At 40.8% G+C, this 71838-nt stretch overlaps 2 protein-coding genes and 1 pseudogene across 2 annotated transcripts; all 3 read right to left on the bottom strand.

Moving 5' to 3' along the window:
- Positions 1-28987: 28987 nt before the first annotated feature.
- TMEM17 (transmembrane protein 17) lies at positions 28988-34984 on the bottom strand. The gene is made up of 4 exons (XM_002811986.5): positions 34818-34984; positions 31468-31571; positions 31213-31326; positions 28988-30263 (listed from the first exon to the last, which is right to left on the bottom strand). The coding sequence occupies exons 1-4, from the start codon at positions 34915-34917 to the stop codon at positions 29985-29987; spliced, it is 597 nt and encodes a 198-aa protein (XP_002812032.1). The 5' UTR covers positions 34918-34984; the 3' UTR covers positions 28988-29984.
- Positions 34985-36266: 1282 nt separating this feature from the next.
- On the bottom strand, positions 36267-36641 carry LOC112132028 (large ribosomal subunit protein eL37-like; annotated as a pseudogene).
- A 30031-nt stretch (positions 36642-66672) lies between these two features.
- LOC112132029 (large ribosomal subunit protein eL21-like) lies at positions 66673-67996 on the bottom strand. The gene is made up of 2 exons (XM_063713411.1): positions 67684-67996; positions 66673-66920 (listed from the first exon to the last, which is right to left on the bottom strand). Exons 1-2 carry the CDS (start codon positions 67958-67960, stop codon positions 66688-66690), a joined length of 510 nt encoding a protein of 169 aa, XP_063569481.1. The 5' UTR covers positions 67961-67996; the 3' UTR covers positions 66673-66687.
- Between the last annotated feature and the right edge of the window lie 3842 nt (positions 67997-71838).

Below are 71838 nucleotides of genomic sequence, written 5' to 3'. Positions count from 1 at the left end.
GGAAGAATCAATATCATGAAAATGGCCATCCTTCCCAAGGTAATTTACAGATTCAATGCCATCCCCATCAAGCTACCACTGACTTTCTTCACAGAATTGGAAAAAACTACTTTAAAGTTCATATGGAACCAAAAAAGAGCCCGCATCGCCAAGTCAATCCTAAGCCAAAAGAACAAAGCTGGAGGCATCACACTACCTGACTTCAAACTATACTACAAGGCTACAGTAACCAAAACAGCATGGTACTGGTACCAAAACAGAGATATAGATCAATGGAACAGAACAGAGCCCTCAGAAATAATGCCACGTATCTACAAGTATCTGATCTTTGACAAACCTGACAAAAACAAGAAATGGGGAAAGGATTCCCTATTTAATAAATGGTGCTGGGAAAACTGGCTAGCCATATGGAGAAAGCTGAAACTGGATCCCTTCCTTACACCTTATACAAAAATCAATTCAAGATGGATTAAAGACTTAAATGTTAGACCTAAAACCATAAAAACCCTAGAAGAAAACCTAGGCATTACCATTCAGGACATAGGCATGGGCAAGGACTTCATGTCTAAAACACCAAAAGCAATGGCAACAAAAGCCAAAATTGACAAATGGGATCTCATTAAACTAAAGAGCTTCTGCACAGCAAAAGAAACTACCATCAGAGTGAACAGGCAACCTACAAAATGGGAGAAAATTTTCGCAACCTACTCATCTGACAAAGGGCTAATATCCAGAATCTACAATGAACTCCAACAAATTTACAAGAAAAAAACAAACAACCCCATCAAAAAGTGGGCGAAGGACATGAACAGACACTTCTCAAAAGAAGACATTTATGCAGCCAAAAAACACATGAAAAAATGCTCACCATCACTGGCCATCAGAGAAATGCAAATCAAAACCACAATGAGATACCATCTCACACCAGTTAGAATGGCAATCATTAAAAAGTCAGGAAACAACAGGTGCTGGAGAGGATGTGGAGAAATAGGAACACTTTTACACTGTTGGTGGGACTGTAAACTTGTTCAACCCTTGTGGAAGTCAGTGTGGCGATTCCTCAGGGATCTAGAACTAGAAATTCCATTCGACCCAGCCATCCCATTACTGGGTATATACCCAAAGGACTATAAATCAGGCTGCTATAAAGACACATGCACACGTATGTTTATTGCGGCATTATTCACAATAGCAAAGACTTGGAACCAACCCAAATGTCCAACAATGATAGACTGGATTAAGAAAATGTGGCACATATACACCATGGAATACTATGCAGCCATAAAAAATGATGAGTTCACGTCCTTTGTAGGGACATGGATGAAATTGGAAATCATCATTCTCAGTAAACTATCGCAAGAACAAAAAACCAAACACCGCATATTCTCACTCATAGGTGGGAATTGAACAATGAGAACACATGGACACAGGAAGGGGAACATCATACTCTGGGGACTGTTGTGGGGTGGGGGGAGGGGGGAGGGATAGCATTGGGAGATATACCTAATGCTAGATGACGAGTTGGTGGGTGCAGCGCACCAGCATGGCACATGTATACATATGTAACTTACCTGCACATTGCGCACATGTACCATAAAACCTAAAGTATAATAATAATAATAATAATAATAATAATAAAAGAAAAAAAAAAAAAAAAAAAAAAAAAAAAAAGAACCAACCTCAGAGATGGGAAAACTTCAGGATGCAGGAATCACAAAAATCAGGTGGCTTCTCACCTAGAGATGATTTGCTATCCCCTCCCTCTCCTCCATTAAGAGAATGTTAAATAATAGCCAACATTTATTATGCATCAGGCACTGTTCTAATTGCTTTAACAGAAGTAGGTCAATTGATCCTCTGAATACCAGTGAAGTAGGTACTATTATTAACCCCTATTTCTGGATAAGAAAACTAAGGTACTGGGAGGATCCAACCATACTGCCAGAACCCAGAATCCAGAGTAAGGTTCCTGATCCCAGGCTCAGCTGCTCCCTGTGGGCCAAGCTGAGGATCTGGCCAGGACTTAGGAGGTGAGAACATAGTAGAGACTGCAGCAGAGATGGTAGCCTGAAGCAGAGATGGCCCCTTGGAAGTTCTGGAGGGATGCAGAGATGTCCTTTCCTGGGAAAGTAGCCACATCAAAGAACTCCCACCCAAGGGCTCTTGGCTGCAGAACCAGCTGTACCCCTCCTCCCCACTCCCTGCTTCAGCTGCTGGGAGTGAGGGAAGCAGCAGAGGATTGCAGCTTCCCCAGGCTTCTTGCTGATGAAATATCTCATCTACATACTTTCCTACTGTTTACACATCATGGTGAGCAGGTGGGCAGACCACAGCCATGCAGATTTTCAGACAGTCCCAGGAATACCAGGACTGGGGCTGGTAGGCAGAGACTGTATCAGCAAAGGACATGGTGGTGGAACTAATGACCTGGTAATTTCCACAAGAGATCACAGAGGGATGCTGGACAGTGTGGCAGAGACTCTGCTTGCTTTGGAAACTTTCAGAAGAGAAAGGAGGAAGTAGGTCTTCCTGGAGGATCCCAAGCTTGAACTGATCATTGCAGAAAGAATGGAAGTAAGAGGGGCTGGGTGTGAGCCTCCTGGACAGAGACAAGAAGGACTCTGCACAGCCACAGGACCATCCATGCAGGGACCCAGGGAGGCCACGCTGAGGATGGGGAGGGGCCAGAGTGGTGGGGTGGAGAGGCCTTCACTGTGAGCTTCAGGAGGGCCTGCTTGTCAGGCTTTGGGAGTCCTCAAAGAGCCTAAGAAGGGAGCTGCTGTGTTCTCCACAAACCCTTATTTTACTTGTTTTGAATAAAACTGAAGCAAAAAAGGAGAGAGAATCCTGATTTTCCTTTTATAAGAGACAAAACTTCCAAAATAGTTCATTTTTGCGGTCCAGTTGCTTTGATAGGAAAATTGTGTGGAGAGGGATATTTAAATGAGATCTATATCTGTGGTGAGAATAGCTCCATTTCCCTGAAATGTTTGCAGCCACAGCATTCCATGTCCACAGGCTTGCAAATCTCTCCCAAAGCTCAGCCCACAACCTGCTCTTCAACCCACGCTGAAGCTGCGTCTGTCTCCAGAACAAATAATACTATGTCTTTCTCCAGGCCATGAAAGCACGGTAACATTCCTACATAAAATAGCAGCAGCTAAGGGGCCTTTGTTGAATTAAACAGGAGGCAGCAAATTCAGGACTAGATAATAAACACCTACTGTATGGCAGCTACTGGGGAATACAAACATGAATAAGACCTTACCCCTTGAAGAGGCTCAGAGGGCCGGTGAACCTGTGGGAGACACAGCCCAGGGTGCCGGGGGCTGGTAGCATGACAGACTTTTCTAGTTTTGGCTCTGAAAATTTCAGGAAAACTACCCTAAACCTATATCCCCAGTCCCAGTTAAACTGGGGCTATTATTCATCTTCCGAGGGTCTCTGACTGTTGGAATCTGTTTCCTCATCTCGTTCCTTGCCTCTATCCCACCCCTGCAAACAGGCTTTTGAAATAAGCTAGCATTTAACTTCAGATAATAATAATGATTGATAATGAAACTAAAAACAGCAACAGCAATCTATCCTTGATGATGGTTCACCACCCCGGCTGCCTATTAGAATCACTTGGGAAGCTTTTTAAAAAGATCAGCACCCAGGTCCCATCCTAGAACAATTGAACCTGATGTTCTCCAGGTGCTTTCCATGTGCAAGCAGCAGGAGAAACACTGCCTGGGGTTTAGGATGCTGCAAGAGAAGCTGCAGGAGAAGCAGCAGGAAGGGGGCTGCCCAACCCTGGTGTATTTCCTGGGGTGTTTTCAGCTTCTGAGCCAGACCAGGGCCACTCAAGGATGGTGAGGACAGACCCGGCAGGTCCTAACACAGATGCTCATTTGGGAAGCAGCCTCTGAGCCACACCACAGGCATTCCACTGTGTCTGTCCTGTCTTGGGGCACGGCGGCAGAGGCATGCCCACGCAGCCGGGCTCAGTGCCTCTTCGAGAGGGACCGCTGAGTGCGGCTGTCCTCTCCAGTGGGCCTGGGAACCTGTGAGAGTCCCTGCCCACCCATTTCCAGCCCCCTGGCCTTGCTTCAACAAGTCACGCCTGGGCTGTTTTCTAGGCTGCTGCTCCCTGGCGGTTCTGGGTTTCCCATTTGTCACCTCTGTGAGAGAAATTAACAGTTTTGCCAGACCCCATATAAACAGGAAGGCAAGCTGTTAACAAGAGCCTCCTGCCCTGCTGCCAAGCCCAGAGCTCACGTTTCCTTCCTCAGAGCCTGTCAATTGTAAAGAGGAGAAAAGAAAAGAATGGGCTCTCTCTGGGCACTGTATGGGTTCTCTTGCGGCCACTTGAATGCCAGTGTCGGGCTCGCTGACAGCTGGGTCTGCAGCTGGCTGGTTTTGTCTGTTTTTTGAGGGACAGTCAGGGATAGCCACTGATTAAATCAGGAACAAAACATGACTACACTTGCGGCTGTGCACACCAATGCTGCTGAACAGCAGAGAACAATTAATTGCCATGTTGTGGAATGTGTGGATGGGGCAGGGAGGCAGTTGGCAAATGTAAGAATGTGCAGGAAAATGTCAAGCAAATGCTCGTGTTCATTAGAAGCTGAGGGAGAGGGAGCCAGCTCAGTGTGTTCCCAGGACCTACCACGGTGTCAGAGCTCTGGTCACTGCCTGCGTGCCCAGCAAGCAGCCTTCCCCACTGGGGGTCGTCAGCCCACTGATGTGCTGCAAGGGGGTCATGCTTTGTCAAATAAGATAGGGAGCCCCTCAGCTCTTGGGGTGGCAGTTGTATCCATTTTCTTGAATATAGGGCACAAAAATGCCCATTTTCTATGTATGTTGTTGCAGAAAAAGGCTGGCTCCCTGCAGGTTTGCTGTGGGCTTCACTCTAGGCACTATGCAGCATCTACTGTGATGCTCTGGAAGCTTGCAGCCTGATTCTTATTCAAAAACCAGACAGGGAGGGCATTGGTGGGAGGCAGCAGTCCCTCAGCCTTCCACTACCACCAGGTAAGAAGATGGCTGCTCTTCAGTGATGCAGATTCGCAATAGCTTCTGCAGAAAGACAGGAGCGGGAGGCTATGTGGATACAGGCACTCTTCAGCTTATGATGGAGCTACACCCTGATAAACCCATTGTAAGTAAAAAATATTGAAGTAAAAAATGCAGCTGATACCCTGATAAACCCATCGTAAAGTTGAAAAATCCTAAGTTGCACCATCATAAATCAGGGACTAGCTGTATGTATTTAAGCTAGGGAAGTGAAATGCATTCATATATTAAAAGAGATGGAAAAGAAGAAGAGCAAGAATGGTATCCAAAGGGGTCTGGAATAGCTGTGAGATGGTTTGGGGCCTGGACAAGGGGAATTTAGAAATTGTTGGATGCTTTTTGACATATCTGTATGAATGTTAAAGACTGAAATTCCTTTTTATAAAAGCTTTATTGCTTGCTGAGCTGTGTATTGGACTTCCTGCTGAGACTGAGCCCCACAGGGCCCTGGCATTTATTGGGGTTACACAAAAATGTTATCTTTCCTATCCTGTGTCCTCCCTGGAGAGTTGAGCCCCAGATAAGGGATGGTGTGCAGGTGGTTTATTTGGAAGTTATTTGGGAGGTGATCCTAGGGGGCAGAAGTGAGGGACTGGGGAGAGAGAGGGAAGGAGGGATAGTCAACATAAGTTGTGTTATTGAGGCCATTGCTGAGCAACTGCAGCTTAATCCCTCCCAGGACCTTCTCTCACAGCCGGGAGCAGTGGCTCACGCCTGTAATCCCAGCACTTTGGGAGGCTGAGGCAGGAAGATCACCTGAGGTCGGGAGTTTGAGACCAGCCTGGCCAACATAGTGAAACCCCATCTCTACTAAAAATACAAAAATTAGCCTGGTGTAGTGGCAGGCACCTGTAATCCCAGCTACTTGAGAGGCTGAGGCAGGAGAATTGCTTGAACCCAGGAGGCGGAGGTTGCAGTGAGCCAGGATCACACCACTGTACTCCAGCCTGGGCGACAGAGCGAGACTCCATCTCAAAACAAACAAACAAACAAAAAAATCTCTCAGGGTTGTCTATCTGATGGTCAACCAGAAGGGGCATTCATCTGCAGCTCCCACCGCCCTGTTTGAGGGTTACACTGGAGCCATTAACTCCCTCACAGTCAGAGCTGTACATATGCGAGTGCTAAGTGGGCTCCCATTAGTGTCCACAGCATTGTAGGAATGCCAAAATAGAGAAAGCAAAAGACATGGGCTGGCTCTTAAGGCAAGAGGCTGTCAGGATAAGGCCGGCATAGACTGCAGTTAGAATCAGGGGTGAGGCTGAGGACGGGAGGCAGAACACCAGAGGTATCTGATCTATTATCACAGAGAATGTGGGCCAGGCCCCTCCCTGACTTGACCCTTGGAATGACTGAGATACAAACATAGGAAGGGTACGTGGCCTTAGGCCAAGCTGTGGCAGAGAAAAGTTCAGAGCATCTCTACATTCCTTTATCTGCTCTCTCCTACCTTGAGGGGCCCCGCTGACCTGCAGACTTCAAGGCACTCATGTAGCGGCAGCTCCTGGAACTCCCACTGCTTCACCACCTTTCTGCAGGGCTCCCCTGCCCTACTGCCTGGATCCTACAGCTCCCCAGTAGTCCCACCAATTGCCATTAAACCTCCCACTCTTTACTGGGAGGATCTCTACTTACTGTTTCAAGGCAAAAAGATGATTAAACTGTCTCACATGGTTGTAATTTGGGCCTAAAATAAATGACTCTAGTGGTAGCATTTCAGGTAGGCAGGTCCAAGGAAGACAGATTTGTAGACAGAGTTGGGAAAAGGGTCAAAGAGCCAACGAGTCTCCCTATCCTGAGAGATGCCTTGACGGAGCCACAACATGAACTCATGTTTTCCTCAATCCATCTCAGTTCATGTGACAGGATGGAAATGCTTCCTTTCTTAGCCAGTGTTGCTTGTAACGAGTTCCCTGCAGCTCAGGGAAGGGAGCAACATGTACTGCTTTGTTGCTTCCTGTATAGAGAAGGCAGGAATGAGGAAGTTCAGGGAACACTGTCCTGAGCAGCTGCCACAGGAGACCCAGCCCAGGCTCTGCGTGCAGAAAGGCACACGGCAAGAAATTCCCATTCTGCACACGTGGGTGTGATGGACACCCTCACTCCTTAAGTTTTGAGGCAACTAGACTGAAAAGGGCTCTTGCTTGATTTAAACAATTGAACTCTTCCTTTTGGCTCAAGCATCTTGTTACTTCTTGCACTGGCTTTGCCACTGACCTTGGTTAAGTCTGAGCCAATGCTGGATGAATAAGAGAAGATGCTGGTCCCATTTATTTCATGTGCTATGCTTCTGGTAGGTTGTGGTTAGTGCTGTGGTATTTTTATTTTTCTAGCTTTCTTTATTTTAAAAAATAATTAAAAGATAAGTTTTAAAAAATTATTATTTTGAAGTTTACCAGAACTATTAGCTCTAGTTCTATCCTAATTTATGCTTCTTTTGAAATAATTTCCAAAGGGTCTTCTTTCTCAAAAGGGAACCCAAAAGGGAGATTGGGGGGAGTTTAGAAAACTTAGATTCTGGGCTTTTAAAAAATTGACATATAATGATTATACATATTTATGGGGTACATAGTGATATTTTGATACGTATAATGTATAGGGATCAGGGTAATTAGTATATGCATCATCTCAAATATGTATCATTTCTTCGTGTTGGGAACATTCACTATTCTCCTTCTAGCTGTTTGAAACTATATATTATTGTTAACTATAGTCATTCTGCACTGGTAGAGAATACTAGAACTTAGTCCTCCTATCTAGCTGTAATTTTGTATCCTTTAACAAATCTCTGCTTATCACTGTCTTTCCCCTACCCGTCTCAACCTCTGGTATCCTTCCTTCCACTTTTTACTTCTATGAGATCAACTTTTTCTCAGCTTCCAATATGAAGGAGGACATGCAGGGAGTGTGTTTAACTTTCTGTGCCTGGCTTATTCACTAAACACAATGTCCTCCAGTTCCATCCATGTTACTGTGAATGACAGAATTTCATTCTTTTTTTTATAGCTAACTAGTATTCCTGATGGATATATACCACATTTTCTTTACCCATTCATCTGTTGTTGGACACCTAGGTTGATTCCATATCTTCATATCTTGGCTATTGTGAATAGTGCTGCAATAAACATGGGGGTGCGGATGTCTCTGATATACTGATTTCCTTTCCTTTGTATAAATTCCCAGTAGTGGGGCCGGGCACAGTGGCTCATGCCTGTAATCCCTGCAGTTTGGGAGGCCGAGGTGGGCAGATTGCTTGAGCCCAGGAGTTCGAGACCAGCCTGGGCAACACGGCAAAACCCCATCTCTACAAAAAATAAAAAAAATTAGCCATGTGTGGTGGCACATGCCTATAATCCCAGCTACTTGGGAAGCTGAGGTAGGAGTATCGCTTGAGCACAGGCTGTTGAGGCTGCAGTGAGCTGAGGTCATGCCACTGCACTCCACCCTGAGGGAGTGACAGAGTGAGACCCTGTCTCAAAAAAAAAAAAAAAAAAAAAAGGATAAATTTCCAGTAATGGGATGGGATTGCTGGATCATATGATAGTTCTATTTGTAGTTTTTTGAGGAATCTCCATACTATTCTGCATAGTGGTTTTATTAGTTTACCCACTGACAGTGTATAAGGGTTCTCTTTTCTCTGCATCTTTGCCAGCATTTGCTATTTTTTGTCTTTTTGATAATAGCCACCCTAACCAGAGTGAGCTGATATCTCATTGTGGTTTTAATTTTTATTTCCCTGATGATTAGTGACGTTGAACATTTTTTTCATGTCTTTGTTGGTTATTTGTAAATCTTCTTTTGAGAAATGTCTACTCAGATCATTTGCCCATTTTTTAATCAAAATTTTTTTTTTTTTGCCATTGAGATATTTGAGTTTCTTGTGTATTCTGGATATTAATTCTCCTCCATTGTGAATAGTTTGGAAATATTTTCTCCCATTCTGTAGGTTGTCCTTTCGTTCTGTCATTTTCTTTGCTGTACAGAAGCCTTTTCAACTTGATGTGATCTCATTTGTTAATTTTTGCTTTGGTTATCTGTTCTTTTTGAGGTTTTACTTAAGAAATCTTTGCCCAGATCAATGTTCTAAGTTGTTTCCCCTATGTTTTCTTCCAGTAGTTTTATAGTTTCAGGTTTTAGATCTAGGTCTCAGATCCACTTTTTGATTAAAGGGTGAGATGTAGGGGTCTAGTTTCATTCTTCTGCATGTGGATATCTGGTTTTACCAGCACCTTTTATTGAAAAGACTGTCCTTTCCCCAGTAAGTGTTCTTGGCCCCTTTGTAAAAAAATCTACTGGCTGTAGATACATGGACTCATTTCTAGATTCTCTATTCTGTCCCATGGGTCTATGTGTCTGTTTTTATGCCAATACCTTTCTGTTTTGGTTACTACAGCTTTGAATATTTGCAGGACTGGTAGTATTATGCTTCCAGCTTTGTTCTTTTTGTTGAGGATTACTTTTCCCTGAGGAGGCTATTCAGGGTTTTTTGTGGCTCCATACAAATTGTAAGATTTTTTTTTTTTTCCATTTCTGTGGAGTATGTCATTGGTATTTTGATAGGGATTGCATTGAATCTGTAGGTTGCTTGGAGTAGTATGGTCATTTTAACAATATTAATTCCAATATTCTTCTAAACCATGATAATGAGATGTCTTTTGATTTTTTATTTTTTGTATTCTCTTCAATTTATTTCATCAGTTTTGTAGTTTTCCCTGTAAAAGTCTTTTGCCTCCTTGGTTAACTTTATTCCCAGGTTTTGTGTTTTTTTGTTGTTGTTTTGTAACTATTGTAAATGGATTGTTTTCCTGATTTCTTTTTCAGCTTGTTCATTGCATATAGAAACACTACTGATTTTTGTATACTTATTTTGTACCCTGCAACTTTACTGAATTATTTCATCAGTTCTGAGAGGTTTTTGGTAGAATCCACAGGTTTTTCTATATGAAAGATCACGTTGTCTGCAACTGACTTCCTCCTCTCTAATTTGGATGCCCTTTATTTATTTTTTTTCTCTTGACTAATTGCTCAGCTAGGACTTCCAGTACTATGTTGAATAAGAGTGGTGACAGTAGGCATCCTTGTCTTGTTCTAGTTCTTAGCGAAAAAGCTTGCAGCTATTCCCAGTTCAATACAATGTTAGCTGTGGGTTTGTCACGCATGGCCTTTATTGTGTTGAGGCACTTTCCTTCTATATATAATTTACTGAGAGTTTCTGTCATGAAGGGATGGGTCTGGTTTTATTAGTCAGAGTCTAATGAGAAAAACAGAACCCCTTAAAGGTGTGTGTGTGTGTGTGTGTGTGTGTGTGTAAGGCGGGAGCAATTTAACCTTCTACAATTGTGGGAGCTGGTTAAGGAGTCTGCGAGGCTATCGTCTTTGTGTCTAATGATGGAGTCTGAAGTCCTTGGAAAAGATAGTTGGCAAGTGCAGGTGAGAAAAAGGACAAGCTGGAACCTATAAGCATAAAGTGGAACCTATGAGGAAGGATAGAAATCAGTGTCAGTTCCACCACTGCTGACTGGATGGTTTGTGTGTCCTTCAAGAGAAGCTGGCACCCTCTGTAATGGAACTAAACACATATTTAGCCTGGAAGTTGGAGAAGCTGAAGAAGGATCCAGGGGAAGGTAGAACTGCTGTAGACTTGACCACTACTCCTTACCAACAAAGTGAACGAGTGGATAAAGGATAACCTTTGTGAGTGACAAAATGGCTGCTGCTTAACTTCCAAATCTCACACACGAGTTTCTCTATTGGCACAGCCTAACCAGGAACATATAGGAAAGGGAATTCTGTGAAATGTAGTTCAGCCTAGCCAAGCTGACATATTACAAAGCCACCACATGTCCTAAACCAAGTAATAGTAAATTATTGTTTGGCAAAATATTAGCTACCATAATTTGAGCAGTGTTCCAGATGCCTTTATATAAGTTATTTAATCTCATCCTCATCCTGTGAGAAAAGTATTCTATCCCTGTTTGACAGGTGAGGAAATGGAGACTGAGAAGTTGTAGTGAGCATGTTGTTATGCACCATCTGGAACCTAAAACCCCTCTCCTGTGGGGAACTCATCTGGTGCAGTTTAAATTATTCAGTCTACCCTTAGTCAGAGGGATGAACGTGTATCCAGGCTTGGTCAGTCAGAACATCTTAGCCTGTTGGTCACAATGAATGGTCCATCGATAGGCCTTGACCCAGGCTGGGTCAAACAGAAACTTCCCTAGAGCTTTTCTACCAGGGAAGATGTGATCCTTGTGTCCTGAAAGTTGTGAGGTAAGTCTGGGGCTTCTGGTGGTCACCATTCTCAACATGTCGAGCACGCTCATCTGAAGGGTAGGAAAAAAAGATCATCTGGGCCCTTCATGCAGCCATGCCTGAAGTTTTCTGTGCTCTGGAATCACCCAGGTTGCATAAGGCTATAAAGTTTATATTTGCTGAAGCTATTTTGGGTTGGAGTTTCATCAGTTGCTAAAAAGAGACTAATAAACAAATTGGTATCAGAAGAGGAGTATTGTAAGGGATCCTAAAATGTAGATTCCTTATGCATGGGGATAAGACCCCTTGGGTTTTCCAAGTACATAAACCACTCAACTTTCAATTCTTCTGAAGAAAATGTAACTTGAAATCAAGAGAGTTATGTCTAATACGAAGGTTAAGTGACTTGCCCAAGGTTACCCAGCTAGTTAAGAGGAAGTACTAGAACTCAAATCCAGGGCTGTCTGATTCCAAAGTGTAGGCTCTTAACCGCTGCATCATGCCATAACCATGCTAATTTAGTCAGCACATCTGGGCTTACAGCAGGCTCTGTCTCTGGAGCTTCTCAATAAAGATGGAAAAAGATGCTTGAAGGAAAGTTTGAGGGGAGCTTTTCTAATTCCCTTTGGAAACAAAGGAAATTGTGGGGTGAAGCAAAAGTGGCTAGATTTTGAGGTCAAGAGCAAAGGCTTTGTTTCGGGATTACAGGCTCCGTAGGAAAAGGCAAGCAAAGCAAAAACCTCTGGGATTCATGCAGCGGTCCTTCCTTATTTGTGCCTGTCATTTGCATCCTCCGTATATGGGACTTGAACAGATAAAGCAAATAGATGATTAAGGTGAAGTTCATTCTAGTCAGTCCCCCAAATCCTAAATCCTAGATGTGAAGTTGCTACCTTATTTTTATGTATTTCCCAGGATACTTTTTTTTTTTTTTTTTTTTGAGACAAGTTCACTCTTGTCACCCAGGCTGGAATACAATGACAGGATCTCGGTTCACTGCAACCTCCGCCTCCTGGGTTCAAGTAATTTTCCTGCCTCAGCCACCCAAGTAGCTGGGATTACAGGCACGTGCCACTGCGCCCGGCTAATTTTTGTATTTTTAGGAGAGACGGGGGTTTCACCATGTTGGCCAGGCTGGTCTTGATCTCCTGACCTCAGATGATCCACCTGCCTCGGCCTCCCAAAGCACTGGGATTACAGGCGTGAGCCACCACACCTGGCCTATGATACAGATTTGAAAGTGTTCCTTCCCATTCCAGCATCCAGTCACCTCACAAGGAAAGGAGAGTTTCTCTATGACTAAGTTAAAATTTCCTGCCTTAGCTCTTCAAACAAGTGGAAAACATCTGGTCTTCACTCAAAGGTTATCACCGTTTTAAAGCCTAAAGCCACTCTTCACCATTTTCCCTTCAAAGCTTAAGAAAGTTAATTTCACTTTTATTGTATTTTTCAAAGTTTCATTTCCCAATGATTTGGTTGATGTCTTTCCAGACCATCTGCAGGGCCCTCTTTCTCTAGAGCAGCACCATCCATTAGAACTTTCTGCAATGGTGGGAACCTATATCTGTGCTTTCCCGTTCTGGGGGTTAGGGGATGTTCCCATTGAACAGTTGGGATGCATATGAGCCTCCTGTCATTTTTAGCATGGGCCCCTTCTCAGGGTTCCTGGGAGCAGCTCCGATTCCAGCTATGCCACACTCTGGTTGGCTGCCATGTTCCTGCTGGACCTACTGTCTTGCTGTCTTTCTCTTATCAGCCACTACCAGCCACAGGTGACTGCTGAGTATTTGAAATGTGGTGTGTGTGACCAAGGAACTGAATTTAAACTTTTATTTACATTTAATTACTTTTTAAATTAAAAATAGTCACATGGAGCTAGCAGCTAACTTCCCCAATTACATGCAGTGCACCTGCATTCTGGTCTTGTTTCTAGCCTCCCAAGGATTATCCTTGCTCTTCTTCTAAGACCTGCTGACTTTCGTTCAGTTTGTGGCCCACTAAGACCCTTTACGTTATGTAAACTCTTCATGGTTTCCAGCTTCTATTTGAGAGTTTTGATACGTTCTCATGGCTTCAAGTCTGTATTTGTCACTACTGAAATCCTGTTTTTACTCCTGTTTTCCATATTGTTTGGAGTAGTTCAGCTTTGACCAAAATGGATGGTCATACTTTAGAGTGAGCTGGTGGAGAATTACATAAAAATTCCTCAGAAAAGCAGAATGAGATATAAATGAAGAGCAGTCATGGCTTTGCCAACTAATTCATAATTTTTTTTTTTTTGAGACAGGGTTTCACCTGTCACCCAGGCTGGAGTGCAATGGCATGATCTCAGCTTACTGCAACCTCTGCCTCCCAGGCTCAAGCAATCCTCCCACCCTAGCCTCCTGAGTAGCTGGGACTACAGGTGTGTGCCACCACGCCCGGCTAATTTTTTTGGTATTTTTTGTAGAGATGGGGTTTCACCATGTTGCCCAGGCTGGTCTTGAACTCCTGGCTCAAGTGATCCTCCTGCCTTGGCCTCCCAAAGTGCTAGGATTATAGGCATAAGCCACCAAGCCCAGCTTGATTCATAATTTCTATCGCATCAGAGGATGCCACTGCTGTAAAAGTGGGGAAATGATAACATTGATTAGACTTCTACATTCCCTTATTCCCTCCCCTACTTCTTTCTCCCAAAAACCTACTTCCCTGATTGTCCTGCTTGTATATGTATTATTTTACTCTAGTCTTTGGAAATATTATCTCAAACTGGCCTTTCTAATTCTCAGAGGAGATGATAAAACTTCAACAAAAATATTCATGAAATGCAAGTAGCTCAAAAGGTCTAATAATGAGTATATTTTCCACCACGACTTTGCCCTTTTATAGTCTTATTCGCCTGTGCTTTTGATCTTGCTTTATACAACAGAAGAGTGGAACGCAGCTTTTAATATAAGATACGGGTTCTAAGACCCAAGAGATCAGGAAGTATACCTTTAATTTGATTAACACAATGTATCCTTTTAGCAGTTTTACTGCTCAAACTTAGTAAAATGTGAAAACCTACTGAAAGTTGATTTTGGAGACACCAACAGAAGACAACTGGTTATTTGCTGTCATTCTCTGGCACCGCTGAATTATGTTGGTCTCATGTTCAGTGTCTGCCCCAATCAGTGAATGGTGCTCCTGAGCAGCCCCAAGAATCCTAGTCCCTCCACCCTCTTGTACAGAGCTAGTCCCTGTGTCATTTCAAGAAGATTTGCATGGAATTGACCTTACAAAGTGAATGTTTAATTTTAAAAGCTGTGCTTTTTTTTCCCCCATTTCCATTTTAGTAAGCAGACCAGATGCTTTGCCAAATTTACCCTCAGCTAATTGCATAGTTCAATGTCCTGAAATGTGCCCTTGTTTGCTTAAAACCTGCTGATTTGCAAAAGAAATCGTTCCAGGAATGTGGGTCAGAGTGGACGCTCCTGTGGAAGCTGAATTGACCAGGAAAGAGTGGTTCAGGCCTGGCTGCGGTGCTGGGTGCCTGTAAATCTGCAGGAATAGGGGACCCTCCAGGGCGGGATTTTCATTCTAGTGATAAGGCTGCTGGAGGTGAGGGAGAACTGGGGCCTGAAGATGTGGACAAAAATCAGTTTGGCACTGATCCACCTTCGGAATTCCCCTCAAGCTTTATATCTTGAGCAGGCTTTGGGTCAAGACTGAAATAGAATGTTAATGCACAGCCAGAGGAAAATAATTTTAAAATCTGGCATTTGCTCTGCCTCTGTCCCTGGAGGCCCTCTGATGAGATGTATGTGAAGAAGGAATGATCTTCCAGCAAGAATAGAATAAGAATGAAGTTGCTCAGTTACTTTTCCCTGTTTGTGAATCTGGAACCTGACTCACAGAGGTGTTCCTGGGCATTTGGCCCTAGGGAATTTGGTAGACTCTTGGCTAGCTCCAACTCCTGCTAACAGGGAAATTAGTTTGGAGAAGCCTGGAGGAGACTGAAAATAGAGGGAATGAAAAGAGACAAAGTGGATGCTGTTCTAGTGGAAGGGACAAGATGCAAGGATCATCTGCCTGCTTTGGTAACAGTGGTGGTGTTCCCATCGAATATATGGGACAGATATGAGCTTCCTGTCATTTTTAGCATGGGCCCTTACTCAGGTATCCCAGGGACAGCTCCATTCCCAGCTACATCACTCTCAGGTTGGCTGCTGTGCTCCTGCCGGACCTGCTGTCTTTCTCTTGTTGGATGCGCTTTGCTGACCTACAAGGCAGACACTGGGGGGTGAAGGGGGTGATGCGGGGTAGGGGAGCTGCTCACTGTATTTCACTCAGCTCTCAGAATCCATCTAGAACTTGTTTCAGTCCTTGGAAGTTCAGTCATCTTAATAATTGTGTTAGTTTCCAATGGCTATGTAACAAATTACCACAAACTTAGTGGCTTAAAACCATGCATATTTATTATCTTACAGTCCTGGAGGTCAGAAGAACAAAATGGATCTCACTGGTCTAAAATCAAGGTGTCAGCAGGGCTGTGCATCTTTCTGGAGGCTCAAGGGGAATCCATTTTCTTACCTTTTGCAACCACATTCCTTGTTTCATGGCCTGTTCCTTCTTCAAAGCCAGTCATGGCTGGTCGGGCCTTTCTCACATCACATCACTCTGAGATTCCCTCTTCTGCTTCCCTCTTCCTCATTTCAGTTCTCTTGTGATTGCGTCGGATAATCCAAGATACTCTCCTTATTTTAAAGTCAGCTGAATGGCAAGCTCAGTTCCATCTGCAAACTGGATTCCCTTTTGCATGTAACCTAATATATTCACAGTTTCTAGGGATTAGGATGTAGACATCTCCGGGGGATCATTATTCTGCCCACCATGATAATAAGCCCTCACTTTTTTTAAAGCCCTTTTAAAGACCTCATTTGACCCTAAAAATGCCCGTGAAACAGGTGAATGGGTGGGATTATCCCCTTTAATGGATAAAGAAGCTAAAGTATGAGTCAAAAAAATTAAAATAAAAAAATCTTGCATGGGCCCCACTCCAAGTTTACTTTGTTTGTTTGTTCGAGACGAAGTCTCCCTCTGTTGCCCAGGCTGGAGTGCAATGGTGCAATCTCAGCTCACTGCAACCTCCACCTCCTGGGTTCAAGCAATCCTCCTGCCTCAGCCTCTGAGTAGCTGAGATTACAGGCTCATGCCAACACACCCGGCTAATTTTTGTATTTTTAGTAGAGACAGAGGTTTCACCATGTTGGCCAGGCTGGTCTCAGACTACTGACCTGAGGTGATTCACCTGCCTCGGCCTCCCAAAGTGCTGGGATTACAGGTGTGAGCCACCATTCCTAGCCCAAGTTTACTTTGAAATAGAGGGTGGAACGGAGTTAAGCTATGGGCCACGGTGTTCAGTTTATTTCGAGGCTGTTGCTCTAGATGACAATGCCTATCAAAGAGGAGGGGTGTGGGGAAAGTATGACTTTGTATGGCCAGCTGTCAGACCTGGATTCAGATTTTATGTTCACACAAACTTGATCTACCTTTGGAATTCCTCTCAAGCTTTGTCATTTCCTCTTCTTGAGTCTGTGAGTCCTTGTTTTTGCCTTCCTGGGTGGCTTTGAAAGTGATCAATATGATAATTTTAACACAGATAGCTACTGTAGATAGGTATGACCCAAATGCAAAGTTACTTATATTTATTAAAATGAATGTCATAGGAAGATGCTGAATGGAGAATAAAAACCATGGCCCTGATATTGACATTGTGGAATTTTCCATGAAGGAGGAGTAGACAATTTGTAACAAGCAAGCGATATATGGACAAACTTTTTTTTAAAATAAAGGATGAGTTTTGAAAAAAAAAAAAAAACTTAGAGAACCTATGATACTTAGGACAATCCTAAAAGCAACTAATAAAGAGGAATTCTGACAGCCATTATGACTGCCATCCAAACATATAGGACCCAACTATGTGGTTCTCCCCATAAGCTTAATTCCCTCTGCAACTTGACTAGGAAGCTTAGGAATTGGACCTTGAATCTACGGAAATAAAGGAATAAAGAAACAAAAATCTCCAACCTACAAAGAGGCTGGATTTAGAAGGTTTACACTGAGCTGCTGTTTGCTAGCACTTCCTCTCTGTTTTATTCTATTTTTTTTTTTTTTTTTTGGAGTAGAATTAAAAACTTCTCCAACCTTAGCACAACTTCTCTGCTTAGGGGTCAGATTTTAAAAAAAAGCAAAACAAGACACACACGGGAACACCCTATTGGGGTACTTGATTGACTTTTAGTCAATAATACAAGGACGTAGGCTTTTAAGCCAGGAATTAAACTTGAAAACAATGGTGCCTTCCACAGACACCCTTACCAGGTGACTCAATGTTGGCAGCACACATCACATATATCCCCTCAGGTATGAAAATGGTAAATGTATCCTGGAGTGGCCCAGCATCTCAGAAAGCAATTATAATAAAATTCCTAGGATGTGTTTTCCCTGAGGATGAGTGATGACTTTGACTCTTCATCTTCTAACTCCAAAGCATTGCTGTCTCAAATAGTCAAAATGACAAGGGAAGGAATGTTTTCATTGGAGAGTCCCAACGCTGTTTCCAGCACATTTTTCCATTTGCCTGACTGCTCTTGGCCCTGAATGGAGTCAAAGGTGGAGTTCTTTCTACTGAAATCATAAAAGTCTCTTTATTGGCATGTGTGCATTCAGATATGCTCTTGGTATTGCTCATGTTACTAGCTGCAGCTGGGTTTGCTGTGAGTGAATTGTTTTTGTCTTTAGTTAGGACCACATGTTGACTCATGACTGCCTGTATCCTGCGATTGGAGTAGGCATTTTAGTGAGGGGCTTAATTATTCTTGTATTTTTGTTGTGTCTTTTTCACTCTTCAATCCATATGCTTATTTGAGCTTGCTTGCAAAAGGAAGAAATATTTGGTTCATTCCATTTTATGCAATAGAGGCAAGAGCTTAATGGGGGCTTGGGAGCTGTTTTTATAATATAGGGAGCTGTTTTCATGACCTAGCAGACTGAAGTTTTCAAAATAAATTTGGCAAGCCTTAGGCGTTACTAAAATGTTGTGAGATAAGGAGTGCGCTTGTGCCCCACTTTAAACTCTGTTAAAAAAAATTTTAAAAATCAAATCAAAAATAAAATTAAAACCTTGCATCAAAGTGTTAATAGGTAAGCCTGTACATTTGAGCTCCACAGTCTTTACATATATTAAATCAAGAATCAGTCAGCTGGGCGTGGTGGCTCAGGCCTGTAATCTCAGCACTTTGGGAGGTGGAGGTGGGTGGATCACTTGAGGTTAGAAATTCAACACTAGCCTAGCCAACACAGTGAAACCCTGTCTCTAGTAAAAATACAAAAAATTAGCTGGGTGTGGTAGTACTTGCCTGTAATCTCAGCTACTCAGGAGGCTGAGGCACAAGAATCACTTGAATCTGGGAGGCAGAGGTTGCAGTGAGCTGAGATGGCGCCACTGCACTCCAGCCTGGGTGACAGAGCAAGATTCTGTCTCAAAAGGAAGAGAAATAATCAATGAGTTCCTTATTATTTCTGTAGGACCAAAAATTGATTTCAGAAAATTAAAGTCTGATATATGAGTGTATTATTATTATTATTATTTTGCAGGGTCTCATTTTGTCACCCAGGCTGGAGTGCAGTGGCACAATCCTCGCTGACTGCAGCCTCAACCACCCAGGCTCAAGAGATCCTCCCACCTAAACCTCCCGAATAGCTAGAACTACCGGCATGAGCCACCATGACTGGTTAATATTTTTATTTTTTGTAGACACAGGGTCTCACTATGTTGCCAGGCTGGTCTCTAACTCCTGAAGTCAGGAGATCCTTTCACTTTGGCCTCTCAAAGTGCTGGGATTACAGGCATGAGCAACAAGTCTGATATCTTTTAAAGCCTTATTATAAATACTGAAGTATAAATATGGTAATTTCTCGTATTTCAAAGCTTAAAATTTTAAAACACTTTGGATCATAGATTCAGAGGGCTGTGAAGGAGTCAAGAAGTTACGAGTTTATGGCAATGGTTTTCTTATTTTTTAATTTTAATAAACAGGCCCCTTACTAGAGAAACAGAAAAGTATGTGGGTACCTTAACTGGTATAAAGCGAGCAGAGATTCAAATGGCATGGTGGCTCACGCCTGTAATCCCGGCACTTTGGGAGGCCAAGATGGGCAGATCACTTGAGGCCAGGAGTTTGAGACCAGCCTGACCCACATGGTGAGACCCTGTCTCTACTAAAAATGCAAAAAATTAGCTGGGCGCGGTGGTGTGCGCCTGTAATCCCAGCTACTAGGGAGGCTGAGGCAGGAGAATTGCTTGTACCCAGGAGGCGGAGGTTGCAGTGAGCTGAGATGGCGCCACTGCACTCCAGCCTGGGCAACAGAGCCAGACTCCGTCTCAAAAAAAAAAAAAAAAAAAAAGCCTCTTCAGTGCAGGAACAGTATCTTACTCATCATAGAATCCCATGCCTGCCACGCAATAGAACCTCAATTAGCTGGGTGTGCTGGAGTGTGCCTGTAGTCCCAGCCACTCGGGAGGCTGAGGTGGGAGGATCACTTGAGCCCGGGAGTCCTGGGGCTGTAGTGCACTATGCCAATCTGGTGTCCACACTAAGTTTGGCATCAATATGTTGACCTTCTGGGAGTGGGAGACCACCAGGTTGCCTAAGGAGAGGTGAACCAGCCCAGGTTGGAAATGGAACAGGTCAAAAACTTCCATGCTGATCAGCAGTGGGATCACACTGCACTCCAGCCCGGGCAACATAGCGAGACCCTGTCTCTATTTAAAAAACAAACAAACAACAACAACAACAACAAAAACCCTCAATTAATTTGTAGAACTAAGCTGTGTAGGAAAGCTTTGGAATTAGACATGCCTCAATTTGAATCCCAGTTCTGCCAATTACCAGCTAGGTGATCTTTGTTAACTTATTAGAATACTGTTTTTCTCATTTTCAAAATGGGAAATGGTATTATAATTATAAAGTTAATATAATCTACAAGTGTTATAATACCTTAGAGGAGTAAATAAGATAGCACATGAAAGCACGTAGCATTTCACAAGGACCTACTTCAGCAAATGACAATCTTTTAAATTAGTCTACCAAAGGGTTTTCCCATTTAAAAAAATTAATCAAATATACATCTCTTTAACTGTCAGTCAGCTTCAACCAACATGAAATGACTGAGGATAATGCTCTGAGTTAGTGAAATTCCAACCAAAGGCAAAAAACCAAAAAAAAAAAAAAAACCCCAAAAAACAAAAAACAGACTTTTTAGTTTGCTTGCTGAAACTTTCTATAGGTAAACATATTATTAGATTTTTAAAAAACAATGAGAGTAGCTTCTGGACCCTTTTTTGCCACTTTCCTTGGCCCCTAGAAGTCGGAGGGTCCAAGGCTGAGCAATGTTCCTGCTTTGGCTTCTAGATCGGACAGGTCTAAATCAACCTTAATATATCTTTGGAGCATGTGTTTAGAGAGAGGGAGCACTGCAGAGTGAAAAAGCATGATCTTTGGAACCAGACAAGGTTAGGTCTAAATCCTGTCTTCTGTTTACTTGCTGTGTGACCCTGAGCAAGTTCCTTAACTTCTCCTGAGTTTTAGTTTCAGCTTCTGTAAAATGGGAATAAGATCTGCCTTACAGAGTTGTCATGAGAATTGAATGAGATATTGATAAAGTCCCAGCACACCACCTGGCACATTGCAGGCATCCAATTAAATGGTGGTTGTTATTTGCATGAATTTTGGGGATCCAGCAAAATTTGAGCGTTTATCTTAATATAAAAGTGGTTATTGGTTTTAAGATTAGGATTCTTTTTCATGCCACAAAGATTCAAATATGAGTAAATGTGGCATTTCTATTTTGTAGAAAGTTTATGAAAAAAGCTACTGTGTATTAAGAACAAGAGGCAGGAGCTCTGAGTTCTAACAGCTTGCTTATTCCTTCATCTGTGCATTCAGTCAACATTACTAAGTGCATAAGCACTGTCATATGCACTGGAGATATCATGAATAAGAGTGGTGCCTGTCCCCAAGATGCTCAGTGACTATAGGACTGTAGGAGGAACAAGTATTCAGAATTCCATAGAAGATATGATAGTTGAGTCAGGCATTAAAAAATAAGTAGAGTTTCACCACATAGATAAGATTACTACTTCAGGCAGACAGAGCAGTTTGGAGGGAAAGTCTGCAGGTAAAACCCAGAATGGTGCACTGGAAGAACTGCAGCTTGAAGGAGTGGGGAAGAACAAGATGAAGTCAGGCAGGTGGAAAGAGGCCTTGTATGCCAGGCTAGGGAGTTTGGGTGTTATCCTGCAGGAAATGAGAGTCCTTCGTTTGTTTGTTTGTTTTGTTTTTGATACAGGGTCTTACTCTTGCCCAGGCTGGAGTGCAGTGGTGTGATCACAGCTCACTGTAGTCTCAACTTCCTGGGCTCAAGCAATCCTTCCACCTCGGCCTCCTGAGTGGCTGGGACTAGGGGCACAAACCATGCCTAGCTATTTTTTTCTATTTTTTGTAGAGACAGGGCATCACTATGTTGCCCAGGCTGGTCTCAAACTCCTGGGCTCAAGCAATCCTCCTGCCTTGGCCTTGCAAAGTGCTAAGATTACAAGCATGAGCCACAATGCCCAGCCTGGAAATGAGAGTCTTAGCAAATTTTAAGGAGGGTAGTGTCATGATCAGATTTGGTTTTAGGTTTCCTGATAAATACAATCATAGGGCTGGTATGGTAAAGAGACATTACTACAACATGAAAGCGCACAGTGAGATTGCTATCCTACATGATCTGGTCATTATATTTCTATTAATATGTGCTTATCGTCTCCTAGGACCACCCAGATGTTTTTCCTTGAAAAATAGCACAGAATTGTATACTAGTGAACTTTTTGAAAAGTACATGTTGGAGAAGGGTGTGTGTGTGCCTGTGTAAAATGTATTTGGATCTGGCATTTCAGCTTGTTAGGAGATTCTTTTGAAATGTGATTGTATCATCAATCAAATTAGCTCTCCTCTCAGCTTTCTATCATTTTCAAATGTGGCAACAATGACTTATAATGCTGTTTAAATATAGATAGACCATTCATCGCCTACAGCATGAAGTTCAAACTCTTTATAATAATCTATTATTTAAAAGACTGATAACTTCCGACGCCAGTCTTTTCAGCTCATCTCAACCCCTTCTCTTCTACACACCTTATATTTTAATGACACAAAACTACTTTTGGTTCTGTTCAGGCCTTATATTTTTAAATGTCTATATCTTTACCCATGCTGTTCCATCTGTTGAAAGCCTGTCCTACCCTCTAGGCAGGATTCATCACCTATTTTCATCTTTTACATAGCTGTATTACAGTATTATCATAAGGAATTGTGGTTACCTTAAATTTGTCTCCTCTGCTAGATGGCTGGAAGGGCAAGGACTTAATCTTATTTATCTTTTTTGTCCTGGAGTGTCAAAGCATAGTGGATGACATATTGTTGTAGCTAACTAAATTGTTGACTTTGCAGAACAAAATCATAGCGTACTAAAAATAGAGAGCGTATCTTCTGCTGCTCTGCTTTGTAAAGTACTGAACAATCAACAGTTAAATCTCCAGCCTTCTTTAGCAAGGGCTTATCGACCACTGGGAGCAATAGTTTTTAGGATAGCAAAAATTTTGACTCTTAATAAGCTCTCATTCGTTTTAGGAAAACTATTGAAGCAAAGTCCTAAAACTTCTACTTTCTCTAGTGGTCATTTTAGTATTTCTAGGTATTAATGAATCAAGCATTTAAAAATAATGTTTAAATGTGCATATAACTTTAATATGAAATATTTTTCTCTTTAGGCTATAATATTGAGCAGTGTCTCTAATGTGCTTTGAATTAGAATATAAATAACTCAAGATGAGGAACTAAAAACCTTTAAAAACGAATCAATAATACTTTTCTACCAGCCAAATGTAGTGCTATTAGAGTTCTGAAAAATTAAAGACAAAGCCATTCTTGGTTGATTATTGTTTTTAAAAGTCTGCATTTTTGGCTGGTTGCAGTGGCTTACGCCTGTAATCCCAGCACTTTGGGAGGCCGAGGCGGGCAGATCACGAGGTCAGGAGATCGAGACCATCCTGGCTAACACGGTGAAACCCCGTCTCTACTAAAAATACAAAAAAAAAAAAAAAAAAAAGGAAGAAAGAAAAATTAACCGGGCATGATGGCAGGCGCCTGTAGTCCCAGCTACCGGGAGACTGAGGCAAGAGAATGGTGTGAACCCGGGGGTCAGAGCTTGCAGTGAGCCTAGATCACGCCACTGCACTCCAGCCTGGGTGACAGAGCGAGACTCCGTCTCAAAAAAAAAAAAAGTCTACATTTTTAATGTAGCTGAGTGCTAAACACTTAAGTCTGTGGAACAATATATACATTGTGATTGTACACCTTACTAGATTAAAAAGCTCTTTTCAGACAAGAATGTTCAGCTGTGGAATATGTTTAGATAATGCATGTTGATAAGATAAATTTCCAAATGTCTTTGGCTTTTCATAGAATATATGTTCCATGCTGTGCTGCGATTTGTATCTTGTTTTCAGGAGTTCCAGCCTGTCTTGACTTGGGTTAAGATGATGACACACTGATGCCTAGCCTCACTTTCAGAAAGATGTAAATCTGTCAGAATACATTTAAATGTCGAGGTTAAACTTATATTTAAACACATTTTTCTAGGGCTTGAATATTTTTAAGTGTGTAAACACTGGGGAAAAAAGATTTTTAGAATGATTCTTAGAATGGCCTCGTAACTATTTAGTTTTGCTTTTTGATTTAAAACCCCCCAAATTAACAGTTTCTTAAAATTAGAATAAAGATACATACCCATAACAAGTTAGTGTTAATTATACTTACAAAACACAGTAGTTCAGTCTCCTGATAAATCTTTTCTATGACCAAAATCTAACATATTACATGCTAACCAATTTACAAGGTAAACTCTTCTGTTTGCCGCTTTGTTTTCTGCCTCCATGCCTACTTTGCTATGCAAAAGCTTTATGTCAATTTACTTTTTGAGCCGTTTAAGACCAAACCAAATTATTCCTTCAGCACATTTTAAACAATCCCTTAAAGACCTCTTTTTCTTGGCTATGTTTCCAATCTTGGCTTATCACTATAATATTTCATGCTCCATGCTTCTGAAAAAATTCAATATTCAAGAACAAAGTAATCCAGAGCTTTACTTCATTTCAGTCTTTTTATGTCCTAGGGCTGTCCCAACTCAATGACCCAGTTTTTATTGTGTCACATCTCACTGTCTGTTGCTGACTGCGACCAGCTTGCCTAATCCTTTTCCCGTCCCTTATCAGTTTTCCCTTAATTCAAAAATCTTGTTTTTTATTCTTTCCAGTTCTCCTTTCACAGCTTTTAGATTTTTTTTCTTTCTCTTGAGACTCAGTATTCCTGTGGTAACTACTCAGAAATACAAAGACAAATGGGTAACTAAAGTCCACAAACCTGTCCTTGTCAAAATTTTCATTGTACTATTTTTAGAATTGTGTGTGGTGAATAGTAGAAAGTGGATGTTATAATTTGGCAATATGCCCTTAAAAATGTCCATACTCTAGGACCCAGCAATTTCACTTCCAGGAATCTGGCTTATTAATTAAAAGGAATCATCTAGGATATGGAAAAAGCTATATGCATGAGATGTTCATTACAATGTTATGTATAAAAGAAAAAGGAAATAACACAAATATCTAATGATAGGAGAGAAGTTAAATAAATTATGGCCCATCTACTTGATGAAATAACACACGATCATTTAAGATGATGATTGTGTAACTACGTAGAAACATAGGTAAATACTTTTAATGTTTTCAGAAAAGCAGAGTGCACAATTATAAGTGCTTATGATCACAATTGTGTTTTTAAAAAACTATTTGCAAAGTAAAAACATCAAAGAAACATGACATTTGCTAATAGTTGTTATTTTAAGGTGGTGGAATTGTAGAAGATTTTTCTTTACTCTCAAAATCTTGTGATCCTATTCCTTTAGAGTTTTTAAAAACTATAATCTTAATTCAAGTAAAGAATCATTAGGTAGGTTATGTCAGATAAAACTTAGATTATTTCAGATAGAGCTCTATTTAAGTCTAATAACCTAATGGCTGGGTGTGGTGGCTCACGCCTGTAATCCCAGCACCTTAGGAGGCTGAGGCAGAATGATTGCTTGAGGCTAGGAGTTCAAGACCAGCCTAGGCAACATAGTGAGACCTCAGCTCTACAATTTTTTTTTTTTAAATTAGCCGGTCATGGTGGCATATGCCTGTAGTCCTAGCTACTTGGACGGCTGAGGTGAGATCACTTGTGCCCAGGAGTTGGAGGCTGCAGTAAGCTATGACTGTGTCACTGCACTCCAGCCTGCGTGACAGAGCAAGACCCAGTCTCTAAAAGACGACAACAAAATAATAATCTAATAACTGTGGGTGTGGGGGAGATAAGAAAGGCAGTGAGTATTTCATTTTGTTTACTCTTTTTGTTGTTGTTGTTGAGACAGTCTCGCTGTCGCCCAGACTGGAGTACAGTGGTGCGATCTCAGCTCACTGCAAGCTCTGCCTCACGGGTTCACGCCATTCTCCTGCCTCAGCCTCCCGAGTAGCTGGGAATACAGGTGCCCACCACCACGCCTGGCTAATTTTTTTTTTTGTATTTTTAGTAGAGATGGGGTTTCACCATGTTAGCCAGGATGGTCTCGATCTCCTGACCTTGTGATCCGCCCGCCTCGGCCTCCCAAAGTGCTGGGATTACAGGCGTGAGCCACCGCGCCTGGCTCATTTTGTTTACTCTCATAGGTCATCTCTGAAAAGATGAATTAGAAAAAAGACCCTCCTAGTATCTGTTTTAAAATACAAAATTATCTTTAAAAGACTATAGTAGGTTCTATTCAAGTTTATTTTATTGCTGCTGACTTTATCCAGGCCAGCTTGTTCTCGCCTAACTTACTTAATCACATTCCTCCTGGTATCTCTGCCTCTGGTCCAAACCTTTCAATCCATTTTTCACATTGTCTTCAAAGAGATCTTTCTGAAACCTAATTCTGATGGTGATACTCCACTGTTTAAACGGTTCAGGGATTCAGAATAGAGTTCTGAAAAATTAAAGACAGAATATATTCAAAGCTTTAGCCAGGCTTGCTAGCACCTTCCAAGCTTCTCTGCCTTATTCTGCACCATTTCTTCTCATGTACCCTTCCCACTAGCCTCGACAAACTAGTTGCAGTAGTTGAAACAGAACTCACAGTCACTATTTTTTGTTTTTAACACTGAATTTAATACCCACTCATTCTTTAAATCTCAAGTGTCACTTTCTTTGGGAAGGCTTTCCAGATTCGTCATTCATTTAGATGTCTCTTCTCTGTAATCCTACAGGGCCCCACCACACTGTGCTATCACTGATTTGCTTATCTGCCTTTTCTACCAGACAGTGAACTTCTTGTTTGCGTAGGCAAGTGGGATTGAGTGTGTATTCATTTAACCTGAATACCGCCTACCCCCCTCAGACAATGTGGAGCACGGTGAATGCTAAATGGTGTTGACATAGGGCTAATGCGCTAATCCTGGGATACTAAGTGCTAGGAACAAAGAGGGAAGATGCACTGGAAGCCAAGGGCCTGTTACCTGTCAGGTACTTAGCAGGTAGAAACTCATTGAAACTCATTCAACGCACTTCCCTCATAAAGTTATGCTTTTTTACTTTGTCTTAAGGTTGTACAAATGTTTTACCTCCCACATCATATCCCTGAGAACTAGGAGCATGTCTTGTCTATGAACCTTTGACTATTCCTTACATATACTAGTCATTCAAGTGTATGTTAAAGTAATAAGTTTCAATGTTTTAAAATAATTTTGATTTAGGTCAGACTTAGTGGCTCACGCCTGTAATCCCAGCACTTTGGGAGGCCGAGGCAGGTGGATTACTTGAGGTCAGGAATTCAAAACCAGCCTGGTCAACATGGTGAAACCCTGCCTCTACTAAAAATATGAAAAAATTAGCCAGGAATGGTGGCAGGTGCCTGTAATCCCAGCTACTTGGGAGGCTGAGGCAGGAGGATCACTTGAACCCAGGAGGCAGAGGCTGCAGTGAGCCAAGATCGTGCCACTGCACTCCAGCCTGGGCAACAGAGCAAAACTCCATCTCAAGAAAAAAGAAAATAAAAGAGAAATAAATAAAAATAAAATAATTTTGATTTATAGAAAAAATATGTAAAGGACAAAATATTTGTGAAGTTCAACATTTTAATTAAAAAATTTCAGAACAGTGTTGTAAATCCTTACAGGGATATAATATAAATTAAGGATGGATAAATATATTCAAATGAAATTGAAGACTACCTAACCCCCAAATGTGCTGACATGTAAATATCTTCTCTACCTTGATTTTCATATACTTATATAGGGAACCAGGTATACTCCAACAGAAAATATTGGTTCAGCCCAACACAAAAAATCATGGTTTTATTGTTCAGATGAAAAACAAACAAATGACTTGGTCATGATCTCAATTTACTATCTTTTTTCCCCACTGTTACTATATCTGCATTTTAAGCAATGTGTTTATTACAGCAAAATTACTTGAAAATTTTGATAAATAAATTTTCTCAAACTTTTTACAGTTTAAAAATTTTTTTATGATTATGACTGACATTTTGTTATTAATCTCTTAATTTTAAAGTTTAAATGTACCAGAAGTTCTGCTATTTAAAATGAAACTCTGGAAACAATCTTGAAATAGAAAAGTCTCCATCATCCCCTAATTTATCTGCTTTGTAGATTTAATTTTATTTTATATTTTCTTATAGAATCACCTACCTAGGCCTATCTGGGAAACAAATGCAAACAAATATGTTTTAGACAACTATTCAAACAGAATTCTATTTTAAATTCCAAATTATTAAGAGTATAACTAGTGACTACTTTGGCATGAGAAAGATTAATCAGCCACTGCATGGAGGGAGAAATATTTGGCTGAACTTTATATATAATCATAAAGAGCAGAAATAATAAAATTAGCATAGTTTGGTCAGGAAGAATCAAGAATGAGTGGGAAGTAAAGACATTTTTGAAGTTCAGCCAAACAAGAATGAATAAGGCAAAACCTGGGAATCCTAAGATAAGCATGAATTGTAGAAAAAGAAAATTGAAAAGAGCAGTTTTTAATGCAGCTACAACTGTCCCTCAGTAAAATACATTATGAAGGCCCATTTCCCTACAGAAAAAAAAGAAAACCTGTAATGAACATATCATATCCTTTAAGATAATCCAACAGTCACTTAAATATAATGTTCAGATACACCCAAGCAACTTTGTTCTTAACCAAATCTCCTAAAATAGATTTCTCCTATTAGCAAGGGAGCATGCTCATTTAGGATCATGAGTATAGTCCCTTTGGCCATCTTAGCTCTCATATGTATTAAGAGGCGCTCTGGTTTCCAAATCAAGCCTCATGTGAATTTAATGGGTATGAAGCAGTTCTTTGGTGAACAATAACCTAGTAGATGAGATCACAAGTGCTAATTTAAAATCCCTACTACAGTGCCCACTACATAGAAAGCTCTCTAGGATTTGTTTTCCTTCCTTCCCTTGCAACTCTGTAATAAAAAACACAAATCTACAGCCCAAAAGAATTGCACAAGACAAGGATGATTTGTTGCTGATACCTTAAATATTTAATAATTTATTGTAAAAGCATTTTGTACACTACCATTACAAACACTGAATATGGTTTTATGAAAGTTATAGTTTTATAACAAAAATATTTCCTAAATACCAAGGCAATCCACCTATTTTCTTCTTCATCTCAGTATAACAGCTAATATTAGGGTTAGAATTTAACCCTAGCAGACATGAAAATTTGGTCTCTTGGTTTATTTTTTATTTATTTATTTTTTTGAGATGGAGTCTCGCTCTGTCACCCAGGATGGAGTGCAGTGGCTTGATCTCAGCTCACTGCAAGCTCTGCTCCTGGGTTCACACCATTCTCCTGCCTCAGCCTCTCAAGTAGCTGGGACTACAGGCGCCTGCAACCACGCCCAGCTAATTTTTTTTTTTTTTTTGTATTTTTAGTAGAGGCTGGGTTTCACCGTGTTAGCCAGGATGGTCTCAATCTTCTGACCTCGTGATCTGCCCACCTCGGCCTCCCAAAGTGCTGGCATTACAGGCGTGAGCCACTGCGCCCAGCCGGTCTCTTGGTTTATAAATATAGTCAAATACATAGGAGCACTGACTGGCATTTCCATGTCAAGAAACATGGTCATATGTACAGACAAGACATGGATAACCAACAAGTTTTAAAGAAATGTATACATCTCTAGTTACAGATTCTAACCAGAAATACTACAGGAGAGCTGGCAAATGATAACCACCAATACATAGATTTCTATACTCCTGGAAAAGACAACAACATCAAAAAAAATTAAGAAATTTGGCATCAGGTGGACAACATCTAGGTTTTAGGGTTAATAGACTGTTTCATATACTGTACAAAGTTTCATCATTGCCCCCAACCTTGGAATTTCAGAGTGAGAGCATATACAATTCAAAACACTTGCTTTGTCCCTTTTCTCATATTAGAGCTCTGATATTTTCCTAACTCTTACAGTCTCTAGAATGATCTGTCAGATTTTCACTCAACAACACTGGATCAGATCTCTTCTATACATGACCTCATCCTTCTCATGTCTCCTCTGTTTGCAGAGAGCCGGTCAAAGTCTTGGAGGTGGAAACGAACTGCCAACTGATTAACCATTTTCCTTAAGGTAAGAAATGCTGCAACAACTTGGAAAGCAAGGAAGAGAGTGAAGATGATATGTATCGCTTTTTCCAAGGGCAGATTTGTTAGGCCTTCATTAAAGAGCAAGAAAAGAATTAAAGGTAACTGCAATAGAAGGCTCAAAAGCCAAAAGCCAGCCAACTCAGGAACCTGCAATGACACATATCAAGAGTAATAAAAATCAGTAAAATATAGTTTCTGTTTATACAGATAAACAAGTACTTATCACTACTGTGAACCTACGTTATGGGCTCTGTGAGTGATTCTGAAGGAGGATGACATGGTCCTTGTCCTCTAAGAACTTACAGTCTAGATGAGAAAACTAATTTATGTAAAACAATCCTAGAATACTACACTTTAGTGAACAATTAAGTGCAATATTTAGAAGTACAGACTAAACGCTACAAGAAATAAGAGAGTGATTAGGGTAGGTGAAAGAAAGACCTCAGGGATGTAGGCTTTTTAAGTTGTGGAGAAGGAGGAAGAGGCAAAAAGGTAAGTAAGCAAACACGTGAAATTAGCATGATTGGGAATCAGCACCTCAGCCTGGAATGGATGGCTGAGTGAGAAAACAGCAAAACCTACAGTAAGACAGGCTGGGTGGGGCCTTATTATGAAGGGCCTAGAAAACCACAGGAATCTTTAGGCATTATCCCTATACTCTGGTAACCATAAATGCTTAGGCAGCATGATGATGCAGAAGACATGGGCCTGGCATAGGAAATGAGTTCATAATTTTCCCCCATTTTCTTACTCAGGATCCAAATACACATGTTTAAGTAACCATGTATTTTCAAGACTGATGAGAAGAGGGAAAATATCAATTTTAAGTGTTTACTACATTCATATACTTTACATAAATCATTTCACTTAATCACAACAAACCTGTGAAGTAAATATTATTTTCCTCATTTTATATATGAGGAAACCAGGGCTCAAGAGATTAAGCAAACAGACCACAGTGACAGAAGTGGTGAAGCTGGAGTCAGGCTTTAAATTCAGGCCTGTGCTCTTTCTGCCACACCTCACTGCCTTTTACTTGTTATGAAAACTGATTTCATTTGTACCTATCACTGAGAGAAAGGAAAAAAGAGCTTACCTTCTCCTGTAGGTTACCCATGTAGCCCAGATACAACCGGATGGCTTCAATTAAGGTTATTAGGATGATAACCGTGATCACAATGAATTTGTAGTAGTCAGGTAAGATTGAATACTAAAAGAAAAGCCAAAACATGTTTGTAAAATCTCACGTATAGTAACATTGATTTAAGATAGAAAAAAATTATTAAGAACTTTAATTTTATTGACACTCTAACAACGTCAGGGCAGCAAAAGTATTAAAGCTTAGATTTACCTTCATGTGAAGCATCATAACGCTGCTCACCCACCACAGTGGGAAATAGTAGGTATTAAAATAAAGGGACATCTGCAATGCCAAACTGGAGACCATTTCATTTTCTACAGAAGGAACAGAAAAGGAACAAATTATGAATCTTGGGTCTATGCCCTATATATATATATCCTATTCCCTAGAATTAATAACTATAATATTGGCTCAGTAAAACACCAAATTTTAAGCCTATTTATAATCATTGACAGTAAAAGGAATATTCGTCCTAATACCATTTAGGTCAAATATTGGCTATTTGGGGGTACGTTTCATATTTTTCAATTATTTTACCATTTTGCCATTACAGTCTTCTGACTTTTTTGCATATACTACTGGTATAGATTTAATGTAGAATATCAATATAAATCCTATTCAACAGATAATTATCATTGCCTCCTTTGTAGAATTCTATGTAAATAGCATATAAAATTAATGCATAAAATAAATAAAAATGAATCTCTTACATAGAAACTAATCTCATACAAAAACGGATTACCAAGATTATAATTAGACACATCTCTCTTTTCAGCATACCCTAATATTAGCCATTCTTTAAAGTCCAATTCAGTGTCGTCTTTTCCATCACTACTTCCTTCATCAGTTCCCCCACCCCAGCAGAAATACCTTTCCCCTTTAGGTATTTATCACTCTAAACTGTCAATAAGAAGTGCTAGCAAAGAACCACACTCTCCTCCCTGAAAAACAGTCTGGTGTACTGAATAGATCATGGGCTTCAGAGTTCAAGCAAATCCGAGCTTCCCAAACCTCTGCGACCCTGGATGTCAGACTTGATATAAATTATTTAAGCCCTTTGAGCTTCTATTTCTTCATCTGTAAAACAGTGAAATTAAAACTTCCTCACAAGCTGCTTGTGAGAATTAGAGCCAATATAAATTATTTCATCCTAGCACTGTGCCTGGCACACTTAGTAGGCATTCAACAAATATTAGTCCTCTTTCCTTCTTCTCTTCTACTTATCTACAGGCTCACTGCAAGCACACACCATGTCCTACCCTAATTTGAGACTCTCATAGAATCTAGCATCTTGCTTTACACGCAGTGAATATCAAATACACATAAGAATGAGTTAATGAAAGCATACTGTCATAAGGACATTACTAGTATAGCCATTTGTGATACATGAGTTCCATTTACCTAAGGTTGATTCCGTAACACTTTTTGCTTTTATGTAAGAGAGCAGGGTCCTAAATTAAGAATTTGATTTTTAAAATTGAACCTTACAAAATACATTCTAAATTTGACTAAATTCTTAAGAGCAGACACATATATTGAAATCAGTTTCTCTACACGTAAGATTTTAAAGGCTCTAAAATAAATGTCTTAAAAACACTATTTTCTCCTTTTCTCCATAGCTGAGTGTTTTTATCTGTCACTTAATAATTTTAAAATATAAGAAATAGTCAAGGTCTCTCACAGCAAAATAGTTTCCTTTAGCTCCAAGAATATGCCTGATTATTATCATCTATTTTGCTTGCAACTGTTTATTAAATTACCACTGATAAAGGAATGAATTCTTAAAATCTGTTAAATCTGAAGACAACTCACCAGCCTAGGATCTTTTCGATAGCAACAGTACAAAGCTGCGGACATGGTAATGATATAAACTTGTTATTACAGTACAAATAATCAAACCTACTTCCAATCCACAAAGAAGAAAATATGGGAAGGAATAATAAATTGGGCAAGCTGAACATTTCGGTACCGTTGAGAAGAAACTGTAGTCAAATTTTGCAAAGAATGGTTTTTATGTTAGAAGTATTGTGTGTTAACATCTTAAAGGTTATGCCATGTCCATATTTCAGCAGATCAAACTTATAATCACGGAAATGAAAATCAAGTTAATATGCAAATGAACCTTAAAAGCATAAGATATAAACTTACTAAATTTTGCAAAAGTTCAAGTTGAGTTCTGTAAATGGAATTTAAATTAAAACATACGATATAAATCAGGGATAGGTAAACAACTGGCCAGCTGTCTGTTTTTGTACAGTCAATGAGCTAAAAATATTTTTTCACGTTTAAACGGTTAAAAAAGTAATTTTTTTTCACACGTGAAATGCATATGAAATACAAATTTCAGTGTCCATAAAGTTTTATTGGAACACAGCCATGCCTATTCAATAACTATTGTCAATGGCTGCCATGGAGACCATATGGCCTACAAAGTCTAAAATATTTACTATCTGGCCCTTTTCAGAAAACGTCATTTTACCTTGTATTATCAGACGTTAGTGCTCTTTAAGCCTCATCCTTGGAACCAGAAATGTGAAAACCTAATTTTTTCACATTTTTCTCTGTACATCCTAAATCATGAAGGCCTACATTTGGGGAATAGGCAAGTGATCAGGGTGACAAAATGCAGCTTTGGGAACTGCCTTTACTTTACTCTGTCCCTTTTAAAAATTCTTTAAAACCAAGCAGAGGAAAAGACCGATATTTCCCAGCAGAGCTGAATGATGAAAACCACATGGGTTTGGTTGACAGTGTGTTGTCTACCATCATGATGTAGGAGGAGGAAACTGTTCTGGAGGGAACTGCGTTATCACTTGTCATCAAGTTAAAGGACGCAGAAGCATCATGGTATTTTGTTACCTTATGATAAGAGTTACATATAGGGGAGGAGGAGGAGAAGGCAGGCAAGGGGTGAGTTTTGTTGAACGCCCGGCTAGTATGGCACATGCCGGTGGGAGTGGAAGGTGGTTTGAAAAGACTCATTAACTTTTTTTTTTTTTAAATCTTTTCTACGAGAAAATGGCCTTGCTTAGGAACATACTTGTTCTGCTAGGAAAAGGGAAAAGGCAAATTTGTTCCCTGGGGTGGGGGTGGGGGTGGGGACGGGGGAGGTGGGATTGCTTGGGCTGTTCCTCGCCATCCTGGACAGAAAAGCCGGGGCGGGCGCCGCAGAGGAAAAGCAACTTGGGCCTTCGCTCTCGCGGCGTGCGGGGGATCAGCCTGTGCAGCAAGGGCGGCTTTTATCTTTTGATTTTTGGGGTTTCTCCGGGGCAATGATGGGTCTTGCGCGGCACAGAGGTAGGCCCCACCTCAGCTGCCGCGCTTGCAAGGAGCTGGCCAGGCGGCAGCACACACAGACCAGGCCCGATCCGGAGACGGAGGCCGCCAGCGCCTCAGCTCCCTGCCCGGCCCGGCCCCTCCTCCAAGGAGCTCTACCGCACTGCGGAGAACTGGCTGAAGGTGACATCGCCATTTTAGGTACGGGCAAATTCTGGACGCTCCAAAACCCACGCCATGCCCTCGGCAGGCCACACCCCCTGCGCCGGGCCTCGGTCACTCACCCGGACCCACATTGGACTCTGGACCGGTCCGATTGGAATCACTGAACACGGCCCGGCTGAAGTTTCCTAGCCGCTGGCGCACCGGATCCGGTAGCTCCATGCCTGGGCCTCAGTATCCCTCGCCCCCTCAGACACAGGTTAGTCTGCGGGCGCTCCGAGGCTCCGCGGTTCCCACGGCAACCGGGCGGCGCGAGGCCGGCGGGACCCGGGAGCGCGCGGGGCTGCCCGGCTGGGCTGGGTCTCGTCCGGAGCCCGCGCAACCTAGAAGGGACCGGCGCGCTCAGAGCGCGTTCCAGGCCCAGGGAGCAGCGTGCCTCGGCCGTGTCCAAAACGGCAGATCCCTTAGTTCTGCTTTGAGCTCGACCACCCTAAAAACAAACCTATACTAAGAAATGAGCTGGGGTTGGACTGCGATACAAGGAGCCCTCACATCTTGCCAGTGGAACTGTAAATCGGTACAACCTTTCTGGAGGGAAATAGAGAACGAATGCAGAGCTTAAAGAATGTCTAGAGGTGTAGGGGTGTGTGTGTGTGTGAGAGAGAGAGATAATGTGACTGATTATTTTTTAATAAGAAAACACAGCAATGGGCAACTGATTAAATGTACTGGAGCATATACATTCAATGAAGTATGTTTCAGCTGCTTATAAAATGCTTGCAAAGAATATTGAATGATATAGTTTAACTTTATGTAAAAATAAAGCAGAAATAAAACTAAATGAGAATGAATCTAATTTAGCAAAATTTATGTGTATGAGTGGAGGGGAGGAGAGAGCGTGTGCACACTGGCTTGAAAAAAAAAAACAAAACTGGAAAAAAATCCAAAATGTTAACAGTCATTATCACTGGATAGTGGGATTGTAGGTGATTCAAAAATTTTTAAACATGTCTATTTTCTAGCTTTCTCTCAAATAAGATATATTACTTTAAAAAAACTAAGCGTAATATACATACAGAAAAATTTTATACCTTTTGTAAATAATAAAGATATATTACTTAAAAAAATAAGTGTGATATACATACATAGACAGACTGAAATCTGCATGTGTAATCAGCACCCTGTTCAAGAAACGTTACAATATTCCCAGAAACTCCCCCTTCCTGTTTCCTTTCAGTCACTAAACCCCCTCCTCACTCATAACTGACCTTTCCTGAATTCTAACAGCAAAGGAGAGTTTTGCCTTTTTTTTTTTTAAATCAGAACATTTATTGTGTGACTAATTTTTTTTTTTTTTTTTTTTTAAGACAGAATCTTGCTCTGTCGCCGAGGCTGGAGTGCAATGGCACAATCTCGGCTCACTGCAACCTCCGCCTCCCGGGTTCAAGCGATTCTCCTGCCTCAGCCTACTGAGTAGCTGTGATTACAGGCGCCCGCCACCACACTCGGCTAATTATTGTATTTTTAGTAGAGACAGGATTTCGCCATGTTGGCCAGGCTGGTCTCGAACTCCTGACGTCAAGTGATCCACCTGCCTGGGCCTCCCAAAGTGCTGGGATTACAGGTGTGAGCCACCGTACCTGGCCTGAAATTGTTAAGATGAACTGGATCCTGCAACAGCTGTCCTCTTGGGTTTAGGTGGCGTTCCTTCACAAAATCCATGCCTTAACCTACTGTACACAATTTTTAAGTGCCTCATTCGACCAGTCCCACTGGTATATTGTTTTTTAGCCTCGGCACTCCAATTATACTTTATCTTGGCTTGGGAGGGTAGCCGCATTTGCCACAGGCGGACTTTTGAAGGAGGTAGATCTTAGAGTCACAGGGCAGCACTAGCTGTGCATCTTATTGCACCACTTTCTAGATGATGACATTCCCTTTGTCATCTTGCTTCTCAGTTTTGCATATTTATATAAAAGCAATCATACTGTAAGTACTTTTTTAAAAAACTGGCTTTGTCTTCAACATTACTTTCATGAAATTCCTTCATATCATTGAGTGTAGATTCTTTTGCCTTGCTCTTTGTGATCATACCAAAATAAGCTTACTCATTCTACTGTTGATGAGTGTCTGTATTTTCTAGTTTGGAGCTGTTATGAATAGTGCTGTTTTGGTGAAAAGATGCCTCTTGGTGAATGTATGCATGCATTTTTGTTGAGTGTATATCGAGAGTGGAATTGCCGTGTCATAGGATACGAAAGACCCAGCTTTAGTAGAGGCTGCCAACAGTTTTCCAAAGCGATCGAACCAATTCCTGCTGCCTCCAGCAATGTGTGAATATTTCCATTACTCCATATACTTCACCAACACTTGTTATTTCTTATCCTTTCCTTTTAGCTCTTCTGATGGGTGTGTGGTAAAAGTATTATTTTTACAATCAAAAGGAAAATTACACATTTATATAAATGCAAGAAGAAGATATGGGTGGAAATAAGTTCATGACTAGAATTTTAAAATAATTACACAAACATTTATTGCATTCCTACTGCTTTTTTGGGTATCGTGCTAGGCTAATTAGGGATATGGTCCCTCCTCATCAAGCAGCACAGCTCAGTGAGTGAGAGACATGGGAACAAGTAAGTGCAAACACTGTTATTATAAGTGCTCTATTAAAGGACCACTGATGAAGCAGAAATTAATTCGGGTTGAGGATGTCAGGGAAAAGCTGGTTAACTTCTGCTTCATTTCAAGATGGAGCTCAGACCTGAGAATCTCCAAAAAGGCTTCTAGGAACTTCCTGAAATAGCTTAGTTGCTCTCTTCTGTGTTTCCCAAAGCATCTTCCTCTTGTTTCTTTGGTCACAGTGCTGGTCACTCTATGCTAAAATTGTCTGTTTATGTGTCTGTGTCTCTTGCTAGTCCTTAAGCTCTTAGAGTTCAAGAATGGACTTTCATCTTTATACCCCGAACACTAGCACAGTGTGGTACCTGGCCAAGAGTAGGAGCTGGATGACTTTGAGTGAGTAAAAGGAAGAAAAAGCCTAATGACCACTCTCTTGTCTTCCCTTTCTAGTTCAAGGACTTAGCCAGCCCTTTAAAAGGTTCACTTTGTAAAATGATGAATTGGTGTATTAAAACATAGTGAATTATAACAATTTAAAAAACCTTAGCAACAGAGAATCACTTTTCATCTATCAAATGAACCGAGATTTTTTATAAAGGGAACAGTGAAGCAGGAGGCCTCAGGCTCAGCTGTTGAATTATAATTTGGCCAACCGCATTGAGACAAGCAATGGGCAATATATAGAAATAGCCTTTAAAACGTTCCTGCCTCCTTTAACACAATAATTTAAATCTTAAGACCCTGTTTGAGGAAAATAATAATAGAAACAAAGTTTTATACACCAAATGCTTCTCCAACATTATTGATAATTGTTTAGAAAAGAGAGGGGAGTGGGCATTTGAAGTGCCCAACCACAGGGCCTCGTTAAGCAGATTACAATATTTATAGCAAGGTGTTGGGCTGCAGTAGAAAGAATGTCCTTGGAAGCTGAGAGGGCAGGGTTCAAATACCCTAAAATTCTCGATGTACCACTTAAGAGTTGTGTGACTGATTTCAGATACTTGTTTTGTAAAGTAAAAATAATGATATCTTACTGTTGTGGTTGATGTGAATATTATTAAGGCTCTCTATACATGATAGCTACCATTTACACATCAATTAAAATGAAGTTTATGAAGAAGCAACACCTAGAGTGGAGTCAAATAATGCTGGTATTTAATTTTGTGAATTCAACTGGACCTGCTAGGTAATACCTCTATTGCTTTCCTAATAAAGACAGTGGAGGCAGTTAAGCATTAAAGCAGTCCATTATGTTAACCAAAAACCTTTGTGAATTCTTATCAAAAACCTAAGTGAATTATTTTAAAGATATTTTCCCCCAGCATTGAAAAAAGATGTAAGATACCTTCTTCAGATTGTAATTATTTTATCAAAATCCTGGAAGAAAAAAAATGATAGAATTATGGGTATTTTTCCTTCTAATTTTATTATTCAAATTTCCTATATGAGCATATATTTTCTAGTTAGAAAAAAATCTTGTTAAAAATAAATTGAGAGGAAGAGGCAATGATGATGCAAAAACATTAGAGAAGATAATTTGAGAGGAAAAAAAAATGTGGTTTGGAATGAGTCCTGCCATTATGAATGTATCATAAATGTCCAAGGGGCTCAAAAAAACTTTCCAAATGTTATCTTATTGGTTGATACTCCCAATATTTATAGGCAATTACATTAGAAATACTAAAGGAGATCCTTCAGTGTTTCACTAATGTGATTGCCTATACAGGAGGGTATCCACATTCATGAAAAATGAAGAATCATATGATTTGGGTTTCCCATCTCCTAGACCTACTACTTACTTAGGATCTAAAGAAAGAAGTATGGGCCAGGCATGGTGGCTCACACATGTAATCCCAACACTTTGGCAGGCCAAGGCGGGTTGATCACAAGGTCAGGAGTTCGAAACCAACCTGCCCAATATGGTGAAACCCCGCGTATAGTAAAAATATAAAAATTAGCTGGGTGTGGTGGCGGGCCCCTGTAGTCCCAGCTACTCGGGAGCCTGAGGCAGGGGAATTGCTTGAACCTGGAAGGCAGAGGTTGCAGTGAGCTGAGATCGAGCCACTGTACTCCAGCCTGCGTGACAGAGTGAGACTTCATCTCAAGAAAAAAAAAAAGAAGCATGGAATCTCTGTACTTAAAATCACGGGAATCATTCTAGGTTAATGAATAGTCCCATAAAGTTTAAACTGCTTAGTTCTTATACCAGTGTTGATGTTCAGAGTAATAGCTGTTTCTACAATAGTTGTTTAATGTATTTCTTGGGGTTTAATTATATTTATTGTTTGCTTATTTGTTTTCACAAACATTTTGAGACTGATGCAATGATTAGCTTCCCTTTGATAAGGGACCATGTTGTCTGGTAATAATGTATTATCTTATATGACAAGAAACTGATTTGGGGAGTTATTTATTTATTGAGATAGGGTCTCACTCTGTTGCCCAGGCTGGAGTGTAGTGATGCAATCATAGCTCACTGTAGCCTCAATCTCCTGGGCTTAAGTGATCCATCCACTTCAGTCTCTCTAATAGCTGGGACTACTGGGGTATACCACTGCACCCAGCTAATTTTTTTTTATTTTGTAGTGACAAGGTCTCCCTATGTTGCCTAGGCTGGTCTCCAACTCCTGGGCTCAAATGATCCTCCCACTTTGGCCTCCCAAAGTGCCAGGATTACAGGCCTGAGCCACCACACCTGACCTCAGTTATTTAAATTACTCCTTGGCATAAAAAAAATTCTTTTCACTTGATACTAATAAAGAGTTTAGAAATATTTTTAAGTAAATATGTCATTCAGTTTATTGCTTTAAAATGAACTGAGAGACATTTCTCAGAATCTAGATAAATTTAAAAGCTAAATTATATATTTGGGTATAATATATAATTATGATTATGATATGATTCCACATCGGCATCCACATTAAAAAAATCTTACTCTAAATTACCTGAAATGTAATCTTATAATCCTCAAATTGTTAATGGATAATCAAAGATTTTTTGATACAAGTCCCTGGTACAACATATTCTATTCAAAGCACTTCTCAAAGGTTTATAAGAAAGAATCAGGCTGTGAATTATACAGAAAGCAAAATCTCATGAAAGGAATTTTTATACTATATTAAGTGATATTTCAAGGCTGACTTTAATATTTTGTCTTCAAAGACATCTCCATTGAGAATTTTTATTAGAAAATTCTTTCCCCTTTAAAATACTGTTTATATAATATTTTTTTGGTTCGGTGGCATTTCTTTGTGTTGGTCTACCACACTGCTCACCTGCTATATCAAGCAGCTGCTCCATGCGTCAACCATGTGGGAGATGGGAATGTCAAGCCGAGGGAAGAAAATCAGTAAAGCAAAAACCCACTTAAGGAAACCTCAGATCTCTCAAGTGAATTATGATACTGATTAGAAGCAGGTGGTCATTTTACTGAATAAGTAACATGTTCCGTTTTTAGTAGTGATGTCTTACTGAACTAAAAATATTTTATATATTACACTGTGTAAAGTATAAATTATATTCCTCTTTCTGGAAGAACATTCACCTGTTATTAACTATAATAAAATATTGCTTTCCCCACAGTAAATATTGATACATTGTTCACTGTTCCCTCTGGCTTATTTTAAATTGTGGTTCTGTGCCTTTAACAAATAATATGCTTTGTTTTCAACAGTATACTTTGCATTGCTTAGCTATGTTCAATTTTGATCCTCAATCACATCAAGATTGTAAGAGTAGAAATGTTATAAATAGACAAGTTAGTACTAAAATGAAAGGTGTACACACAGGTAAAGAGTTCAAATACATTTGAATTATTTCTTATACTTAGGTAGCTGAATAATAAAATTCTCCAAATTTTCTTGAAGGTGTTTGCTTTGCAAAATAGAAAATCATTGCCATTATTCTTGTATACCATTTCCTTTCCCACTGTATTTTTAGTTACTACAGAATTGTTCTTATTTTTTTTCAACACATGGTGTGAAGATTAATAGAAGTTCAAGGTGATTGGAGACAAGTGTAATAAGATGTCAACAGGGATGTACTCTGATCCCTGACAAGGTTCAAAGCTGTGCACAGAAGGGGATAAGTTCACATATTCTAAGTTGAGAGACCACCTATAGTTAGGCCAGCCTACTAAGAAATGTTGATACAGGGAAACAGTCCTACCACAAACATTTCCCAAACTACCCCATTCGTACTCATGGAAGTATAAGGAAAGGGTGGGTAGAGAGGAGGTTAGCCTTTTGTGAAGTACAATGTTCATAAGGATAATCTCTTCCCTTCCTTCACCCCATTCTCACTGTAAGGGAGAAGATGGAAGCACTTTTTCCCCTCAAAGTCTAGCAAGGAGCCCTCAGGAAAATTACCTATAATGTTTAGAAATGCCCAACCATCCACCCTCTACAAGGTAGGAGATTGGTGATCATCTCATCTCTGACCTCTTCTGGACCAACTGACTGCTCTGTGCTTGCAGAGCAAGGAGAGGGGACATAGAGAGATGGCCTAGCTAAGAGAGGAGGCACCACAATAGCCCATATTCCTATCTCCAAGAGAGGCTGCTAGCTGGACCCCTCACGGGAGAGGTCAAGTAGGTGCAAGGTATATATCTCAAGGAACTGGACAGTGGAGAGGACCCCTAATGACCTTTGCCAATGAGGGAGCCAGTACTTGTATTCTCTCCAGTACAGAAGACATTGAAAGTCTGACAGGACTAACTAAAGAAGTAGCAACATCCTACAGAGAAGAAATTGCAACCTTTCTAGGAAGCCATATGAAATATCTACTTCCCTATTCTTGCCCTAATATCAGAAGGGAAGCAACTGAAAGAAAGAGAGGGAAGGACATAAAGAGCAGAGCACCTGCCACTCCCCCTTCACACACACCTGCACTCCAAGCCACTAGCAGTAGGTGTCTACTTTTGGACAAGTCTGGAGGTAAAGGAGAAAAAGGAAGGGAGGAAAAAGCAGTTTTAAATCCTATTTGAAGCTTAACTTGAACAAAACGGAGCCTTACATGCTGGAATGAGATGATCCTAATAACTTGAAGAGGTTAATAAATGGAATCAAGCCAGGGTGCAATTAAAAGAGTTGACACCCAGAAAAAAAAAAAAAAAAAAAAAAGAGGGTGGCATATAGTGGGTGGAATTTTTTTTTTTTTTTTTTTTTTTGAGATGGAGTCTCGCTCTGTTGCCCAGGCTGGAGTGCAGTGGCGCAATCTCGACTCACTGCAAGCTCCCCCTCCCGGGTTCATGCTCTCCTGCCTCAGCCTCCGGAGTAGCTGGGACTACAGGTGCCCGCCACCACGCCCGGCTAATTTTTTTGTATTTTCGGTAGAGATGGGGTTTCACCATGTTAGCCAGGATGGTCTCGATCTCCTGACCTCGTGATCCGCCCGCCTCGGCCTCCCAAAGTGCTGGGACTACAGGCGTGAGCCACCGCACCCGGCCCATGGTGGGTGGATTTTAAGAAAATAAAGCTGTTTCATATTTATGCCCCCAATGAATTGAGAATCCTCAAGAAAGTAGTTACATAATCCATCAGAGTTCTGATTTTTAGAGGGGGATGGCATGATCAATTCTGAATAACAGACAGATGAGATGGATATCAATTCAAGCAAGGAAATAGAATGTTTTTTTTTAAGAAAACATTTTTTTCTTTTAATTGAAGTAAGACATGCACACAAAAAAGTGCACAGATCGGAACTGTAGAGGTCCATGAATTTTGCTCAAGTGAACCCACCTGTGTAACCAGCACCCAGCTCAGGAAATAGAATACTGCCAACGTCTCCAAACCCCCTGCTTATGTTGCCTGTTAGTCATCAGCCCTCTCACACTCCCAAAGTCATACTATCTTGATTTCTATACCTGTAGATTAATTTTGCCTGATTTTATTTTTCTGTAAATGAAGTCCTACATTATTTGCCTTTCGTGTTTGCTTCCTTCACTCAACATTACATTTGTGAGATTCATCCATGCCGTTATGTGTTGCAGTAGCCTGTTTGTTCCATTGCAGCACAATATTCTGTTTGAATATACCATGAATTTTATTTATACAAATGGTAATGGAAAAAAAATTGTATCCAGTTTGGGCTACTGCAGAGAGTGCTATTGGACTTGCTTGCTTACATTTTACTTACGACTGTCACAGTTAACATTCATGAGAGAGATTGACCTGTAATTTTTCTTCCTTGTGATATTCTTGCCAGCTTTGGGCATCAGGGTTGTACTGATCTCATAAAATTGTTGGAAATGATCCCTCTTTTTCTGTTCTCTGGAAGAGTTTGTGGTAAGGTTGATGTTTTTCTTTGTAATGTGTCTGGAAGAATTCACCAGAGAAGCCATTGGTGCCTGGAGCTTTCTTTGTGGGAAGGTTATGAATTTAATTTTTGTTTATAGGTATATAGCTCTTCAGATTTTTTTTTTACCTTTTTTTCCCCCAATCTTGTAAGTTGTATGTTTCTAAGAATTCATCCATTTCAGCCGGGTGTGGTGGCTCACCCCTGTAATCCCAGCACCTTGGGAGGCCGAGGTGGGCGGTCACTTGAGGTCAGGAGTATGAGACCAGCCTGGCCAATATGGTGAAACCCCGTTTCTACTAAAATACAAAAATTAGCTGGGTGTGGTGGCAGGTGCCTGTAGTCCCAGCTACTCAGGAGGCTGAGGCAGGAGAATTGCTTGAATCCAGGAGGCAGAGTTTGTAATGGCACCGAGATGGTGCCATTGCACTCCAGCTTGGGTGACAGAATGAGACCCTGTCTCAAAAAAAAAAAAAAAAATTATTCATTTCACTGGCATGCAGTTGCTTGTAATTTCTTCTTATTGTTATATTCTTAATGCTGATAGGATCTATATTGAGGGCTCCCCTTTCCTTCCTGAAATTGGTTATTTGAAGTTTCTCAATTGTATTAGTTTTTTCAAAAAACCAATATTAGGCTTCTTGGTTTTCTCTATTGTATATTTGTTTTCCATTTCATTAATTTCTTTTTTTTAAATTATACTTTAAGTTCTAGGGTACATGTGCACAATATGTAGGTTTGTTACATATGTATACATGTGCCATGTTGGTGTGCTGCACCCATTAACTCGTCATTTAGCATTAGGTATATCTCCTAATGCTATCCCTCCCCCATCCCCCCACCCCATGACAGGCCCTGGTGTGTGATGTTCCCCACCCTGTGTCCAAGTGTTCTCATTGTTCAATTCCCACCTATGAGTGAGAACATAACGGTGTTTGTTTTTCTGTCCTTGCAATAGTTTGCTGAGAATGCTGGTTTCCAGCTTCATCCATGTCCCAGAAAGGACATGAACTCATCCTTTTTTATGGCTGGCATAATATTCCATGGTGTATATGTGCCACGTTTTCTTAATCTAGTCTATCATTGTTGGACATTTGGGTTGGTTCCAAGTCTTTGCTATTGTGAATAGTGCCGCAATAAACATACGTGTGCATGTGTCTCTATAGCAGCATGATTTATAATCCTTTTGGTATATACCCAGTAATGGGATGGCTGGGTCAAATGGTATTTCTTGTTCTAGATCCTTGAGGAATCGCCACACCAACTTCCACAATGGTTGAACTAGTTTACAGTCCCACCAACAGTGTAAAAGTGTTCCGGTTTCTCTACATGCTCTCCAGCACCTGTTGTTTCCTGACTTTTTAATGATTGCCATTCTAACTGGTGTGAGATGGTATCTCATTGTGGTTTTGATCTGCATTTCTCTGATGGCCAGTGATGATGAGCATTTTTTCATGTGTCTGTTGGCTGCATAAATGTCTTCTTTCGAGAAGTGTCTGTTCATATCCTTCGCCTACTTTTTGATGGGGTTGTTTGATTTTTTTCTTGTAAATTTGTTTAAGTTCTTTGTAGATTCTGGATATTAGTCCTTTGTCAGATGGGTAGATTGAAAAATTTTCTCCCATTCTGTAGGTTGCTTGTTCACTCTGATGGTAGTTTCTTTTGCTGTGCAGAAGCTCTTTAGTTTAATTAGATCCCATTTGTCAATTTTGGCTTTGTTGCCATTGCTTTTGGTGCTTTAGTCATGAAGTCCTTGCGCATGCCTATGTCCTGAATGGTATGGCTTAGGTTTTCTTCCAGGGTTTTTATGGTTTTAGGTCTAACATTTAATTCTTTAATCCATCTTGAATTAATTTTTATATAAGGTGTAAGGAAGGGATCCAGTTTCAGCTTCCTACATATAGCTAGTCAGTTTTCCCAGCACCATTTATTAAATAGGGAATCCTTTCCCCATGTCTTGTTTTTGTCAGGTTTGTCAAAGATCAGATGGTTGTAGATGTGTGGTATTATTTCTGAGGACTCTGTTCTATTCCATTGGTCTGTATCTCTGTTTTGGTACCAGTACCATGCTGTTTTGGTTACTGTAGCCTTTTAGTATAGTTTGAAGTCATGTAGCATGATGCCTCCATCTTTGTTCTTTTGGCTTAGGGTTGTCTTGGCAATGCAGGCTCTTTTTTGGTTCCATATGAACTTTAAAGTAGTTTTTTTCAATTCTGTGGAGAAAGTCATTGTTAGCTTGATGGGGATGGCATTGAATCTATAAATTACCTTGGGCAGTATGGCCATTTTCACGATATTCCTTCTTCCTATCCATGAGCATGGAATGTTCTTCTGTTTATTTGTGTCCTCTTTTATTTCACTGAGCAGTGGTTTCTAGTTCTCCTTGAAGAGGTCCTTCACATCCTTTGTAAGTTGGATTCCTAGGTATTTTTTTCTCTTTGAAGCAATTGTGAATGGGAGTTCACTCATGATTTGGCTCTCTGTTTGTCTGTTACTGGTGTATAGGAATGCTTGTGATTTTTGCACATTGATTTTGTATCCTGAGATTTTGCTGAAGTTGCTTATCAGCTTAAGGAGATTTTGGGCTGAGACGATGGGATTTTCTAAATATACAATGATGTCATCTGCAAACAGGGACAACTTGACTTCCTCTTTTCCTAATTGAATACCCTTTATTTCTTTCTCCTGCCTGATTGCTCTGGCCAGAACTTCCAACACTATGTTGAATAGGAGTGGTGAGAGAGGGCATCCCTGTCTTGTGCCAGTTTTCAAAGGAAACGCTTCCAGTTTTTGCCCATTTAGTATGATATTAGCTGTGGGTTTGTCATAAATAGCTCTTATTATTTTGAGATATGTCCCATCAATACCTAGTTTATTTAGTGTTTTTAACATGAAGTGCTGTTGAATCTTGTCAAAGGCCTTTTCTGAATCTATTGAGATAATCATGTGGTTTTTGTCTTTGGTTCTGTTTATATGATGGATTACATTTATTGATTTGCGTATGTTGAACCAGCCTTGTATCCCAGGGATGAAGCCCACTTGATCATGGTGGGTAAGCTTTTTGATGTGCTGCTGGATTTGGTTTGCCAGTATTTTATCGAGGATTTTTGCATCAATGTTCATCAGGGATATTGGTCTAAAATTCTCTTTTTTTGTTGTGTCTCTGCCAGGCTTTGGTATCAGGATGATGCTGGCCTCATAAAATGAGTTAGGGGGGATTCCCTCTTTTTCTATTGATTGGAATATTTTCAGAAGGAATGGTACCAGCTCCTTTTTGTACCTCTGGTAGAATTTGTCTGTGAATCCGTCTGGTCCTGGACTTTTTTTGGTTGGTAGGCTCTTAATTATTGCCTCAATTTCAGAGCCTGTTATTAGTCTATTCAGGGATTCAGCTTCTTCCTGGTTTAGTCTTGGGATGGTGTACGTGTCCAGGAATTCATCCATTTCTTCTAGATTTTCTAGTTTATTTGTGGAGAGGTGTTTATAGTGTTCTCTGATGGTAGTTTGTATTTTTGTGGAATCAGTAGTGATATCCCCTTTATCATTTTTTATTGCGTCTATTTGATTCTTCTCTCTTTTTTTCTTTATTCATCTTGCTAGTGGTCTATCAATTTTGTTGATCTTTTCAAAAAACCAGCTCCTGGATTTACTGATTTTTTGAAGGGTTTTTTGCATCTCTGTCTCCTTCAGTTCTGTTCTGATCTTAGTTATTTCTTGCCTTCTGCTAGCTTTTGAATGTGTTTGCTCTTGCTTTTCTAGTTCTTTTAATTGTGATGTTAGGGTGTCAATTTTAGATCTTTCCTACTTTCTCTTGTGGGCATTCAGTGCTATAAATTTCCCTCTACACACTGCTTTGAATGTGTCCTAGAGATTCTGGTATGTGGTGTCTTTGTTCTCATCGGTTTCATAGAACATCTTTATTTCTGCCTTCATTTCGTTATGTACCCAGTAGTCATTCAGGAGCAGGTTGTTCAGTTTCCATGTAGTTGAGCGGTTTTGAGTGAGGTTCTTAATCCTGAGTTCTAGTTTGATTGCACTGTGGTCTGAGAGACAGTTTGTTATAATTTCTGTCTTTTGCATTTGCTGAGTAGTGCTTTACTTCCAACTATGTGGTCAGTTTTGGAATAAGTGCAATTGGTGCTGAGAAGAATGTATATTCTGTTGATTTGGGGTGGAGAGTTCTGTAGATGTCTGTTAGGTTCACTTGGTGCAGAGCTGTGTTCAGGTCTTGGATATCCCTGTTAACTTTCTGTCTTGTTGATCTGTCTAATGTTGACAATGAGGTGTTGAAGTCTCCCATTATTATTGGGTGGGAGTCTCAGTCTCTTTGTAGGTCTCTAAGGACTTATTTTATGAATTTGGGTGCTCCTGTATTGGGTGCATATGTATTTAGCATAGTTAGCTCTTCTTGTTGAATTGATCCCTTTACCATTATGTAATGGCCTTCTTTGTCTCTTTTGATCTTTGTTGGTTTAAAGTCTGTTTTATCAGAGACTAGGATTGTAACCCCTGCTTTTTTTTGTTTTCCATTTGCTTGGTAGATCTTCCTCCATCCCTTTATTTTGAGCCTATGTGTGTGTCTGAACGTGAGATGGGTCTCCTGAATACAGCACACTGATGAGTCTTGACTGTTTATCGAATTTGCCAGTCTGTGTCTTTTAATTGGCACATTTAGCCCATTTACATTTAAGGTTAATATTGTTATGTGTGAATTTGTTCCTATCATTATGATGTTAGCTGGTTATTTTGCTCGTTAGTTGATGCAGTTGCTTCCTAGCATTGATGGTCTTTACAATTTGGCATGTTTTTGCAGTGGCTGGTACCAGTTGTTCCTTTCCATGCTTAGTGCTTCCTTCGGGAGCTCTTGTAAGGCAAGCCTGGTGGTGACAAAATCTCTCAGCATTTGCTTGTCTGTAAAGTATTTTATTTCTCCTTCACTTATGAAACTTAGTTTGGCTGGATATGAAATTCTGTGTTGAACATTCTTTTCTTTAAGGATGTTAAATATCGGCCCCCCTCTTATGGCTTGTAGAGTTTGTGCCGAGAGATCAGCTGTTAGTCTGATGAGCTTCCCTTTGTGGGTAACCTGACCTTTCTCTCTGGCTGCCCTTAACATTTTTTCCTTCATTTCAACTTTGGTGAATCTGACAATTATGTGTCTTGGAGTTGCTCTTCTCAAGGAGTATCTTTGTGGCATTCTCTGTATTTCCTGAATTTGAATGTTGGCCTGCCTTTCTAGGTTGGGGAAATTTTCCTGGATAATATCCTGAAGAGTGTTTTCCAACTTGGTTCCATTCTCCCCGTCACTTTCAGGTACACCAATCAGACGTAGATTTCGTCTTTTCACATAGTCCCATATTTCTTGAAGGCTTTGTTTGTTTCTTTTTACTCTTTTTTCTCTAAACTTCTCTTCTCTCTGTATTTCATTCATTTGATCTTCAATCATTGATACCCTTTCTTCCACTTGATCAAATCAGCTACTGAAGCTTGTGTATTCGTCACGTAGTTCTTTTGCCATGGTTTTCAGATCCATCAGGTCATTTAAGGACTTCTCTAGGCTGTTTATTCTAGTTAGCCATTCGTCTAATCTTTTTTAAGGTTTTTAGCTTCTTTGTGATGGGTTTGAACGTCCTCCTTTAGCTCGGAGAAGTTTGTTATTACTGATCGTCTGAAGCCTTCTTCTTTCAACTCGTCAAAGTTATTCGCCATCCAGCTTTGTTCCATTGCTGGTGAGGAGCTGCGTTCCTTTGGAGGAGAAGAGGTGCTCTGATTTTTAGAATTTTCAGCTTTTCTGCTCTGGTTTCTCCCCATCTTTGTTGTTTTATCTACCTTTGGTCTTTGATGATGGTGATGTACAGATGGGGTTTTGGTGTGGATGTCCTTTCTGTTTGTTAGTTTTCCTTCTAACAGTCAGGACCCTCAGCTGCAGGTCTGTTGGAGTTTGCTGGAGGTCCACTCCAGACCCTTTTTGCCTGGGTATCACCAGCGGAGGCTGCAGAACAGCAAATATTGCAGAATGGCAAATGTTGCTGCCTGATCCTTCCTCTGGAAGCTTCGTCTCAGAGGGGCACCCGGCTGTATAGGTGTCAGTCAGCCCCTGCTGGGAGGTGTCTCCCAGTTCGGCTACTCGGGGGTCAGGGACCCACTTGAGGAGGCAGTCTATCTGTTCTAAGATTTCAAACTCTGTGCTGGGAGAACCACTGCTCTCTTCAAAGCTGTCAGACAGGGACGTTTAAGTCTGCAGAAGTTTCTGCTGCCTTTTGTTCAGCTATGCCCTGCCCCCAGAGGTGGAGTCTACAGAGGCAGGCAGGCCTCCTTGAGCTGTGGTGGGCTCCACCCAGTTTGAGCTTCCTGGCTGCTTTGTTTACCTACTCAAGCCTCAGCAATGGCGGACTCCCCACCCCAGCCTCGCTGCCACCTTCAGTTGGATCTCAGACTGCTGTGCTAGCAGTGAGTGAGGCTCCATGGGCATTGGATATGCCTCCGAGCCAGGCATGGGATATAATCTCCTGGTGTGCCATTTGCTAAGACCATTGGAAAAGCACAGTATTAGGGTGGGAATGACCCAATTTTCCAGGTACTGTCTGTCATGGCTTCCCTTCACTAGGAAAGGGAATTCTGTGACCCCTTGTGCTTCCCGGGTGAGGCGATGCCCCGCCCTGCTTCACCTCACACTCCGTGGGCTGCACCCATTGTCCAATAAGCCCCAGTGAGATGAACCTGGTACCTCAGTTGGAAATGCAGAAATCACCAGCTTCTGCATCGCTCATGCTGGGAGCTATAGACTGGAACTGTTCCTATTCGGCCATTTTGGAACTTCTCTCTAATTTCTTTTCTAATCTTTATTATTTCCTTATTCTTGCCTTCAGTGGGTTTAATTTTCTGTCCCCCCCGCCTTTGGATACGACTTTTTATATTTTATTTTATTTTATTTTTGAGACAGGGTCTCACTTTGTCACCTGGGCTGGAGTGCAGTTGCTCAATCTCAGCTAACCACAACCTTGATCTCTCAGGTTCAAGTGATCCTTCTGCCTCAGCCCCCCAAGTAGCTGGGGCTATAGGCATGTGCTTCCATGCTTGCCTAATTTTTCTATTTCTTGTAGAGACAGTGTTTCACCATGTTGGCCAGGCTAATCTCAAACTCCTGAACTCAAGCGATCTGCTTGCTTTGGCCTCCCAAAGTGCTGGGATTACAGGAGTGAGCCACCGTGCCTTGCTGGATATGACTTTTTAGGTAGATATTATGAATCATTAGTTTTTAGATTTTCTTTTTTAAATATATGCATTAAAGATTATAAATTTTCCTTTAAGTTTGGCTTGTTCTTACACTCCATACATTTTAATATGTAGTATTTTCATTATCATTTTCTTTAAAATATGTTTCAATTTCTATTGAGATCTCTTCTTTGACCCACAGATTATTTGGAAATGTATTGTTTTTGTTTCCAAACACTAGGAAATTTCTAGTTATCTTTTTTGTAATTGATTTCTAACTTAACTCCATTATGGTTGGATAACATATTCTGCATTATTTCAATCCTTTGATATTTGTTGAAACTTTTTGTTGGCCCAGCATTTGATCAATTTTGATAAATGTCCAGGTACACTTGAAAAGAATGTGTTTTCTTCATTTGTTGGGTGTAATTTCTTTTTTTTTTTATTGTACTTTAAGTTTTAGGGTACATGTGCACAATGTGCAGGTTAGTTACATACGTATACATGTGCCATGCTGGTGTGCTGCACCCATTAACTCGTCATTTAGCATTAGGTATATCTCCTAATGCTATCCTTCCCCCCTCCCCCCACCCCACAACAGTCCCCAGAGTGTGATGTTCCCCTTCCTGTGTCCATGTGTTCTCATTGTTCAATTCCCATCTATGAGTGAGAACATACAGTGTTTGGTTTTTTATCCTTGTGATAGTTTACTAAGAATGATGATTTCCAATTTCATCCATGTCCCTACAAAGGACATGAACTCATCATTTTTTATGGCTGCATAGTATTCCATGGTGTATATGTGCCACATTTTCTTAATCCAGTCTATCAATGTTGGACATTTGGGTTGGTTCCAAGTCTTTGCTATTGTGAATAGTGCGCAATAAACATACATGTGCATGTGTCTTTATAGCAGCATGATTTATAGTCCTTTGGGTATATACCCAGTAATGGGATGGCTGGGTCAAATGGTATTTCTAGTTCTAGATCCCTGAGGAATCGCCACACTGACTTCCACAATGGTTGAACTAGTTTACAGTTCCACCAACAGTGTAAAAGTGTTCCTATTTCTCTACATGCTCTCCAGCACCTGTTGTTTCCTGACTTTTTAATGATTGCCATTCTAACTGGTGTGAGATGGTATCTCATTGTGGTTTTGATTTGCATTTCTGTGATGACCAGTGATGATGAGCATTTTTTCACGTGTCTTTTGGCTGCATAAATGTCTTCTTTCGAGAAGTGTCTGTTCATATCCTTTGCCCACTTTTTGATGGGGTTGTTTGTTTTTTCCTTGTAAATTTGTTGGAGTTCATTGTAGATTCTGGATATTAGCCCTTTGTCAGATGAGTAGGTTGTGAAAATTTTCTCCCATTTTGTAAGTTGCCTGTTCACTCTGATGGTAGTTTCTTTTGCTGTGCAGAAGCTCTTTAGTTTAATTAGATCTCATTTGTCAATTTTGGCTTTTGTTGCCATTGCTTTTGGTGTTTTAGACATGAAGTCCTTGCCCATGCCTATGTCCTGAATGGTATTGCCTAGGTTTTCTTCTAGGGTTTTTATGGTTTTAGGTCTAACGTTTAATTCTTTAATCCATCTTGAATTAATTTTTGTATAAGGTGTAAGAAAGGGATCCAGTTTCAGCTTTCTACATATGGCTAGCCAGTTTTCCCAGCACCATTTATTAAATAGGGAATCCTTTCCCCATGTCTTGTTTTTCTCAGGTTTGTCAAAGATCAGATAGTTGTAGATATGCGACGTTATTTCTGAGGGCTCTGTTCTGTTCCATTGATCTATGTCTCTGTTTGTTTTGGTTACTGTAGCCTTGTAGTATAGTTTGAAGTCAGGTAGCGTGATGCCTCCATCTTTGTTCTTTTGGCTTAGGATTGACTTGGCGATGCAGGCTCTTTTTTGGCTCCATATGAACTTTAAAGTAGTTTTTTCCAATTCTGTGAAGAAAGTCAGTGGTAGCTTGATGGGGATGGCATTGAATCTATAAATTACCTTGGGTAGTATGGCCATTTTCACGATATTGATTCTTCCTATGCATGAGCATGGAATGTTCTTCCATTTGTTTGTATCCTCTTTTATTTTGCTGAGCAGTGGTTTGTAGTTCTCCTTGAAGAGGTCCTTCACGTCCCTTGTAAGTTGGATTCCTAAGTATTTTATTCTCTTTGAAGCAATTGTGAATGGGAGTTCACTCATGATTTGGCTCTCTGTTTGTCTGTTATTGGTGTATAAGAATGCTTGTAATTTTTGTACATTGATTTTGTATCCTGAGACTTTGCTGAAGTTGCTTATCAACTTAAGGAGATTTTGGGCTGAGACAATGGGGTGTTCTAGATATACAATCATGTCGTCTGCAAACAGGGACAATTTGACTTTTCCTAATTGAATACCCTTTATTTCCTTCTCCTGCCTAATTGCCCTGGCCAGAACCTCCAACACTATGTTGAATAGGAGTGGTGAGAGAGGGCATCCCTGTCTTGTGCCAGTTTTCAAAGGGAATGCTTCCAGTTTTTGCCCATTCAGTATGATATTGGCTGTGGGTTTGTCATAGATAGCTCTTATTATTTTGAGATACGTCCCATCAATACCTAATTTATTGAGAGTTTTTAGCATGAAGGGTTGTTGAATTTTGTCAAAGGCCTTTTCTGCATCTATTGAGATAATCATGTGGTTTTTGTCTTTGGTTCTGTTTATATGCTGGATTACATTTATTGATTTGCATATATTGAACCAGCCTTGCATCCCAGGGATGAAGCCCACTTGATCATGGTGGATAAGCTTTTTGATGTTCTGCTGGATTTGGTTTGCCAGTATTTTATTGAGGATTTTTGCATCAATGTTCATCAAGGATATTGGTCTAAAATTCTCTTTTTTTGTTGTGTCTCTGCCAGGCTTTGGTATCAGGATGATGCTGGCCTCATAAAATGAGTTAGGGGGGATTCCCTCTTTTTCTATTGATTGGAATAGTTTCAGAAGGAATGGTACCAGTTCCTCCTTGTACCTCTGGTAGAATTCGACTGTGAATCCATCTGGTCCTGGACTCGTTTTGGTTGGTAAGCTATTGATTATTGCCACAATTTCAGATCCTGGTTATTGGTCTATTCAGAGATCCAACTTCTTCCTGGTTTAGTCTTGGAAGAGTGTATGTGTCGAGGAATTTATCCATATCTTCTAGATTTTCTAGTTTATTTGCGTAGAGGTGTTTGTAGCATTCTCTGATGGTAGTTTGTATTTCTGTGGGATCGGTGGTGATATACCCTTTATCATTTTTTATTGTGTCTATTTGATTCTTCTCTTTTTTTCTTTATTAGTCTTCCTAGTGGTCTATCAATTTTGTTGATCCTTTCAAAAAACCAGCTCCTGGATTCATTAATTTTTTGAAGGGTGTTTTTGTCTCTATTTCCTTCAATTCTGCTTGAAGTTGAATTTTTGTTATTTCTTGCCTTCTGCTAGCTTTTGAATGTGTTTGCTCTTGCTTCTCTAGTTCTTTTAATTGTGATGTTAGGGTGTCAATTTTGGATCTTTCCTGTTTTCTCTTGTGGGCATTTAGTGCTATAAATTTCCCTCTACACACTGCTTTGAATGTGTCCCAGAGATTCTGGTATGTTTTGTCTTTGTTCTCGTTGACATAAATAAACGTCTCGTTGACATAAATAAACATCTTTATTTCTGCCTTCATTTCATTATGTACCCAGTAGTCATTCAGGAGCAGGTTGTTCAGTTTCCATGTAGTTGAGAGGTTTTGAGTGAGTTTCTTTATCCTGAGTTCTAGTTTGATTGCACTGTGGTCTGAGAGACGGTTTATTATAATTTCTGTTCTTTTACATTTGCTGAGGAGAGCTTTACTTCCAACTATGTGGTCAGTTTTGGAATAAGTGCAATTGGTGCTGAGAAGAATGTATATTCTGTTGATTTGGGTGGAGAGTTCTGTAGATGTCTATTAGGTCTGCTTGGTGCAGAGATGAGTTCAATTCCTGGGTATCCTTGTTAACTTTCTGTCTTGTTGATCTGTCTAATGTTGACAGTGGGGTGTTAAAGTCTCCCATTATTATTGTGTGGGAGTCTAAGTCTCTTTGTAGGTCACTCAGGACTTGCTTTTTGAATCTGGGTGCTCCTGTATTGGGTGCATATATATTTAGCATAGTTAGCTCTTCTTGTTGAATTGATCCCTTTACCATTATGTAATGGCCTTCTTTGTCTCTTTTGATCTTTGTTGGTTTAAAGTCTGTTTTATCAGAGACTAGGATTGCAACCCCTGCTTTTTTTTTGTTTTCCATTTGCTTGGTAGATCTTCCTCCATCCTTTTATTTTGAGCCTATGTGTGTCTCTGCACGTGAGATGGGTTTCCTGAATACAGCACACTGATGGGTCTTGACTCTTTGTCAAATTTGCCCATCTGTGTCTTTTAATTGGAGCATTTAGCCCATTTACATTTAAAGTTAATATTGTTATGTGTGAATTTGATCCTGTCATTATGATGTTAGCTGGTTATTTTGCTCGTTAGTTGATGCAGTTTCTTCCTAGTCTTCATGGTCTTTACATTTTGGCATGATTTTGCAGCGGCTGCTACCAGTTGTGCCTTTCCACGTTTAGTGCTTCCTTCAGGAGCTCTTGTAGGGCAGGCCTGGTGGTGACAAAATCTCTCAGCATTTGCTTGTCTATAAAGTATTTTATTTCTCTTTCACTTATGAAGCTTAGTTTGGCTGGATATGAAATTCTGGGTTGAAGATTCTTTTCTTTAATAATGTTGAATATTGGCCCCCACTCTCTTCTGGCTTGTAGAGTTTCTGCCAAGAGATCCGCTGTTAGTCTGATGGGCTTCCATTTGTGGGTAACCCGACCTTTCTCTCTGGCTGCCCTTAATATTTTTTCCTTCATTTCAACTTTGGTGAATCTGACAATTATGTGTCTTGGAGTTGCTCTTCTCAAGGAGTATCTTTGTGGTGTTCTCTGTATTTCCTGAATCTGAATGTTGGCCTGCCTTGCTAGATTGGGGAAGTTCTCCTGGATAATATCCTGCAGAGTGTTTTCCAACTTGGTTCCATTCTCCCCGTCACTTTCAGGTACACCAGTCAGACGCAGATTTGGTCTTTTCACATAGTCCCATATTTCTTGGAGGCTTTGTTCATTTCTTTTTATGCTTTTATCTCTGAACTTCCCTTCTCGCTTCATTTCATTCATTTCATCTTTCGTCACTGATACCCTTTCTTCTGGTTGATCGCATTGGCTTCTGAGGCTTCTGCATTCTTCACATAGTTCTCGAGCCTTGGCTTTCAGCTCCATCAGCTCCTTTAAGCACTTCTCTGTATTGGTTATTCTAGTTATACATTCGTCTAAAGTTTTTTCAAAGTTTTCAACTTCTTTGCCTTTGGTTTGAATTTCCTCCTGTAGCTCGGAGTAGTTTGATCATCTGAAGCCTTCTTCTCTCAACTCGTCAAAGTCATTCTCCGTCCAGCTTTGTTCCGTTGCTGGTGAGGAACTGTGTTCTTTTGGAGGAGGAGAGGTGCTCTGCTTTTTAGAGTTTCCAGTTTTTCTGTTCTGTTTTTTCCCCATTTTTGTGGTTTTATCTACTTTTGGTCTTGATGATGGTGTTGTACAGATGGGTTTTTGGTGTGGATGTGCTTTCTGTTTGTTAGTTTTCCTCCTAACAGACAGGACCCTCAGCTGCAGGTCTGTTGGAGTTTGCTAGAGGTCCACTCCAGACCCTGTTTACCTGGATATCAGCAGCGGTGTCTGCAGAACCATGGAATTTCGTGATCCGCGAATGCTGCTGTCTGATCGTTCCTCTGGAAGTTTTGTCTCAGAGGAGTACCCAGCCGTGTGAGGTGTCAGTCTGCCCCTACTGGGGGGTGCTTCCCAGTTAGGCTGCTTGGGGGTCAGGGGTCAGGGACCCACTTGAGGAGGCAGTCTGCCCATTCTCAGATCTCCAGCTGCGTGCTGGGAGAACCACTGCTCTCCTCAAAGCTGTCAGACAGGGACATTTAAGTCTGCAGAGGTTACTGCTGTCTTTTTGTTTGTCTGTGCCCTGCCCCCAGAGGTGGAGCCTACAGAGGCAGGCAGGCCTCCTTGAGCTGTGGTGGGCTCCACCCAGTTCAAGCTTCCCGGCTGCTTTGTTTACCTAAGCGAGCCTGGGCAATGGTAGGCGCCCCTCCCCCAGCCTCGCTGCCGCCTTGCAGTTTGATCTCAGACTGCTGTGCTAGCAATCAGCGAGACTCTGTGGGCGTAGGACCCTCCGAGCCAGGTGGGGGCTATAATCTCCTGGTGTGAGGTTTCCTACGCCCATAGGAAAAGCGCAGTATTCGGGTGGGAGTGGCCCGATTTTCCAGGTGCCATCTGTCACCCCTTTCCTTGACCAGGAAAGGGAACTCCCTGACCCCTTGCACTTCCCGAGTGAGGCAATGCCTCGGCCTGCTTCGGCTGGTGCACGGTGCACTGCACCTACTGTCCTGCGTTCACTGTCTGGCACTCCGTAGTGAGATGAACCCGGTACCTCAGATGGAAATGCAGAAATCACCCGTCTTCTGCGTCGCTCACGCTGGGAGCTGTAGACCGGAGCTGCTCCTATTCGGCCATCTTGGCTTCTCCCCTGTTGGGTGTAATTTCTATGTAAGTTCAATGGGCCATGCATGTTATGTTGTTCAAATCTTCTATGGCCTGATTTTTTTTTGTCTACTTGTTGTCAAAAATGTCAGAGATGTGTTAAAATCTTCCATTCTGATTGTTAATTTGTTTATTTCTTTTTTTAGTTTTAGTTCTTTATGATATTTTGAAATTATGTTATTAGGAGCTTGGAAATTTAGAATTGTCCTATCTTCCTAGTGAATTTACCCTTTTATAATTATGAAATACACTGCTTTATCTCTAGAAATACTTTAAAGTGTGCTCTGGTTTTTAGCTTTCTTTTAATAAATATTGATAGTATATATATATTCCCATCTTTTTACTTTCAAATTCTGTGTGTTCTTAAGATGTGTATCTTATAAGTGTCAAATAGCTTTTTTTTCCAATTATTCTGAAAAATCTTTGTCTTTTAATTGGATATTTTAGTCCATTTACATTTTTAATAATTATTGAAATTGCAGGGTTTAAGTCTATTATTTTGCTACTAGTGTTCTATTTGTCCTACTTTTTCTATATTCCCTTTGCTGTCCTTTCTTGGCTCCCCTTTCTTGCTTTCTTAGGATTTATTTTTAATTATCTTATACCCCATTCTATTGGCTTGTGAATTATACATTATTGTGTTATTCTTTTTGTAGTTATTCTGGAGATAAAATGCCTCCTTGAATCTAATACGGACTAATCTTATACTACTTCCAAGACAATGTAAGGACTCTGCTTGCCCCTGTTCTGCCTGTTAGTGTTAATGTTGTCACATATTTTAATTCTGCATGCAGTTGAAACCCCACAATATGTTGTTATTATTATTGTTTTACATAGTTAATATTCATTAGATTTATCCAGATCTTTATACTTTCTGTTGTTCTTTATTCCTTCCTGCACCTCTGTGCTTCTCTCTGGGATTATATCTCTTTGTTTCAGTATCAGTTTACTAACAATAGACCCTCTTGGGTTTGTTTGGGGTTTTACTGTTGTTGTTATTGGTCTGAAATATCTTTATTTTGCTTTCGTTTTTGAAAGCTGTTTACTTTTGAAAGCTGTTTCACTGGGTATCAAATCCTAGGAGGACAATTATTTCCTTTCACCTCTTTAAAGATGACATATATGAAAAGTCAGTTGTCAGTCTTATTCTTTTTTCTTTGAAGGTAATGTGTCCTTCCCTCTGGCTACTTTGAAGATTTTACTTTGTCTTTGGTTTAAAGTGTTTGACTGTGATATGCCTAAGATGTGAATTTTAATTTTTTTTAAATGCAGATTTCTTGAGGTACATAGCACTTCTTGTGGCTTCATATATTTTGGAATTTTGGAAAATCTTGGCCATTGTCTATTCAAATATTGCTTCTTCTCCCATTTTCTCTTTTTCTCTCTCTTCATTTCTGAAACTCCAGTTACATCTAAAAGTAGACTTCTTTACATTTGTATTATGTATATCTCTTATGGTTTTAAAATGTATTTTTTCTTTTTCTTTTTGAGACAGCGTCTGGCTCCGTTGCCTAGGTTGGAGTGTAGTGGTGCAGTCTCAGCTCACTGCAACCTCCACTTCCTGGGCTGAAGCCATCCTCCCACCTCAGCCCCCCAAATAGCTGGGACTACAGGCACACGGTACCACACTTGGCTAAGTTGTTTTTTTTTTTTTTTTTTTTTGTAGAGATCGTATTTTACCATGTTGCCCAGGCTCAAACTCCTGGCTGGCCTCAAAAGAGATCTGCCCACCTTGACGTCCCAAAGTGTTGGGATTACAGGCGTGAGCCACTGCACCCAGCCTTTAAAATCTGTTTCTTTTTTTCTCCCCATGCTTTGATCCATGAGTATATTTAGAAGCAAAATTGGTGATTATTAGGCAGACTGTGTTTACTACGAGCAAATTATATCATTCTAACCTCACTTTCTTCTTTGCTAGAATTACCAGATAATGCCTATCATACCCAGTGTTTCTTTCCAGATGAAAATGCCTCATCCACAGCCCTCTGTTCACGGAAGTAGAGTTGGGATATTCCCTGCACGGCGGTGGCCAGTCAGATTAGCTCTCTCTGTGATGTGGAATAGGACAGTGTAGGAGGGACTGGTGAGTCAGTAACAAAAACAACAAAATAACAAAATAAGATCCTGAAACAGAAGCAGATACTTGAGGGAGGTACCATGTAGGCAGTAAAACAGAGATGCAGAGTAGATTTTGTCCAGAACCGCCTTGGCTCCTGGGAGCTATTTAATTCTAGGTATAGTAAGTGTAATCTTACGAAAAAAGCCCATTTCTTGAGGTGACCTGAATGAACCTCTCTTCCTTGCAATCAGAAGGGACTAATCTATCCAGGAAATGTGAAAAAAAAATGTGTATCTGGGCTTCAGCAAAGTATTTCACTAAGATGTGCAGTATCTTATGGACAAAATTCAAAAATTTTCATTAAATGTGAATATATTTAATAAATCAGTTAATTAGAAACTTGTTAAGTGAACATACCCAAAGGATACTAATTAATGAATTGCTTCAGCCTGTAGGGAGGATTTTGTTGTTGTTGTTTTAAATATAAGGTTCTTGCCTTGACCCTGTTCTATTAAACACTGTTATCACCTTTGTTGAAAACAGGCGCTTATCAAATTCACTAACAGAAAGCATATTATTTAATAGGCGCTTACGAGCTGGAACAATGACTTCTTTTTTTTTTTTTTCTTTGAGACGGAGTCTCACTCTGTGGCCCAGGCTGGAGTGCAGTGGCAAGATCTCGGCTCACTGCAAGCTCTGCGTGCCGGGTTCACGCCATTCTCCTGCCTCAGCCTCCCCAGTAGCTGGAACTACAGGCACCCGCCACCACGCCTGGCTAATTTTTTGTATTTTTGGTAGAGACGGGGTTTCACCGTGTTAACCAGGATGGTCTTGATCTCCTGACCTCGTGATCCGCCTGCTTCGGCTTCCCAAAGTGCTGGGATTACAGGTGTGAGCCACCATGCCCGGCTGAACAATGGCTACTTCTAACGAGAACACATTTAAAAAACAATTTTGATTATAAAAATAACATATTCTTATTGCCAAATATTGATAAAATTGAGAAAATTCTGTTTTTATGTCATACTCAGACATCCTCAAATTCTATAACTTCTATAATATAATATTTAATATAAATAGATTAAAGACCAGCTCTTAGGTTCAGGATACCAATTAGATAACCTCTGGATGGAAGAGCTTTGAGGTTGCCAGCTTTAGTGTGCTTTGGCTGCTGAAAAACTACTGGGATTTTGGGCAACATTAATAAAGGTTAAGTTCCAGAACCAGAGAGGCTACAGTCCTACACTACTATCAAAGGGATCAGGCTTCACAGTATGTTTGATTTAGATATGCTTGAGATTATTTATTTTATTGGTTAATATTTGAACAATTGTTGGGCAGAGAGTCTGTAATAAAAATACTCCCTCATCCTCAAGATATGGCTGAGAGAAATTTTCATAGTGATCAAGGCAGATAAAAAGTACAGCTTCAACTGTTCATTTTTATTTAGACTCCTAAATTTGCTTGAGGTTGTCTGATACAAATATCACAGGCATTAAAGTTAAACATTTCTCAGGAAACCTTTGTGCTTCTTAAAACCACACCTCCATTTCCAATGGACATAGTCCAAGTTTAGCTAGAATTTGCTTGACATAAAGTAGAGCTTGCTGACACAAAATTCAATGTTAGAAGCATTCTTTTTAAAATCAAGAAGACAAGGCTGTCTACTACTGCTCCTTTCTTTTACTCAGTACTGAACCAGGCAATAAAAGAAAAATAAAAGGTATAAAGATTGGAAATGAAGATATAAAAACTCATTATCCAGAACTGAATTTCATGTGCTTTTAACTTTTTAGTAGCTTCCTAGGCTGTTTCACAGCTATGTGTATCACAGTTATTCCACATGTTGTGAGGAAATAACTAAAAGAGATTTGCAGGAAATAACTGTGGTGGCAATGAGGGGACTTTAAAAACCATGGTACATGAAGAAAAGATTTGGGAATATTTCACTTGGGGAAAAAAGACTCACAGGAGGGAAAAAAAGAGTCGAATTAGTTTGCCTTCAACTATTTAAAAGAAGAATTGTTATTCGAAACAGGGATTATCTATACCCTCCCCCACTCCCCCACCCTAACCCACCAACCCCAAGGCCCCGGGAACCAGTGTCAACAGACAGGCAAGAGGAAGAGAGATATAAACTCTGGCAGAACTTTAAGAGTCAGAGTAATTCAAAACTGTGATGGGGTGCCTTAAGAGGTGGACAGTTCTTTGTCACTAGAGGTTTTCAGCTAAAGGCTAAGTAACCATGTGGTGGGAATGCTGTAGAATCCTCTAAGGCTTTAGAACTAAAGAGCTCATTGTTCTTTGTCTGTTTGTTTTGAGACAGGGTCTTGCTCTGTCACCCAGGCTGGAGTACAGTGGTGTGATCATGGCTCACTGCAGCCTTGACCTTCTGGGCTCAAGCAATCTTCCTGCCTCACCCTCGTGTAACTAGGATTACAGGCATGCGCCTCCATGCCTGGCTTTTTTTTTTTTTTTTTTAAGTTTTTTTTGTAGAGACGAGTCTTGCTATGTTGCCCAGGCTGGTTTCAAACTCCTGGCCTCAAATAATCCTCCCACCTCATCCTCCCAAAGCATTAGGATTACAGATGTGAGCCACCATGCCCAGCCACGAGCTCATATTTCTGAACCATGCACTGTCTCATTTAATTATGGCAACCCAATGAGGGACATTATTTCATCCCATTTATCAAATGAAACAGAATGTTTGACAAAAAGAGTTGTCTGGTATAACATCACGGATAAGTATGAAAACCTGAGTTCAGGCCCATGCAGTCTGTTTCCAGAGCTTTGACTCTTAACAGAATTTAGTGCACTAAATTGTCTGGAAAGAGTGGCTGGTTTCAATAATCTTCAAGCTTTCTTTAAACCCTGAGACTGTATAATTGTATGGGGGAAAAAGTCATGCCTAAAGGGGTTTGCATTAAAGATAAATTTTGTTGGCAGTGATGTCAGTTCTTGTTTTAGTATCTAAGCTTTAAGTTATGAATAAAATAAAAGTTACTGAAAATCCAATTAATCTAAATTAAAAAAAACTATTGGATATTCACACGTCTACCAAGGCACAAATAAGTTGGTAGACAATGGTTGGGATCCCAGTAGAGGCTCTTGGGGCTCTGGCAATAAGACTAAGCCTATAAATAGCAGATGTAGTATGTCTTACAAAACCAATCATCAGCAGTTTTGGAGCATCATGGTATTGGGTTTTTCTTCTAAAGCCAGTAGTTGATGTTAGGCTACTTTTATATCATCTCTAAACAAAGTTGTTTTATTTGGCATTTTTGAACGTTTTATCACTGAGTTATAGATTATATCCTACTATCACAGCCACAGAATGTCGTTTAAAATGTGTAGTTAGGTACATTCTTCTGTATACATACGCGACTCCTTCAAATATAAAAACTAGATAAATATACATAGAAGTAATGTGTGTGCAAGAGATAAGTACAGAGAATGGCCATTTGCCATTGTTATTAGGAAGAAAGGCATGCACACTGAGAATTTTAACAAATTACAAATGCCAGGAAGAAAATAATATGGCAGTGTTTGAAAAGATCATGCTATTTACTTGACAGGGTCTGCCAGGGCAAAGTTACAGCTGTGGCCCTGCTTTGCAGATCATTTAAACAGGCTTTTCTTTATGTCACTGGCACTTTGGTCACATCCACAGAGCTTTGCCGTCAGTAAATAATAATTATGTGTGAGAAGACAGCCGACAAGCAGCTCCACTGTCAACACCACCGTAAATGAATCAACAGAAACACATATTCGTTTCAATGGGTTTTGTTTAGTTTTTAATTTTTGAACACTATCAGCCTTGTTAGAAGAGAAATAGAAGAAAAATCTATAGATTATAAGTTTGAAAAATTATAGTGATGTATATTACACACATATGTATTTGAGTGTGTGTGTATTCTAAAAAATCAAGACTGTCTTTTAATGTATTCTATCTAATCCTCTTTTTAATCTTTCAATATTCTTTATATTTGAACGTTTCACATATTAACATTCCTTATGTCATATTGTCTTTATATTCATCTACCTAGGCAAACATGGGATGGTGAAAAGAGTTGGACAGCCTGATTTTAAACATCACTACTTCCTAGCTGAGTTACTTGAATTCAGACTCAATTTCTCAATCGAAAATAATACCTATTGAGAAGATGAAAGGCAATTATGAACACAAAGATGTTCTGTAAGCTATGAAGAAAGTATCACACCAAAGTCAGGTCCAAAGGTCCATTTCCTCTAGTTTTGTCTTTGGTGGAAACTCAAAAGATCTATAAACCATCTTTTACGTAGCTAATGATGGAAATAAGCATGGATATGAATCATGGTACAGCACAATGGAAATATTTCACTGAACTCTTTTCTATTTATCCTTATTTTAGCTGTCATGGTGAACTATGAGGGCTACTGATTACTGTTATTGTAGTAAAAGTTCCTGTAGTTGTTATTGTAGTCATTTTTCTACTGTTATAAGAAATACTATAATAGAAGCAAATTGTAGTCAGCTAAGAGAAGAAGGGGACAACCTGTGTAGGTGTGGTTGGCATTTAATAAACATTATTTAGTTAACACATGCAAATGTACCCAACATCTCCATGTTATGTTAATCTTTGGAAATTTAAGGGAATGAAAAATGGCTTGGCAATTGTTTTGAGGCTTCATTTCTTAGAGCTTATTTGGCATTTTGGCCCTATCGGAGTAGGTGGGGCAGCAAATCCCAGATTGAATTTCTGAGGCATTCTTCTGCCTGAGCGTTTTGGAAAGTCACACAAGGCATTAGTAGGAGGCTCCTGTGGAAAAGAGATCTCTTAACTTTTTTCAGGAAGTGACTAGAATTTCAAATTTCTTTGCTTATAGCAAGTTAGTTGGGTATTCCTTACTTTGTTTTGTACTTAAATAAAGGAAACATTGATCCTTTAAAAGCTTTGGGGAAGGACAGAGGTTTTTATTTAACAGTCTGCCACTGGGGTGGGAGATGGGTTCAGATTTGAATGGTACAGTGCTGTCAGGATTTTTCCAGTCTGAAAACTCGAAGGCGAGAGATGTCATCCCGAGTGGCGGACAGTGATCCCTGCAAGATGCCGGGGAGGCCGGCAGTACATAATGTATAAGGATGGAAGGGGCAAAAGAGGAGGCTGGAGGAAGAGTGGCTTCATTTCCTAGTCATGGGGCGCATTGTTCATTTTGTGTTACTCTTCTGTGATAACCAAAATGCTTCTTTAACTCAGCAGGAAGCCTATGATTTTTAGGGAAAAGAAGTGCTTCCAATTTTAACCACACAGATTTGTATGAGGAAAGTATTAGTGCTGTTTGGTTTGTATGTATTATATGGGTTTGGATGACAACACTTCCTCCCTTTTGTATAATGTTTTGCAGTTTTTAAAGCACTTCGTGCTCTAAATCCTTACCATAAACAATGATAGGAGGGTACAGATGGCTCTTCACTCACAATGGCTGCAAGTTAGACCCCTGCTTTTATGACCTTTTTTATTGCAAATATGATCCTCCCAGTTTTGGTTAAATCTCACCATGGTGCTTGCCTATGACTCTCACTCTAGGTGATAGGAAAAATAAAGCTGCTCTTATGTTAATTGGCTCTAGGAGTAAAGTGGAAAAACTTTTGATTTTATGGCTGCAGCTGTAGATGAAGCAAACCTATATGCACTTGAATTAGGCAACACTTTTGCAAAGCCATTGTCTATCTGTATCTGTCTTTCAAAGAGCTGCCCCAAGACATCAAAGGCGGAAATTTTTATTGCAAGCAAAAGCTTTTTAGAGCACTTCTGGAAGATGGCAAAACATTAGCTGTTCAGGGAAGAAGCCATAAGAACAAACAGAGTGGCATCAAATAATTTTCCCACAAAGTCTGCTAAAGATGAAGGCTATTGTATGCTATGGATATTCAGTAATAATAAAATTGGGTGCAAAGATGGGAAGAGGATGAGGAGTAGTGGCAGGAGAAAAGGAAGAGAACACAGTAACATGGAAAACTTGAACATTCAAAGAAATTTCTACCCACTGAATTTATGGATAGAAATTTTGGACAGATGGCCCTAATTTTGATCACAGTTTGAAAGTCCTTAGAGCACTGAAGCATTTACTTGCTCTGGGGAGATTTATCAGAAAAATAAAATATCTTTAGTTGGAATTTCTTTGGATTTGTGTTTTTGAAAGCATCAGCCAGTTAGTTGATAAAGAAGTATCTTCCAAAAGATCATTTACAACATTGACTTTTTCTTTTTAAACTTAGAAAATCATTGTAAAAGCATATCTTTGTTTTTGCATGATTGATTTTGGTATTTTATAGTGTAAAACGGGTCTCCAGGAATACCATCTTCACTTATAACCTTAGAGATAATAAAGGTTTAACTTATGGAAGCTTAGCTTGTGACCAATATCTAGGAATAAATTAGAGCTTAGGTACCCATCATATTAGCCCCAGTTTATAAATGAGAAACAGATCACAAAGAAGTAAAACAATTTGCTGACTTCCCCTAAAAAGGCAGACGAGGTCATGTAATGCCAGACTACCAGGCTGAAATGTAATAATGTTTCCCTTTATCTCCCTACCTGAGAAACATGTTTTTCAGACCATGAAGCAAATATTCATATGACATTTGAAGGACTCCAATTTTCATATGTGGGTAACATCAAGTACATTAGTTGATGGACATATTATACTTGTTATCAACTATTACCAATGTTTAAATACCATTAAAGTCTAAGAGATAAAGACAATTTAGAGCAAGGTAAGTATAAGTATACAGTTGAAGCGGGAAAAGTTCCCTTGTCCCCCTCGCAGGGCATGCGATGAGGGTGTGGCTTGCTTCTTCAGTGCCCCACTGCACAAGCCTCTAGGGGAGTATACAAATGAGCAGGGAGCCCCATGGCAGTGTCTAGGAGTGAATGTTTACAGCTCCTGAAGCCCCAGTGGGCGTGTGTTACACGGTGCTCTTTTAGTTTAGCCATCCATAGGCTGCTTGTGTTAGCTCAATTAAACCCCTGCCTTATCACAAAGGCAGAGGGCTTTCTGTATCCTGGGGTTCTTGGGTTGGTTTACCAGAAGAATCGGATCACACATAGGCTTGGAGAATGAGTGCAAGGTTTTAATGAGTTGAAGTAGCTCTCAGCAGATGGGGGAGCCAGAAGGGAGATGGTTTTCCCCTGGAGCTCAGCAGCCTGGGCTCTCCTCAGACTGCCCCAGCCAAACTCCATGTCATTCTGCGGGGTGGTCTGTGGCCTGCTGCGGTGGTTGGTGACCTGCCGGCGTGCTGGTACTTGTTGGTGCATTCCTCTCGACATTCAGCTGCCCATGTGTTCTTCGTTGATGCACTCCTCTCGATGTCCAGCCACCTGGATGTCTGCCTGCTAGGGTCTGGGGTTTTTATAGGCACAGGATGGGAGCGTGGCAGGCCAGGGTGGTCTTGGGAAATGCAACATTTGGGCAGGAAAACAAAAATGCCTGTTCTCCCCTAGGTCCACGGGCACAGGCCCAGGGGTAAAGCCCTAGCCAGGGATCACGCCCTCCTCTCTTCCGTATCATTTAAAGGGACCACACTTCCTTTCCCAGCATTTCCTTTCACCTATCACAGTAATGCTTTGGAATTAACCACCTACTCATCTTGAAAATAAGTAAGTAACCACTTTATTGTTTCAGTGGAAGACATGTCCCTTCTTCAGACTCAATCTAATCTACCTGGAATCCATCCTTTCCTGCCTTTTCCAGGAAATCGTTATTGTTCCTCACTCTCCCCTACCTTCAACCTCTTTCTCTTTCTACTGATGTTTATGAGCCTAAATGGTCAGAACAGGCTCAAGCCTCTCCCACTTTTACACACACACACAGACACACACGCACACACACACACACACACACCTCATTCAACCAGCTATGTCTTTATCTTTCTTTTACCTCTTAAAACCAAGCTTCCTAAAAGTGTTTCCCATAGTCACTCACTCTCTTTGTATCTCTTTTTCCACTAAACACTCAACTCACTGTAACCTAGCTTTTGCTACTTTTTTTTTTTTTTTTACAGCCCAGAGGTCCTTTATTTTCCTTTTTAACACCTATTATGCCATGAATTCATAGGGAATAGGTTCCAGCAGCTTAGGCTCCTTCCCATTGGTTCTCACAAAGTGTGCTTCTCTGGGTGGAGCAGGCTGGTGCTTTAGTTGAACCCAGGTACCTTTCTCTTTGGCTTCTTTCTTTTTCTGATAATTTTTGTTCACGCATTTCAGGAAGCTATCTCGGCTCTTAGAGTGTTTAATGTGCTCAATACGCACATTAATTCTCTTGGCAAGAATCTTGCTCTTAACTTGTTTGTTTACAACAATGCCAACAGCATGCTGGGTAACATTGTAGACTCTTCCAGTTTTGCCATGGTAACACTTGTGGGGCATTCCTTTTTGAACAGTACCCATTCCCTTCATGTCTACAATATCACCTTTCTTATAGATTCGCATATACGTGGCCGAAGGAACAACTCCATGTTTTCTAAAAGGCCTAGAGAGCATATATCAGGTGCCTCTCCTCTTTCCCTTTGTGTTTGTCATTTTGGTGAATTACTAGAAGATGGCGGTTCTGGCCGAAAGGTACTTCATTCTTTTAGAGTCCTTTTCTCCAAGTCATAAACTACCTTTATTTGCTACATCTGATGGCTACTTCTTTATACTTTCTTTTACTTTTCAGTAACATTTGACACTATCAATCGTTCCCTCCCTTCCTTTCTCTCTCTTTTTTTTGAGACGGGTCTCACTCTGTCACCCAGGCTGGAGTGCAGTGGTACGATGTCAACCTCTGCTTCCTGGGCTCAAGTGATCCTCCCACCTCAGCCTCAGCCCCCAAGTAGCTGCGACTACAGGTGTGCACCATCATGCACCGCTAACTTTTGTATTTTTAGTAGAGACAGGGTCTCACGATGTTGCCCAGGCTGGTCTAGAACTCCTGGACTCAAGCAATCCACCTTGACCTCCCAAAATGCTGGGATTACAGGCTTGAGCAACCATTCCCAGCTTCTTTCTCTTTTTTTCTCCCTTCCTCCTTCTCACCTATTGGGGAACCTGCCCCGATACTCACGTAGGTTCTTTTCTATTTTCCCTAAGCATCGGCCGGTTTGAGAAATAAAGGGACAGAGTACAAAAGAGAGAAATTTTAAAGCTGGGCGTCCGGGGGAGACATCACATGTTGGTAGGTTCTGTGATGCCCCCCAAGCCACAAAACCAGCAAGTTTTTATTAGGGATTTTCAAAATGGGACGGAGTGTGCGAATAGATGTGGGTCGCAGACATCAAGTACTTTACAAGGTAATAGAATATCACAAGGCAAGTGGAGGCAGGGCAAGATCACAGGACCACAGGACTGGGGCGAAATTAAAATTGCTAATGAAGTTTGGGGCACCATTGTCATTGATAACATCTTATCAGGAGACAGGGTTTTGAGAGCAACCAGTCTGACCAAAATTATTAGGCGGGAATTTTCTCTTCCTAATAAGCCTGGGAGCACTATGGGAAACTGGAGTCTATTTCACCCCTACAGCCTCGACCATGAAAGACAGCCATGCCCAGGGGGGCCAGTTTAGAGACCCACCCCCAGGCGCATATTCTCTTTCCCAGGGATGTTCCTTGCTGAGAAAAAGAATTCAGCGATATTTCTCCCATTTGCTTTTGAAAGAAGAGAAATATGGCTCTGTTCTGCCTGGCTCACCGGCGGTCAGAGTTTAAGGTTATCTCTCTTATTCCCTGAACAATTGCTGTTATCCTGTTCTTTTTTCAAGGTGCCCAGATTTCATATTGCTCAAACACACATGTTGTACAATTTGTGCAGTTAATGCAATTATTACAGGGTCCTGAGGCGACGTACATCCTCCTCAGCTGACAGGATTAGGAGATTAAAGTAAAGACAGGCATAGGAAATCACAAGGGTATTGATTGGGGAAGTGATAAGTGTCCATGAAATCTGTACAATTTATGTTTAGAGATTGCAGTAAAGACAGGCATAAGAAATTATAAAAGTATTAGTTTTGGGAACCAATAAATGTCCATGAAATCTTCACAATCCACATTCTTCTGCCATGGCTTCAGCCGGTCCCTCCGTTTGGGGTCCCTGACTTCCCGCAACACTCACTCACCCTCCCTCTTTTCCCCCCTTCTTTCTCACTTTTTAAGTATCTTTTACTGGCTGAATAACAATTCCTTTCTTTTTCTTTTTCTCTCCCTCCCTCACTTTCATCTACTTCCACTTTCTCTCTCCCTTCCTTCTTTTTTTCCCCTTCTTTCTCTCTTTAATTTTAAGTATCATTTACTGGCTGAGTAACAATTTCTTTCTTTTTCAGAAGAAAACCCTAAACATATATTTACAGGGGATATTGTAAAGGGTCAATAACAGTAAAGTCACATTGCTTCCCACACATAAAAAGAAATGTTGATCATCCTCGGATGCTCCTCCAGACTTTTCCTGTGAAGTTCCTCACTCCCATCTGAGTTTCTTCCCTGCTAACAAATTTCCTGCCGAACTGGCTGCCACTCCCACTTCTCTTCCCCAATCTTAGGAAAAGGACATGGATCACCCAGGTTTCAGGGAGAACTTGCCTTCAACTCTGAGGAGAAGGAATGTATTGCCATTAGCTTTTAATTCCACTTGTTAAAAGAACTGTGAAATCAATCTAGACTTATCCTTTGCATTGAAGTTTATGGCTGGGCTGAGACTAAAGGGGCCATGAGTGACACTGGAAGATATTCAGACATTGGAGGCTTGCAGAGCAAGCTGTGGGGCAGGGAAGGCCATGTGGCAGCAGGGAAGAGATTTGAATTGGGGGCTCCTTGAACAAATTTGGGGCCAGAAGCTGGAGCAAAGGGTGGTTGGGGGTAAAAGGGAGGCTGCCAGCACAGGGCATGGGCAACTTACTGGGGTGATGCCTCTCCATGCCTCAGGAAATGGGGTATCCCAGGTCAGGGTGTGTCTGGAGTTGGTTCCTTCCAGTGGGTTCTTGGTCTCGATGACTTCAAGAATGGAGCTGCAGACTTTTGTGGTGAGTGTTACAGCTCTTAAAGATGTCACGGACCCAAAGAGTTAGCACCAGCCAGATTTATTGTGAAGAGTGAAAGAACAAAGCTTCCACACTATGGAAGGCAACCCAAGCGGGTTGCCGCTGCTGGCTGGGGTGGCCAGGTTTTATTACCTTATTTGTCCCCGCCCACATCCTGCTGATTGGTCCATTTTACAGAGTGCAGATTGGTCCATTTTACAGAGTGCTGATTGGTCCATCTTACAAACTTCTAGCTAGCCACAGAGCGCTGATTGGCACATTTTACAAACCTCTAGCGAGCCACAGAGCAATGACTGGTGCATTTTACAGTCCTAGCTACAGAGTGCTGATTGGTGCATTTTACAATCCTCTCGTCAGACAGAAAAGTTCTCCAAGTCCCCACCTGACCTAGAAGTCCAGCTGGCTTCACCTCTCAAAGGGGGTCACAGAGGCCATCCCCAGTTTCCCAGAGCCAGGGCGGGGCTGTAAAGGATAAGGGATTCTCATGGCCCCAAAGCCTGATGGAGCTGGGAGGAAGCCCAGCTGCCTCAGCTGCCCTGGGGGTCACTGCCAAAGACCCCCACTCCATGGTCTTAGATGTTGCTGCTGTTGCTGCCACCATCAGGCAGTCACATCCCCGGGGATGTCCACTACAGGATCCACCGTCCCCACACTGGTAGGGGCTGTGGACACTTGAGAGGCTCCTCGGCTGCAAGATCCGGGAACTGGCTCTGGCTCCAGTGCTGCTCAAGGACAGAGGCCCACCCTGGCTGCTGCTGGGATAGATTCACCCACTCTTTCTTGAAACTTCCTCCTCCCTGGCTTTCCATGTTGCAAACTTTCTTTGTTCTTCTACCTCTTTGGTCGTTTCTGTCTCCTTGACCCTTCTTCTGCCTGTGCCAGAAATGTTGTTGTTCCCCATGGTCCCTCATAGACCCCTTTCTCCTATTACTGGAAAATTTCATCTACCTCTATGTCGTCAGCTCCCATTAGGAAGAAAACACAAGTCTATACTTCTACCCCAAATCTCTTCTCCTGAAAGTCTAACTTGGATCTTCACTTTGAAGTCCTACAGACACTTACTTTAGTTTGGATTCCCCTACCCTCAAGTAGAGCCTAGGACTACAGCTTACCTGAATGAAGTTTTTCTGAGAAGGTAATTCCAGGAAGCAGGAGTGAGGACCAGGAATAGTGAGACACGGAAGGAGGAAAAGCCAGTAAAGGGTACATTGCTGAGCTGATAATCACTGTGGGCATAGACTGGTTATCATCATCCATTTCACTCAGAATTGTTTCTCTGGAGGCTGGGGGGCTGGGG

Source organism: Pongo abelii, chromosome 12 (assembly GCF_028885655.2).
Source record: "Pongo abelii isolate AG06213 chromosome 12, NHGRI_mPonAbe1-v2.0_pri, whole genome shotgun sequence".
Taxonomy (NCBI): domain Eukaryota; kingdom Metazoa; phylum Chordata; class Mammalia; order Primates; family Hominidae; genus Pongo; species Pongo abelii.
Note: the sequence above shows the minus strand (reverse complement) of the source record. Positions and strands in the feature narration are given on the sequence as shown.

Coding starts and splice junctions, on each gene's coding strand:
- TMEM17 (XM_002811986.5), bottom strand. CDS start 34,917: ATGGAGCTACCGGATCCGGTGCGCCAGCGGCTAGGAAACTTCAGCCGG. Junction 31,327..31,467: donor TTATGATGCTTCACATGAAG/GTAAATCTAAGC, acceptor CTTTTCTTTTAG/TATTCAATCTTACCTGACTA. Junction 30,264..31,212: donor TGGGTAACCTACAGGAGAAG/GTAAGCTCTTTT, acceptor GTGTCATTGCAG/GTTCCTGAGTTGGCTGGCTT.
- LOC112132029 (XM_063713411.1), bottom strand. CDS start 67,960: ATGCGAATCTATAAGAAAGGTGATATTGTAGACATGAAGGGAATGGGT. Junction 66,921..67,683: donor GAAAGAAGCCAAAGAGAAAG/GTACCTGGGTTC, acceptor GCATTTCCCAAG/ACCACCCTGGCCTGCCACGC.